The following is a 71,055-nucleotide window of genomic DNA, read 5'->3' as shown; positions in this document are numbered from 1 at the left end:
TTATTAAAACTGGGTAGCCTAAACAGGCTTTTCCGGGCCCCATCTTGATCCCCGTTAACTTGTTCGTACGAGCTCCGAAAAATTTCCAAAAATTCCTGAAAATTCCCTTATTAATATTCGCCTATTTCCGGTATTTTACATTCTCCCCCACTAATAAAAATTTGGTCCCCAAATTTCATTATCTACCATCAGCAAATACTAACAACAAGTAAAGCATATAAATGCTGAACGGTAAACTAAATCACATACCTCAAGTGAAAAGATGGGGATATCGAGCTCGGATCGTATCCTCAAGCTCCCAAGTAGCCTCCTCGTCTGAATGATGCTGCCATCCGACTTTAACCAGCTGGATGGTCTTGTTCCGCAACTGACGCTCTTTCCGGTCGAGAATCCGTACCGGAATCTCCTCATATGTAATATCAGGCTGAACTGGAACTGGAATATCAGCCAGTACATGCGTCGAGTCAGGTACGTATCTCCTCAGTATAGATACGTGAAATACATCATGAACGCCCGACAGGGACGGTGGTAGTGCCAGTCGGTAAGCTACCGCTCCGATCCTCTCTAAGATCTCGAAAGGGCCAATATACCGCGGAGCTAGCTTACCTCTGAGGCCAACTCTCTTCACCCCTTTCGTGGTTGAAACTCACAGAAATACATGGTCGCCAACAGAGAACTCTAGTGGTCTGCGTGTTCGATCAGCATAACTCTTCTGACGTTCCTGCGCCTCTGACATCCTCCGTCTGATAGTACGGATCAACTCTGCATCCTGATGAGCTCTATGAGGTCCCAACAACTGGGCCTCTCCAACCTCATCCCAGAGGACGGGTGTCCGACAAGGTCTACCATACAACGCTTCAAACGGTGCCATCTGGATAGCCGAATGAAAGCTGTTGTTGTAAGCAAACTCTACCAACGACAGATGGTCCTCCCAACTGCCTCCAAAATCCATAACACATGATCTCAGCAAGTTCTCAAGAGTCTGAATAGTCCGCTCTGACTGTCCATCTGTCTGTGGATGGAAAGCTGTACTAAATCGGAGCTGTGCGCCCAAGGCCTGCTGCAGACTCTGCCAGAAACAAGACGTAAACCGTGGATCTCTATCCGAAATAATACTCAACGGAACACCATGTAGTCTGATGATCTCTCGGCAATACAGATCTGCCAATCGATCCAGGGAATCAGTCCTCCGGATCGCTAAGAAATGCGCGGATTTGGTTAATCGATCAACGATTACCCAAATCGCGTCATGGCCTCGTCGTGTCCTCGGCAAACCCACCACAAAGTCCATAGTGATGTGATCCCACTTCCACTCAGGAATAGGAATCCGCTGAAGTAATCCTGCAGGTCTCTGGTGCTCAGCCTTCACCTGCTGACAAACAAGACATCTAATTACGAAATTCGCGATGTCTTTCTTCATGCCGTTCCACCAATAGGAACGCCTCAAGTCTCGATACATACGGGTCCCGCCTGGATGGATCGCAAATCGAGAACGATGAGCCTCCTGAAGTAGCTCCTGTAAGACCGAATGAGACTGAGGTACGCATAATCTGCCTCGGAAGTATATAACACCCTCCTCGTCTCGTGTAAACTCGGTCTGCTGCCCAGAAGCTATCTGACTGCTAATGAACTGCAAATGCTGATCACCAGCCTGTGCCTCTCGGATCTTCGTCCTGATCGACGACTGAGCAACCATAGTAACAAGAATACCCTGCTCTGTAGATCCCTGCTCCTCAAGGTCTAACTCAGAAAAACTCTGAATCAAGTCCGTGACTGAAGTCCGGTGGCAAGCCAAAGTCCCTCTGGACTTCCTGCTGAGTGCATCTGCAACCACATTATCTTTCCCCGGGTGGTAGATAATGGTACAATCGTAGTCCTTCAGGAACTCCATCCATCTCCTCTGTCGGAGATTAAGCTCCTTCTGGGTAAAAATGTATTTGAGACTCTTATGATCAGTGAGAATCTCAAATGTAATGCCGTACAGATGATGACGCCAAATCTTCAAAGCATATATGATGGCGGCTAACTCCAGGTCATGAACTGGGTAGTTCTTCTCATGCTCCTTCAGCTGACGGGAAGCATAAGTGACTACTCTGCCGTGCTGCATCATAACAGCGCCCAAACCCTGAAGAGACGCATCGGTGTAGAGTACAAATCCGTCCTCTCCAGAAGGTAAAACCAAAACTGGAGCCGACACTAATCTCCGCTTCAGCTCCTGAAAGCTGGTCTCGCAATCCTCGGACCACATGAACTTCACGCCTTTCCTGGTAAGGCGTGTCAGTGGCATAGCAATATGCGAGAAACCCTCGACAAAACGTCGGTAATATCCTGATAGTCCCAGAAAACTGCGGATCTCCTGAACTGACTTCGGCTGCTCCCAACTGGTGACAGCCTCGATCTTCTGAGGATCAACTGAAATACCTCTGCTCGAGACCACATGTCCTAGAAAACCGACTGAGGATAGCCAGAACGCACACTTGCTGAACTTCGCGTACAGCTGATGTCATCGAAGAATCTCTAAAACTGTGCGAAGATGTTGTGCGTGCTCCTCCTCGGAATGCGAGTAGACTAATATGTCATCAATGAAAACGATAATAAACTGATCTAGATACTCCAGAAAAATACGGTTCATCAAGTCCATAAACACCGCTGGAGCATTGGTAAGCCCAAATGACATTACCAAAAACTCATAATGACCGTATTTGGTACGAAAAGCTGTCTTCTGAATATCTGAGTCTTTGACTCTCAGCTGATGATATCCGGATCGCAGATCAATCTTAGAATACACTGATGTACCTTTGAGCTGATCAAACAAATCCTCGATCCGTGGTAATGGATATTTATTTCTGACGGTAACTGCATTCAGCTGCCTGTAGTCAATACACAACCTCATAGTACCATCTTTCTTCTTGACAAATAATACCGGAGAACCCCATGGGGAAACACTAGGGCGAATGAATCCTCTGTCTAAAAGCTCCTGGAGTTGAACCTTCAGCTCGTTCAACTCTTTTGATGCCATACGATACGGAGCATTCGATGTTGGCGCGGTTCCCGGAATCAGCTCAATAGCGAACTCCACTTTCCTTCTGGGAGGCAAACCTGGCAGCTCCTCTGGAAATACATCTGGGTACTCCCGGACTACAGGAACGTCGGAGAGCTGCGAACTACTGCTGTCCTCAGTACTAATCATAGATAACAGAAAACCCTGACAGCCATGTGACAGCAGCTTCTGACCCTGAATCGCCGAAATGATCGAGATGTCGTCATCTCTGATGCCAGTGAAATCCCACGAGGTTTGGTTCGGAGGCTGAAAAGTGACCACCCTCGTCTGGCAATCAACTGTGGCATGATATGCTGACAAACAGTCCATTCCAAGAATAATATCAAAATCGACCATTTCTAATACTAAAAGATCCACTGTAAGTATTAGGTTGCCAAAATCTAACGGGCAACCTCTGACCTCCTGGGTGACGTCCAATGAATCACCAGACGGTAAGGAGACGGTCAATCGCTGGGGTCTGAAAGTGGGTAATCTACCAACCTCCCGCATAAAAGTGCGAGATATAAATGAATGCGAGCTACCAGTATCTATCAGTATATCTGCAGATAAGGCATAAATAGAAATCATACCGCGGAAAACGGATCCGTCGGCTCGCTGCGCATCCTCTCTGGTCATCGCATGAACACGTCCAGTCTCTGGCGGAGGAGGAGGAGGTAACGCTGCCAGTGACTGCTGCGGCTGGGCAGAAGGGATACTGCGCCAGAGAAGACTGAGAGGACGGTGTCTGATACGGTGCAGCTGGCTGGGACTGAGTCTGGTACTGGCCTAAAGGCTGAGGCTGCATCTGATACTGCCCCTGCGTCGGATAATAAAGTCCCGGAACAGAACTCTGAGGTGCTATGGAAGCACTGGAGTACTCCTGTCCAAGCATGCCAAATGCCGCTGCTGCAGGTGAAGCACTCCGCTGCTGGCCATGTGAAGGTTGGGCTCTTCGCCCTCCTCGATAAGTTCCGGACTGACCGGACTGCCCTCCATGATCAGACCCTCCGGAAGTCAGTCTTCTGCGGACAATCTCGGCTCTGGTGTCCAGGCAGTTTGCAATGAAAACAAACTGACTGTCCCAGAGAACAGGCTGAAGTGACATGATCTCTGGACCCACATCTGAAACAGCGAATGTCGCTGGCGGGTTGTTTCCGGCTCTGCAGGGAAGACCGGAAACGTCTTGAAGAAGACTGCCCTGATTTCTGAGGTTTACGTGATACCCCAGATGTACCCTGATCTGATCGACTACGCCTGCTCTGCTGTGGTGTAGCCTGAGGCTGCTGGATCTGTCCAGATGTCTGACTCGGCTGCTTCCTTTTCCTATCCGGAAAAACACTCTACTGAGCTGACTCAATAATGAGGGCTCTGTCCAACATCTCCGCATAAGATGTGATACCAAGATCGACAAGTCTTAGTTGCAAATGTCCATCCAGCCCCTGAATGAACTGCTGCATACGTGAACTGTGCTCAGCAACTAGCTCTGGACAAAATCTGGCCAATCTGTCAAACTCTGCATTATACTCAGTCACTGTCCGATTATTATGTCGCAAACTCAGGAAATCCTGCCGGCGATCCATCTGATAAGCTCGTGGAAAGAAACGGCTCTCAAAAGCCTCTCTGAATCTGGCCCAAGTGATGTTCTACTCACTGATGATGGAACGCTGGGTAAGCCACCAAGTGTCGGCGGCGTCTCGTAAGTGAAAAGCAGCCAGCTCTGCTTTCTCCCACTCGGAGCAAGCAATATAAAAGAAAGTCTGCTCCATAGTCTCAATCCAAGACAAGGCCACACTCGGATCTCTGTCTCCTCGGAAGAGTGTGAATCGACTCTTCGTCGATTCTGCCAACACTGGAATCCTAGCTCGTGCCGCGGCAATGTCAGTGAGATGTGTCGGAACGGCTGTCGGAACTGGCGGAACCACTGGAGCTGGTGCTACGGGTGGTACCGCTGTATAAACTGGAGGAGGTACTCCCGGTGCTGCTGGGTAAACTGGAGCATATGCTGTCGGTGGCACTGTAGGGTGAACATAGGTGGCCGCGACTGGAGGTACAGTAGGTAATGGTACCGGATGAGGAGTAGCCGGTATCCCTAATGCAGGTGCTGCTGGGTACACCGTATGTACTGGGAGCACAGGTGTCGCTAGTGTCGGGTACACTGTAGGCCCAGGTGGCGGTGGTGCCGCGTATGCCATAGGCTGGGCTGGAGCTGGTGTCGGGAATGTCAACGGTACCCCTGGTGATACCGGAAATACAGTAGGAGTAGATACTGTCGGTGCAGCTGAGGTAGGTACTTCTAAGGAAGCCATCGGGGTCTGAGAGCCCGACGCACCCACAGTATGCTGAGTCTGTCCCTGGCTGACAGGCTCATCAACAGAAGGCATCTCTGGCATATCCAGAGATCCCACGGTCCTCGTACGTGGTCGTCCAGCACCACGTCTCGCAGCAATACGTGTAGATCGCCTCATATCTGTTAAATTATATTACAGATATTACTACCAGTATAACCAACTACCAAAATGACATCATACCTAATTGCTGTTTGGAGATGTTCCGTCGCTGTCCAGTCCCCAAAATAACCTCGGAATTCCGTACGAGAAAAAAAAAAACAAACACCGGAAATCCATATAAATCCAAAACGGAAGTCCATAACATAATCGAAACGAAAAAATCCGTGCAACCCAAAATAACTGCCTAGACCAATATGTCTCGCAACTAGGGCTAGTATAAAAATATCCAAAATACTAAAAGCAGGTATCTCACCCTGCTCTGATACCAATAAATTGGTATCAGCCAAACCTCGAAAATCCGTAACACGAAGATCAAACAAGTATCGCCAAACTTTGGTGCTCTGATACCAATAAATTGATATCAGGTTATCCCCAATATCCAAAATACAAAAACAAACGATCGTAAAACTTCTCTCTGATACCAAATAAATTAGTATCAGATAAATCTCGAAAATCCAAAACGCATAGCAAGTATCGTATACCTGTTCTAATACCACTAAATTATCACGCCCCAGAGGAGTCCCTGTCCGAAGAAAATTTCGGCAGCATCTCCCCTGTACGGCGGACAATCTGAAACTTCTACATAACACATATACCTCAGCCACAGGCGGCTGGAATCATAACAATAAATAAAAACAATCACCACGCAGTTTATATAGATATTCAGCCTCTGGCTGTCACAACCACGTAGTTAATAATAGTAATCACAAACAATAATACTCTGACTCGAAATTCACCCTACTCAACTACACTCGTAAAACTCAAATCCGACGAACTCACATCTTCTACCGTCCAGGCAGGCATGCAGTAGAATAAAATCCAAATCATACCAAAAATCCATCAAACGGAAGGATTCCATACAATATCCATATGTAAAATCCAAAACAAGACTAAAGCAAAGTCTGATAGAGAAAAGCTAAAATAAAATAACAACTCAAAACTAGCAGAGGACTAACACTACGTGCTGTGGGAACCAGCGACTGGAACTGCTCCGGACAGCCTCAACCTGAAAATATATCAACAATGGAGGCGGGGTGAGTCCAACACTCAGCAGGTACAACTGATATGCATAATAAAACAAATAATAGACAACACTAATCATGCGTGCAGTCTCCTGAATACGAGAAGGATAAATGCAACTGAAACGAAATTAGGAGATAACTGTACTAACCGGGATCAAAGTACAAAGGTAATAGGGTCGTCAGACCGGGGAAGTCATAATCCTGTATGCATGCCAATCATATGCATCCATATAAATGCAGCAAGTAAATGCAGCAATCACAAATAATAAATACAATAAATGCATATGGTGACCGTGCACTCTGACATCACTGCTCCTGATGAGCGACCGAGTGGACGGGATGCTGTCGGAGTACTCCTGTCCTCTGACCCCAAATCATAAATGGGGGAGCTCAATGCTCTCATCTCCCGGTACACGATGACGGGGAGGATATCTCTGCCGGCTACCACGCTGAGTCACCTGACCAACGGAGCCAAACAGCAGAACCGCCACACACCTGCCTGATATACCACTAACCCATGGGTGGTGGTGGTGTGTGCAGTACATGTAACTGGCGATGGGCTCAACCATAGTGGAGCCGACAATCGCACAGCGTGCAATCATGATGCATGACACTAAGCATGGCAATCTCATGAATAACATAGTAATGACCATATAAATAATACAAAGTGTGTACCACTGGAAGATGTATCAGATAGAAGGTACACAAATCAGATAGGGCATCAAATAAACCCTAAATCCAGAAAATAACATAGCATGTGGTTGGGTCACTACCTAAAGCATATATGATCAGGTAAATAATATGCAGTGCAGAATAAATAAACAAGCAACCATGTAACTATTATGTAGTGACCAACCGAAACAAAATGATTACACAATCACTGCTATATGTTAAACATATTATTATGCATATCAAAGACATAAGTCAAAGTACCCGCCTCCAATAAAGTGGTCCAATCCGGTAATCAAGATACTCGTCGAGATACCGTCCCGAATCAAAGTCCTGTGTCAAACATATAGATATATTTTATTTAGCTACAATTCAAATGAATTTAAATAGCTTAATAAAATCCACGAAACTAATATCAGGGAAAACCCTAATTAACATAAACAATTGCCTACCCAAAATTAATTCTAACCATTGACTAAGGTTAATGGTCTTAACCCTAATCGTTCCATTAGATTCATTTAAAACCAACTCAATCTACAACAAGGATCCGCCCTCAATGTATAATCCTATAACCAAATTAGGTACGTATCAATTCATACATAAAACACATTTTCACCTCAAATCACAGCTAGAGAAGATTCGCTGTTGCAGCACAGTAGACGAAGTTGCTGCCAATAATCCTATCCGGAGCGAGGTGAAACCGTTGCCACAGTTCTGTTGCCTACACTGCAAAGAACTACTTCTCCCTATGTGTCAACATCCCAGTCAAAATCTAATACCCAAATATGCCTTACCTGCACGAAGCCAAGTTCTTCCTCTGGTTTTTCTCTCTGCCGGCGCTAGGGAACAGCAGGGACAGTAACAAAGGTGATCACCGGAGAGATCGAACACTGCTCGGGAAGCAGGCACAACGCTGTATGGGTGTCGGTTGTGCTCAGATGTCGCTGAAGAGAGGGGTGTCGCGGTTGAAGCTAGGGCTCGGATCTCCAGTGAAAGGGGCGGTCGGTGCTAGGGTCGAAGACGGCGGCGTCGGCAGAAAGAAGGTCGGCGGTGTCTCGCCGGACCAGAGGAAGGGAGGGGAAAATCCGGAGGCGGCGTCGGCGGTGACGCTAGGCACAGAGGCGATCGGCGCTAGGAGGAAGGGCTCGGCTTCACAGATAAGAGGAGAAAATGAAGAGGAAGGCTCGGCGGAGGGGTTGTACGCTCGAGGAGGAGTAACCGCCGCCGGCGGTTAGGGCAAGGAGGAGAAAGGAAGGCGGCGTCGGGATGGCTCGGGTGCGAGGAGGGAGAGAAACGAAGGATTTAAAGAAAATAAAGAAAAAGAAAAAGAAAAAGGAAAAGAAAATAAAACTTTTCCTTATTAAAACTGGGTAGCCTAAACAGGCTTTTCCGGGCCCCATCTTGATCCCCGTTAACTTGTTCGTACGAGCTCCGAAAAATTCCCGAAAAATTTCCAAAAATTCCTGAAAATTCCCCATCTTGATCAGGAAGCGATGGACTTCAGAGAGCGATAGGAGGGGATCGGTCTGTGGACCGATCCACCTATAGTCTGATCGGTCCACAGACCGATCAGACTTCGAAGCCAACTCTCTGTGAGAGTTGGTTGATCGGTCTGGGGACCGATCAGCCTAGGGCCTGATCGGTCCACAGACCGATCAGGAGTCTCCCAGACCGATCAGGTTGGAGCCTGATCGGTCCAGGCCTAGCCGTTGCGACACAACGGCTAGATTTCTGTGTTGCTCTTTGTCTTCTTCACAGGTGCAGCAGGTGCAGGATATATATCGAGGTCGAGGGCCTCTACAGTAACACTTCTTCTTGTTCCTCACTCTTGCGATCTGAGCTTTGCTGAGCTCTGTGTTTCTGAAGCTTCGTGTGAGCTTCCCTCGGCTGGTTTGCTGATCAGTTGCTGCTGGCATCGTGAAGTTGTTGCTTCATCGAACTCCAGTCGACAAGAAGGCAAGCAAAGTGTTGTTACATTCATATTCTTCTTGTTTTCTTGCTCTATCTTGTACTCCTTTATTGCTGTTGCAAAAGAGTTTGTGGCGAGGTTTCTCCACCCAGAAGGAGTTGTTGTTAGCCGGTTTTCCGGGGTCTCATCCACCGACGGATTGATAGGCTTCGTCCACCTTACGGACACGCCGAGGAGTAGGAGTATCATCTTCGAACCTCGTTACATCATCGTGTTTGAGGTTTGATCTTCTCCACTTTCGTTTCTACATTGTATTTCCGCTGCGCTAACCTAAATTGTAGGAAGAAACGATAATTTGAGGTCGGTTATTCACACACCCCCCCTCTCTAGCCGCTATCCGAAGGTCCTAACAGTTACCTCCTTTTGGAGTGACTCGACTCGTAAGATGGATTTCGCTAACTTATGCATGAGATAATTAACTAAATTATGCAATTTATTTAATTGAGAGGTTCTTACAGTGGGGTTAGGCCCTTCGGAAACGGATATGGATCTGTGGCTTCTATCAGATTCTGTTTCTGATTCGCTCTCGGTATCAGATTCGTCGACTTGTTCCCGGGTCGTAAGCACAAGGAAGCTCGTCTGCTCGAGTTCTTCGTCAAAGTCTTCTGAAGAAGACTCATCCAATGTCGCCTGCAGTGCTTTCTTCTTCCTTTGCTTCTTTGTTTCTTTTTGGTTTGGATAGTTGGCTTTGATGTGTCCTTTCTTGTTGCAGCCGTAGCAGGTTACTTCATACTTCACTTTTGGACTTGATTGCACCGTCTTGGATTGAATCACTTTGTTGATGTCTTTCTTGGTGAACCCTTTCTTCTTTTTGTAGAGCTTTCGTACAAGGTTGACGAGTTCGGCTGCTATCTCGTCGTCGTTGTCTTCTGAGTCCAGTTCATCTTTGGACTCGGGTTCGATCTAATACTTCTTTCTGCTCTCCTTTGTCTTGCTTGTACCTGCAATCAACGCAATACTTTTCTCGATCGAGAGTGCATTAATCTGTTCATGTAAATCAAATTATGAAAATAGTTCATCTAATTTAATTAATGAAAGGTCCCTAGATACTTTGTAAACATATACCATGGATGCCTACAAAGTATTCCTCGGAAAGGCATTGAGTGCATACTTGATTATATCACAGTTTTCTAGCTTCTAACTGATAGCATGAAGACCGTTCAACAGGTCCTAAATCCGTGCGTGAAGTTGGCTAGCCGACTCACCTTCCTTCATTTTTATGTTATACAATTTATTTAAAATCAAATCACGCTTGCTACCTTCATGTCAGAAGTTCCCTCATGTAGCTCGATCAACTTTTTCTATAGTTCTTTTGCGCTTGAGAAATGGCTGACTCGGTTCAGTTCTTCTTTTATCAGATCACATTGTAGAGTTTGGGTAGCTTTTGCATCAGCCTCGATTCTTTTTCTAGTTGGTGTATCCCATTTGTCGCATGGGACGAGGACTCCATCTTCGGTGGGATAAGAGAATCCCATCTAGATAATTATCCACATCTTGACTTGCGTCTTGAGGTGGTATTCTATTCGGCTCTTCCAGTATCCAAAGTCGTCGTCTGTGAAGAGGAGCGGGCGAGCAGTGCTATATCCCTCTTGGTAGGCCATTAAAGATCTAACACACAAAAAATGAGAAAACTTGTTCTAAGACTTGGTCTTGGATTAGTAGTGCGAGATTAAGAAATTAAATACGCGAACTCAAGTGGTGTTGCACCAACTTCGAGAGGGAATTTGAATTGTGATAAAAAGATCAGAATACAACACTTGTACCAATTCTGATTGAATCCGAAAAGAGAAAAATACCACGAAACAATTGCTTGAATGGTGGTTTCACATATTCGAAACGACCCCGCTCTGATACTAATTGTAGGATGGTAAAGCGTTAGAGAGGGGGAGGGGGGGTGAATAGCCCTCATGACTAATTCATTTGTTTCATAAATACACAGCGAAATATAGAAGTAAATTAAAAGCAATCGCCAACACTTTTGGTTACTTGGTTCGGAGCCTGTGTCAACTCCTACTCCAAGGCCCGCGATCGTTGATCACTTTCGGTGGGCAATCACTATAAGCTCGAGAATCTTTACAAGATTAATTACAAGTACTGAACTTTAAAAAGATTATATCGACAATAAATGATTATGGAAGTAGTCATTGATTGTCAGAACAGAAGTTGAGCGTCATTGAGTCATTTTGGCATAGAGCGCAACTTCAAAGATTGTTTGTAGAAAATGTGTTATTTTGCCTCTTGCTCGAACCAGGCTTATATAAGCTATTGAGGGTACCTCCAGCCCCGAGTCATCCACGTTGATAAGCTATGCGGTGTTCGCTGCTTATCCACTCGAAGGCACCTCCAAGTTCCATGGAGGGCGCCTCCCATCCAGCATCGAAGGTGCCTTCAGTAGCCTTGGAGGACGCCCTCTACCTGCTTCCTGCGCAGCTCCAGCCAAGGCACTTGAGGCACCTCTAAAATCCATGGAGGGTGCCTTGGGTACTGTTCATCCGAGGCCTCCCTTGGGCAACTTCATTCCTACAAGGCATATTAGTCCACAAACAAAATATACTCTGTAAAACCAAGTTAGCACAATAAAATACAAATAATATAAGTATTTGATAGTCATCGGATTGTTCGGTTCTGATTTCGGATTTCCCTCCGGAAACCCTAGGTCGAACCGACGTCTACTGTTCCCTCACTGGGGAACGTGTCCTCACCTACTCCACTCAGGAGAGTTTAATTACCTGTTGTCAGACGGGTCCTCCAGACCGATTGGACTTTTACTCAGTGCCCGAGGCTCCCGGTCTTCATATTGGACGTTCGCTCCACGACCCGTCCATACTTTCACCCGGCTCGCGACACCAGGATTTCAACTTAGAATCCCCGACTCTAGGATTTTGCCTGAAGCGGTCGACCCACCAAGACTTTCCTCCTAGGATTACCATCCCCTAGGACCTAGAGTTACCACCCCCTAGGGTTTTCCACCTACCTAACCGCAGATAGGACTTTTGCCAAGTATACTTAGGACTTTCCTGCAATCTCATTCAAAACTCGTTAGACCACAAATAACCTTAACATTGAACCCTTTGTCATTATCAAAACTCAGGTTCAATCGTCTGATGCTTCCCGCACCAACTCTTGTATTCTTCATGAGCTCGCACCATTAAATCCTCGTCACTCCATCCACTTAATCGATCATTATACCATTTATTGTAGATTCCATTGTATCTATTTACGATCTTTTTCAACGAAGCCCGATGTGATTTTGCTTTCTCCGCATTTCTTTTTTTAGCTCCCTTATCTCGATTGGTATTGTAATATGTTACCACTCGTCTCCAAAAAGACTCACTCTTCTAGGTGTTGCCAACTACTAAATCTTCACTCATAATTATGTAGGTCGTTGTAAGGAGCTTATCATCTGCTACTATCCATACTGTTTGCTTGCTATGATCTTCATCTAATTCGTTGCCCATCTCTGGTGTTTGATTGAGAATAATATCGTCAGACCATATTTCAGATGAGAATGGAGGAAATTATGAATCGGGGAATGCATAAGGTATTTTTGTATCGTTATTACTGTCAGTTGCATCAACACTAGATTTCCTCGATTCATTTGATTGAATCTCTAGTGATTGAAGCGATGAATTCCATGAGATGGGGCTTGCATGGAATATTAACTACTCTGCCAATATTCTGGAGGATATGCATAAAACCGAGCTTGAGCTTAACAATATTTAATTGGTGAGCTCGGGAATATGTTCGTTTAGAGATTTGAGAACATGTTCGTTAAGAGACTCATTTATTTTATTTATATTTATATATATATATATATATATAAAATAAATATAATAATATATTATTAATTATTATAATTAATTATCTTAAATGTAAGTTCATTCAATTTTTAAACAAGTTTTTTTCGAAGTTCATTCAATTTTTAAATAAGTTTTTTTCGAACCGAGTTTAAACTGAACTTGAATTATTTAATTTTATTATGAGCCAAGCTTGAGCATAAGAACTAAAGTTCAAATCAAACTCGAACCGAGCTCGAGCATAAGAACTAAAGCTCGAATCGAACTCGAACTGAGCTCAAGTTTAGGGATAACAAACTAAGCCCGAGCTCAAGCCTCTTATTATTCAGTACAACTCGACTCATTTACGACCCTATTTAAACCCGATGTCGCTACAAAAGTTAATGCGTAAGCATAAGAATTTATTGCATAAGCATAAGAACCTCCAGAAGCAACATGCAGTCACTATAATAAGGGCAATAAGGGGCTTCAAGGACTGCATGGACCGGTTATGATTAACTTCCTCTCAATTATGCTTGAAGTTAAACCTCTCAATTCATTATGAATATAATTAGGATATTCAGGAGTATCTAGCAGAGGCTTGAAGTTAAACCTAGCTCTCTTCATTATTAATAGGACTAGGACCTTCAGTTACATCATGCAGAGGTTTAAAGTTAAACCTTTCTTTGTTATGGAGAGGATTAAGACGTACAGGAGTAAATCAGAAAGGCTCTGTGTTGTTAATAGGATTAGGACCTTCAGGAGCATCGTGCAAAGGTCATATCCATCGGCTTCAGTGGCCATGAAGGATGCTAAGATCAAAGCTGCAAGGGCTAATGCAAGGGGAATATTGTGCATTGTTCTTCTAATTTCCTCCATTGTATGCTGAGATCTCAAGCTACAAGACAGGACAAAAGAGATTGTAGAAAGTCGTAAGTAATTACTCTGCACAGACTAACCTAATCAATCAAAAAAAAAAATAATATATATATATATATATATATATATATATATATAGAGAGAAATTTTAGCATGCGGTGGTTTATGTATGATTTTACTGCGGTACTTGCCATGTCAGCGAGAAAACACAAAAAAAAATCAGCGCTACTCTCCTCTGATCGGCCTGGACCGATTAGGCTCCAACCTGATCGGTCTGGGAGTCTCATGATCGGTCTATGGACCGATCAGACCCTAGGTTGATCGGTCCCCAGACCGATCAACCAACTCTCTGTGAGAGTTGGCTTCGAAGCCTGATCGGTCTGTGGACCGATCAGGCTATAGGTGGATCGGTCCATAGACCGATCCCCCTACTTTTTTGCCTCTGATTGTTTCCTGATCGGTCTGGGGACCGATCAGCCTAGGGCCTGATCGGTCCACAGACCGATCAGAAGACTCCCAGATCGATCAGAGGAGAGCAGCGTTGATTTTTTTTTTTTGTGTTTTCTCGCTGACGTGGCAAGTACCGTAGTAAAACCGTACATAAGTCACCGCAGGCTAAAATTTCTTTTATATATATATATATATAGAGAGAGAGAAGAGAGAGAGAGGGGTAAAATTAATATTTTATAATAATGGTGGCAATAACTTCTTTCGATCTTCTGATTTAAAAGTTATTTTATATGTTGATTTGACCTAAGCTATAATCTAATATTGCCAAATAAGACGTTGAATTACTAATAAATCTTAAAAGAGTCGTCACCAAGATTTGGTTAAATAGTAAGATTAGAGGATAATATTTTTTTTTAACAATTTTATTAAATTATTTATAGTCGTTCAAAAATATTATTAGTACATGACTTAAGTTTCTTAAAAAATACATTTCAAAAAATTAGTTTTGATTAAATATAAAATATAATTTAAAATTATAGCTAAGTTAATTTAAATTCAAATGCAAATTAAAGTGGTTCAATTTTTAAAAATATGATTAAATTAAAATTTAAAGCTATTATTTGAAAAATAATTCCCACGCATTACATAAGCATTCCAGAATGGTCGTTTGTGATATGGAGAAAAACCTGGGCCGTAAAAGTCCATAAGCAGCCAATTAAAACTTTCTAAGAAACTGAGAAAAATAAATAATTGGCCCATGCAACTTTTGCGTTATTAACATGACGCTCTGACCGAGCTAATAGGCCGGTTAATAAATTATACAATTTAATTAATTTTAATGTAAACAAATTAGCTCCAATCAGATGGTAATTTAAAATTATTTTCCATTAAAGGCAGTAGACAATTAGAGGTTTAAAATGTAATAATAATAACTGACAAAAAAAACGAAAAATAAGGAAAAAAATAGAAAACAATTTAAAATGTCCCAAGAATTTGATGTTTGGTTGATTGGAATGTATTTATATTGGTTTAATATATATAAAATTAGTTAAATAAATACATTTAAATAACTCATTAAATTAAATAAATAAATAAATGAAATATATAGATGTTTAATTGATTAATTCATTAATATTCACGAATAGAACATGTGAATCAAATACTTACATTATCTAACTTAATAATTAATCAATTAAATTTAAAATTATAAAATTTTTAAAGAAGCGAACTTAATAATATCTAAATAAAGTGCAATGTAAATTTGAACCAAACTCAACTTAATATAAAAAATTAAATTAAATTAAATTTGAATAATCATTTTAATAATTTAATTTATTTTAAAATTTAATTTAATTATTTTATCATGAAAATTTAAATATAAAAAAAAAATTTGACTATTGTTGACTACCGCCCCACCGATTCTGTCGATGTATTTTTTACGCATCTAAACCCGCTTCACCGAGTTCAGCTGTAGTAAAAGTATCTTAATTTTATAGTAATTAAATTAATTAACAAAAACTTATCTTAATTAATCAGCTCTTGTTTTTCTCTTTTACTAAAAAACGAGCGCTTCGATGGTCACGAGGAGTGTCAGACGGCATCTCCTTGACTCCTTCCACAGTCGGCTCCGCTTTGGCTCCCCAATATCAAATCATGTCCTTTAATTCTAGTGGGTCCTGCTGTATCAACCGTCAGATCTAAACCAGAGGGCATTGCCAGAAGAGAAAAGGAGAGGATTCGGAAGAAGCCACTGAAGCTCACCCCCATGGCTTCCTAGCGACGTCGCTCCCGCTCTCTCTCTTCCTTAACTCCCCCCATCTACCCTCGCCGTCGCTTTTCTGACGTCGTGGGAAGAGATATGGCCCTATCCGCCGCCAAATTAGGTTCCTCTCGCGCCGCCCCTCGCATGATTCTGCTAAACCATGCTACTGTATCGTCGATCCACCTCAAATCGTCGCCGAGTAGCATCTATGCGCGAGGAGTTGGCCCGCGGTATTGGCATCTGAGCATTGTTTGTAAAAAGGAAGGTTAGGTTCCTCCATTTTACTTTGTCTTGAGCTTCTTCGAAGGGTATTTCCTTAGTTTCTGTCTGAGAGTGATTCGTTTCATTGGCTGCGAAATTGATCTAGGGTTGGGTTCCGAAATTTTGTTTTTCCATCACTTCCATTGGTTGTTTTTGAGTCCTATTTTAAATAGTGTTGCATATCGATTGAAACTTCCTTATACGATATTAAATTGGCTCCGATTTTTAGTTGTGTGGTTTAGATGATTCGGATTTGTCTGTGAATTGGTCGGTTATTTCTTTAGTTTACTTGTGCATCTGTTATTTGTTCCATGGGTCTTATTTATTTATTATCTGGCGCCCTGGGTCCTTCGATGCAAGAAAATCAGTGAAAATTATCTTTATTGGGTTGGCGGTCGATCCCCTGGAAGCATCATTCTTCTTTTTCTCTGGCTCACTTTGCAGATTTTTACTGTGGAGGCTCTTTTTCTCTTTTTCGATCGTTAATGTTGACATGGCTAGATTTGGGCGATTTCATTGCAGCTGGTACGCCACCTACATCCTCTATAAGCAAGGCTCCATTGCAGAAAGATATTGAGAATGGTAGCTGCCTTGGTTTATCTTCTGAGGAATACAATCGAGAAGCTTGTCTTGACGCAAGTGAACAGGAGTCCACTGTTAGCATCACTGTGTTTGGAGCCTCTGGTGACCTAGCCAAGAAGAAAATATTTCCAGCCCTGTTTGCACTTTATTATGAAGATTGCCTTCCAAAGGTCTGAATGTTGTTAAATTTTCTCTTACAATTATATATTTTGTCTAAGTCAAGTTATTGTATATGTATGTGGTCTTTCAGCATTTTACTATATTTGGTTATGCACGAAGTAAAATGACTGATGCGGAATTAAGAACCATGGTTAGCAAGACACTTACATGCAGAATCGATAAACGGTCTGTCTTTTACTTCATTGTTTATGATCAATCTTCTAGATGTTATCCAAACAAATTAATCGTCTAGTTTCCTGTAGATTTTTTTTTTTTAAATTTGTCCTGTTGAATTTCAGGGAGAATTGTGGTCAGAAGATGGAACAATTTCTTGAAAGATGCTTCTATCACTCAGGTCAATATGACTTGGAGGAAAGCCTTGCTGAGCTCGACAAGAAGCTTAAAGAGCAGGAGGTACCTATTGCATCTATGACAATGAAACCAGGGTATCAGTATGAAAGTATTTGGAGTCCCTAACAGTAGATGAAACCAGGGTATCAGTATGAAAGTATTTGGAGTCCCTAACAGTAACTGCCAACCGTTTCTCAATGGCATAGTCATCATTTATTCCTTTTACAAAAAACAAGGAACAGACAGTCATCTATTGTTAAACATTGTTATGACATTAGATGAGAGAATTGACCTGCCAATTTCTTAGGCCCCAACCATCAGCCAATGTTTAAGCCCAAGTCATAGTAGTTCTTTCATTTAAGCTTATAAAGCTTCTCCATTAATCCATCACTCAGAATGTAGCACTAAACTATGGGGTATATCACAAACATAATGCTATTATTTTAGGGTTCATAGATCATTGTTGCTTTTCCATGAACCTTTTATTGAGGATAAATGGAGAGACTTCTTGAACATATTTGAAAGACAAGAAGAGCAACAGCCCCCATAAAGAATACCAAAGTAGTTTATGGAGTTTGCCACATTTGATTTGTGAACCACAATTAAAGGATTAAAAACAATAGGTTGCAGATTTCTATTTTTTAGTTATAAAATTTGTATTTTTCCCCCACAAATCTCTATGTAAAGTCATATCTTCAGTTATACAACGGTCATTTAAATTTGCTAGTAATTGTTATAAGTAGTTTTCGGCACTCCTTATTTTAATTTTAACATAAATCAGGCGTTTGTATTTGATGATCTCTTATGAGTGTGTACCATTATTCAAGTTGATTTGGAAGATTGAGAAACAAGTTTGGTTGATGAGTTTAGTGGATCAAGCATGGAGCTATGTGGAGCTTTGACCTGGTGGATGTCATCAAACTTGGAGATTAGACTTGAAGGCCCATGATGTTTGTTGGAATGTATTTTGTATTTATTTGGCTTGAACAATTGAAAGATAAGATTTACATTCTAGGTAGTGAGGATTATCTAGGGGGCATCATCTTAGGCCCAATTGTTAAGTGATCTAGGTCTTTGGTAGGCTTGACTAGATGCTTAGCATTTGAGGAGGTCGGTCAACATTTGGTCTTTGTTGGATTGACCTGAGTGATAAATTCTAGGAGCCGAGGCCGATGTCTTGAGGTTGGTTGATTAAGACCTTTGTTTGGTTGACTAGGGTTGGCATTTGCTTGGAAGTCACAATTTTCCTAAATAGTTCATCTTGCTGTTTGTAGAAGGTCGAGTTAGGGTTAGGCTAACCTAACATTTGTTCTAGGTCAACCTAGCTAGATAGCTCTTGGAAGCTAACTAGGTAATTTAGGAAGCTAATTTTTTGATTAAAAGTTAGGTCAACCTTGTTGGTGCAATATCCCTAGGTCAAGGCTGATCTGGTTGACTAAGCTTGAGCTTGAGTCTTGATGTTTGAGTTTCGATGTTTGAGTTTCGATGTTTGATAATACATGGAGATTGTAGATGCAATCGTCCGATTGGGGAGATTGTTGATAAAATTTCCATCTGGTCAAGGGATGACCAGTTTGATGTGAAGAAGAGTCAAGCAGGTTAAGGTTGACCGGATACTTGACTGGAAAAGTCCTAATTGGAGGTTAGGCAAGGAAAAATCTTGGTTAGTGAAGCCAGGTGAAAGACCTAGTGAGTAAAGCTAGGTAGGTGAAAGTCCCGGTGAGTGAAGCCGGGCAGTGGGAAAATCTTGGTGAGTGGAGCCAAGTGAAAGACCTAGTGAGTGGAGTTAGGCAGGTAAAAGTCCCGGTGAGTGAAGCCGGGCAGTGGGAAAATCCTGATGAGTGGAGCTACGTGAAAACCCTAGTGAGTGAAACTAGGTGAAAATCCTGGTGAGTGAAGTTAGGTGAAAGTCCTAGTGAGTGAAACCAGACAGATAAAAAGTCCTAGTGAGTGAAGCTAGGTAGATGGAAAGACCTGATGAGTGAAGCCAGGCACGTGGAAATCCAGGTGGGTCAAGATTGACCAGACACATGGTGTTGGGAAGCCCAAGTAGGTCAAAGGATTAACCGAATACTTAGCACGAGGAAATTCAGATGGGTCAAGGGTGATCGGACATCTGGTGGAAGCCTAAGTAGGTCAAATGATTGACCGGAAACTTGGCATGAGGAAATCCAGAAGTGTCAAGGGTGACCGGACATCTGTTGGAAGTCCAAGTGGGTCATGGAGGACCGGACACTTGGCACGAGACGGTAAGTCCAAGTGGGTCAAGGTTGACCGGACACTTGGCACGAGGAGAAAAGTCCAAGTGAGTCAAAGAGTTGATCGGACACTTGGCGAAGAAGTCCCAGCAGGTCAAGGTTGACCGGATGCTAGGCATGAGGAGTTCTAACATGTCACGGTTGATCGGATGTTGGATTTGAGGACCCTAGACTTTAGTTAAGCAAGTCAAAGGGAGGTCAATCGATCATCCGATCGATTGAACCAAAGCCCAATTGATCAACTGATCGATTGGGCGCAGTGATGCGACAAATGGCAATCTAATCGATCAGCCGATCGATTTGGAGCCTATATTGCGCACACAGTAGTTTCACCAATCGATCAGCCGATGGATTGGGCTCCCCAATCGATTGGAGCCAGGTTTCTCGCGTTGACGCGAGAGAACAGAAGAAGGTTGAATCGATCAGCCGATCGATTTAGCCTCCCCAATCGATCAACCGATCGATTGGGCAATGACCGTTGCGCAGGATTAAAGCCGTTGACGAGCGATCTCTTCGGCAGTTCTTTCCGAGCTTCTTCCCAATCTTCACGCGAGCTCCTCCACAACTCTCCCCCAATTCTCGAAGTTTCTTGGAGCAAAGTGTTGCTGCACTTCCAAGGTCAAGAGGCGTTTCCACACAAGGAGAAGCAAGCTAGGGTTTTGTAAATCTTGTAAGATTTGTATTGTATAAGCTTGTTTTTCTTTTCTTGTTGTATTGAGAGAGTGTGTAAGGTTTCTCCGCCTTCGTTAGTTACCGTAAATGAGTGTTTTCATAGTGGATGAGCTTGTCGTGTGTGGATCTTTGGATTAGTCATCTCTTCTTGAGGTGGATATCAAGTAAATCCTCGTGTTAGCGTTGTGAGTCTTGTTTCGAGTCTTTCTACTGCATATTAACAACAACGAAGCAAGCCAGCGAAATGCGACGAGCCCTAACAGACCTAACATTTTTGATAGGTCAACCTAAAATAACTAAGCCAACCTAAGATTTGTGTAGGTTGATCTAGATTTGAATATTGACTTTGAACAGCTAGATTCCTAAGAGTTAGGTTGACACAAGGCTTTTGGTAGGTCAACCTAAACGTCTGGACCATTAGAATTGAGTTTTAAAACAACTTTGGTTGTTCTTTTGGCATAAGGGCTCACACGAAAATACTTTTAACAACCTTTTCTTATTGTTGAAGTGTTAAAAGATCATCAAGAAGATTTAGAACTCTAAAATCAAAGTTTCATCCGTGTGTTTGAAGCTTTCCTCGTAACATCTTTTTCATCTTAGATTCTCTTCTATTTAGGTAAGAAGTGAGAATCTCTTTAGGGCCTTGTATTGTTATCATCAATGGAGGAGTTTGGAAATCCCATTTATTTGAGTCATGCTTTTTGGCTTATTGAAATCCCATAGGCTTTGATTGAATCTAGCCAATTTTCTAAATGACGGTTGAGGCGGCCGCCTAGGCAGCGGGAGGCAGACCTCAACAACACCACATTCGTGGAAGGCGGTGGTTTAAGTAGAGGTCAAACGAAAAAACTAACTTTTCGTGTTTCGACTTTGAACGCGTCACCATTCCCAAGCGATGCTTCCGGGCCCGTCGTCGAGCTTAGGTGACGGGTCCGGACTCGTCATCCCGGACCCATCAACCGGCTTAGGTGACGCGTCCGAACACGTCGCCTAGGTCTGGTGACGCGTCCAATACCGAAACACCGAAGCCGAAATGTCTGTTTTTTTTTTTAATTTAGCTAACTGAAATTTTAGATTAATAATGTTAATCAATTATTAGCTATGATCGGGATAATTTAAATAGGCTTAAAGCTTAATAAAATTATCCTATTAATATATTTTAAAAATTATTATTTATTATTTTTTTAAAAAAATATTTAGATTAATTTATTTTTTTTGAAGGGCAGTCTTGGCTCAATGGTAAAGTTGTTACTTTGTGACCGGTCACGGGTTTAAATTCTAGAAACATCCTCTTGCAAAAAGCAGGATAAGACTGTACCATGGATCCTTCCCCGGGACCTCTTATAGCGGGAGTTTCGTGCATTGGGCTGTCCTATATATATATATATTTTAGTAATTTTTTTCTTCTAATTTTTGATCCTTTAGTTAGTATATAATTTAATTATTTATAAAAATAGTAAAAAAAATTCAACCGCCTAGGCACTGCCTAGGTGGCAGTAGGCGGTCACTGACCGTCTCTCCCCTGTCTACCGCCATTTACAACACTGAATCTAGCTCATGAGATTTCATCATCTAGCTAGCTTGTGAGGATTCTAACTCATGGTTTCATTCTCGGGTCGGAAATCCCATTACTCGGAGTTCTCTAACTCATGAAATTTCAATCTGTGTTAAGGTCTCATCATATGATTATAGAGACTTGCTCTATTGCCTCAGTTAAAGAAATTTGATAGTGGGTTAGGAGGGTGACCCTTTAAAGAATTGAGGGTTGTGGAATAGGAGCCAGGCTATGAGCTATGTCATATACATAGATTAGCATGTGTAATTATTTTTATTTATTTTAACAATATAATGTATCTAACAAGTTATCTGAGTTGTCTTTTTTGAGAATTTTGCATCGTCTATTCACCTGTTCTAGTCAACTTAGCTATATTTGGTTCTGAACTGTGGTTTGTCTAGATTATTTTGGTCAACTACATGAATCTGGTAAGAAAATGATATTAGTATATTTTGATTCTATAAGGTTTTATGCTTGTTTGCATGACACAAAAATTGCATCTCACAATCATCGTTTTCTTCTTTCTGAGATCTTTTATAACTTCTGTCTATTACTACTCTCTTCATCCTATCTACAGATAGCCTCTTGATTGTGAAAAGCTTATAAGTTTCTTGACTTAATCCATGTTATAAGAATCATATTTTGCAAAACTGACCAGGCTAACTATGCTCCTAACCCCTATAAGATTGATTTGTTACGTTATGAAAATCATGATGATGTCAGTTAGTGCCTCAGAGATATGTATATATTTGGATTTTTGAATGTTGTATTAAATTGTATGAATCTACTCATTGGTTGGAGAAGACGTATTGGGAAATTATTATTTTGAATTGAACTACAGGCTGGGAGGTTGTCAAACCGACTTTTTTACTTGTCAATTCCACCAAACATATTTATAGATGTTGTAAAATCTGCAAGTAAGTCAGCTTCTTCCAAGAATGGCTGGACCAGGGTGATAGTTGAAAAACCATTTGGGAGGGACACTGAATCTTCTGCTGCTTTGACAAGAGGTCTGAAACAATACCTGGAGGAGGATCAGATTTTTAGGTAACACAAAAGCCTCATACTAACATTCAGTAATTGATGGGAACATATCTCATTACTTTCATTCTTGAAACTCTCCAGAATTGACCACTATTTGGGTAAGGAACTTGTTGAGAATCTATCTGTCCTACGGTTCTCAAATCTTGTCTTTGAACCGCTATGGTCTAGGCAATATATCCGGAATGTGCAGTTGACCTTCTCTGAAGACTTTGGTACAGAAGGACGTGGAGGGTAATGTTTTAATGCATGCTTATTTGCTATACTTTCACGTGCCTATGAATTTTGCTGCGACTTTGTGTCTTCTAATGCAGGTATTTTGATAATTATGGTATCATTAGAGATATCATGCAGAATCATCTACTTCAGATTTTCACCTTGTTTGCAATGGAAACTCCCATCAGCTTGGACGCAGAAGACATCAGGAATGAAAAGGTTGGTAACAGAAATAGGAGAATACTGTTTTCTTGAAGTGACTTCATTGAAGCCCATGATTACAAACTACGGTGTTACTATTGTCTTCTATTATTAGAACTCAACTCATCAGTTTTCTAGTTTGCATCCATGCCTTGGATTGGTTTTGCCTTCAAATTTTAGGCGAAAGTTCTCCATTCTATGAAACCATTGCAATTAGAAGATGTGGTGATAGGACAATATAAGAGCCACACTAGGAATGGTATTTCATATCCTGGGTACACGGATGATAAAACTGTACCCAAAAACAGCCTTACTCCGACATTTGCTGCAGCTGCACTTTTCATAGATAATGCAAGATGGGATGGAGTCCCATTTCTCATGAAGGCTGGGAAAGCTTTGCATACAAAGCAGTAGAATTAGAAGCCCAATAACTCATTTTATTCTCCTTATCATTATCATATAAACAACCTAAAATTTCAAAATTTCCATTCACAGAGCTGAGATCAGAGTTCAATTCTGCCATGTCCCTGGTAATCTTTACAAGCGATGTTTTGGAACTGATATTGATCTTGCTACAAACGAGCTTATCATCAGGGTGCAGCCTGATGAGGCTATATACTTGAAGATCAACAACAAACTTCCTGGATTGGGTATGAAATTGGACAGAAGCAATCTCAATCTTCTTTATTCCTCGAGGTATGATTATTTTTCTTTCAGTGAAAATAAATACTGATGATTGCTATAATAGAGTTATAACCCTGCTCTCTCACGCCATTTAATGTGTTTCCTTAGATACTCTAAGGAGATACCGGATGCATATGAACGTCTACTACTTGATGCCATTGAGGGAGAACGAAGACTGTTCATTCGCTCTGATGAATTGGATGCTGCTTGGGAGTTGTTCACGCCACTGCTTAAAGAGCTGGAGGAGAAGAAGATTGCACCGGAGCTCTACCCTTACGGGAGCCGTGGGCCTGTAGGAGCACACTACCTTGCAGCAAAATACAATGTCCGCTGGGGTGATGTCAACACTTCAGAGTAACTCTTTCCCTGTCATCTTACATGATGAACACACCAATTCTTTTATTGAATTAACCACAAAATTGCTCATCTCAGTGTTGATAATCTCTATTTTTGACGACATTAAGTACTCTGTTATGTTGGCTTATGTAATTGTACTGACATGAACACAAGTTCCATTGCTACATCTGAGTAAACATGTTCTGGCGTTCATTGTCTTTGTTTGTGAGATCACTCCAAAATGCTAGGAAGTTACTTGAATGTTACGGCTTGAATATATTTTGTCTGCTTGTTTGGGGAATAACTAAGACCAACCAAATTGATATCAAAGCTTAGATACTCCACCTTTAAGTATCATGTAGATAAAATTTGTGGCCCTCTCGGGGTGGTACGGTATGGTGGTTGAGATATGGAGTGTTGTCATATTAGGTCCTATGATCGAAACTCGGTCACTGCATCAATAGTTAGTAGTCATCCGTGATTTATCTACTCTGTATTGGTCTAGGGATGAGTTGGTAGGGGTATTTTTTATCTCTTCTGTGTTGGTCTAGGGATGAGTTGGCGGGGGTATTGGGGTGAGCGAATCGATTGTTGTCACATGTAGATGTGAACTTAAAATGAAGACTTTGTAAACAATGTGAGGTACACTAGAATACTAACAAGATAGAAGGGATGTTCGTGTAAGTTGCCCTCACATTCTAATTTGCTAGCAAATTATTTGTAGCACAACTTTTTTAAAGATGAATGTAGAAATTTTTTTTATTAGATTTGCTAAATCATATTTCAATTCTTCATGCAGTTCTTCCAGGTTTATAATATATCAATTATAATCATCTAGATATCAGTTCGTTGGACAATAAAATGAGCAGGGAAGATTGCACCAATCATTTCCGAAACTCAGAAAATACGAAGAGATGTTTGATAATTCCAACTTTTTAGTATCATATTTAATCAAATATAATTAAATTACGTTGATGTAATTTATAAGCAGAACGAACACACACAAATCTCACCAACACAAGTAGGCACCAATTTACGAGCCTGCAAGTCAAATATGATAATATCCTATTCCAATGCATTGTTTATTTCACAGTCAACGCAAGTAACAAATACAATTCCCATTATTCAATAATATTATTTACCTTTATTTCTGCTAATTTATCGAATTCATTAAACTAATATCTTTCCCATTATTATCCGGAATCACCGCAGCAATCTCTTCCACCAATTGCAAGTTGGTACAAGAAAGAAAAAGAAACATGAAACCTGTGCTGACTTGAACAAGTTGCGGCTGCCACATGGCTTGTTGGACAATCTTCTGCATCGTAATGTGACTCAACAAGTCTAAATCAAGGTTCTCAACTTGTCCACTCAACTCATTCAACAAATGTGCTTATCTTCTGTAATTATTAAGATCATTGATATACACTTCCGCCTTAAGTAATACCATATCTATGAAACTAATTTCATCACAATTGTTCAGCTTTTCATAACCAACTCATTGTAGAAACTTTAGATTTTTTTTTTCCATTCAAAAGGGCCATCAATTAGTTGGAAGATTGTAAAAAGGACCCACACAACCACCACAAATAGCTTTAGTTCCTCCACATGCTTCTTCTGAATGAGACTGAATGATAAAAGAGAAAAATTAAGAAAACAAAAAACAATAAGTTAAGAAGGTTTATATATCTTGATCCATAGGGGTCACATGCCATTGCCGTGTGATCAGCCCTTGAGTATCTCTCACATGCACAAGACAGTGATCTGATTGAAGCTAACAGTTTTGTGGACGGGACATCAATTGTTTACTTATGCTCTAGATATGGTTGTGAACCTTGTAAGAGGTTTGGAACTTCCTTAGTTATGGTCCATCAATCAAGTAAGCTAGCAAAGAGAAATCAGCTATTGGATAACTTTATCGTATTGACAAGTTGAGCCAGAGTTTCTCAAAGTCCAAGCAAATCAAGCACTTCCGCTGAAATGGAGAAGAGAGAAAAAGCAGAGTCGGTCTAAGAATGTATCTATGTTCTAACAATATGCTTATGGTCAAAGAATATGCTTTTGATTCAAACATGCATATCTGTTTTCTAGATTTATCCGATAGCCGATGGGAAACTCTTATGAATGAAAAGTAAAAATATCAAAGACAACATTGGAAGGTTTCCATGTGGGCACAGCAACAAGATAGGAAGAGAAGAGACTCTTGTTGAGGATTACCAGCAAGAGTTTTTAAGTAAAAAACATTACACTTAGGACAGAGACATTATACTTAGGATAGAGATTACCAAGCTCTTGTTCAGGATATGGGATTATACTATACGTTGTAGCTAGGAAGTATGATGCCTTCCTTTATTTTTTTAACCATCAAGTATCCAACCTTTTAGATCGACTAATCCTAGATGACTAGTCCATACTTATAAAAAATTTTCACCGACCACCAAGAATCATATCATCCTTCTTTTGGCTTATACCTTGGAGGATTAAGAGGCTATTTTACTTGCCATGTTCGTAGATATGAGGTATTCCATTTGCTACCTTGAAGGAATGAGATTTTTTTTATTCACCTTGTCTCAAGAGGTGTAAACTTAATTTATTATATCTCTTTAGAATTGTAAGATGGATTCATTATTTTTTCAGAAGTTGCCAAATTATCGTTTTTACTTCTTATTTCAGAAGAATAAGGTAAACTTCTTTTTATCTTGTCTTGAAAGAGTTTGAAGCTTCCCTAATGAGAAGAAGATTTTAAAGTGATGATCCTTTCTGGTTCTTACCTTACCTTGGAGGAATGACTTTTTCCATCCACTTTAATCTCGAAAGGTGCAATTTTAATTATCATATCTATTATAGTCTTCTGAAAGTTGAGAGATCATTCTTTCTACTTCTTACATTAGAGGAATGAGGTTTTTTTTTATCTAGTCCTGAAAGTTTTTGAGAGCTTAAACATGTTTTAAAGAACGAATTAATCAATTTTTTGCTTAAATATTTTAGTCAATGAGTCCAATAACTCAATGAATAAATTCTTTCAATTCAACCAAGTTCACTGTCTCATCACCGAACTTTGTCTTCTAGCAGATTAAAACTTGTCACAGGTAGCTACACTTGAGGAACATGTATACAGCCTTAATTTAAGCGATTGGACCGTCGCATTCATCGCAAGTGGTTATTGCTACTTGGAAGAAACAAGCCTTATACCTCTCCTGCTTCTCCCTCTATAAATAGTCCGGTAAAACTTCATTTCCCTTGTAGAACAGAGCACGCGCAGAGTTTGGCAGAAGAGAAATGGGAAGCCTTCACAAACTCTTCTTCTCATCTCTTCTTCTTTTTCTCTGCATCATTATCGGAGGTAAGCATTTCAATCTCAATCTGCTATACTAGATAGAGATTTATAGCTGAACTCCGTTGATCGAATAACTGCAGCCCATGGAGCTCCATGTAGCCTGGCAGACATCAGCATAAGTCAGAGAAAAACAGGGGGCATAGCGGAAGGCAAGCCGGAGTACGAGGTGTCGGTGAGCAACAAATGTCGATGCTTGCAGTCGAAGGTGGTCTTGAGATGCTACGGGCTCAGCAGCGTCGAGTCGGTGAACGGCTGGGCCATCCGCCCGGTCGACGAAGAGAGGTGCCTCGTCGGCGACGGCCGGGCAATTTCCAGAGGCACGCCGGTGAAGTTCAGGTACGCGTGGATGACGCCGCAGGACTTCCCCGTCGTCAGCACCCTGATCCACCAGTGCAACTGATAACTGATCAGGGATCACTGAAGAACTGTACCTGCTAAAAAAACGAGCTTGTGTTTTTCTTTTTGATTGTACTGTTTGATGATACTTATCAATGCTTCGATTTGAGAAAGAACAACAACTTCTTTTAACAGGAGTGAAGTTGTTTTACAGTAGTATTTTTTAAAAGAAACAAAAGGAAAAAAAAAATGAAAAGAATACCTTGTGAGTTCATTCCAGTGGATCATGGATGAGTTATTTTAGAAAAAAAACAAATAAAATTATACAACAGTTCTTCACATGAAAAGTATGAAGAGCTACTGGCAAAACCATGAAGCATGACTCAGTTGAACAGCTTTCCCTTTAAATGTATGGATATGACTCAAAGGTCTGAGAGTTTCTGCAGTAGTCCTACTAATAAAGTCTATCCATGAAAAAGACAACCAATTTATAAAATTCAATATGCTCCACAATGTCGTTATTATTATATAAACTAAAGAGAAACTTAGATTGTTAAATGGCTTCTTCGTCCTCTTCTTTTCAAATTGGAATAAAATACATCTAAAGTCAAGAAATACCATATAATCCATGGAGTTAAAAAATCTCAAGATCACATGCATTAATTGTCAAATCAAGACAAGAATAGGAAACATCTTCACACTCCATGTGATCGCATGAAACTAAGGAACAAGAAAGAAATTGGCTGTCCATGAAGTCTTTTCGTTTTGCAGCAAGTACTGGTCCACTGTACCCTACAAAAAATGCTCTTATACTCCCATACCCTTGACTTATGCCTTAATTCTCACAAAAGAAAGAAAGAAAGAAAGAAACTTTTGCCTTAATTAATCATGTATCTTTTACTTAATCGCCACAAGATCTCTCAATACACTTTATATTTATTATGTTATTTTTAGGTCAATTAGTTCGACCATTTTAACCAATTAAATTATCGACCTACTAACTTTGTCAATTCAATTTACAGTCTAATTATAAAACTATATGAGTTTCGTCTTATTAGTCTGGACCGGCCCAAGTTGAATTGGGTCAGTTGGGCTGTTTTAATTCGATTGGATACTTCCCAAATTTGGGCCATAGATCTTCTTCTCCCCCGGCACCTGAGCACCGTCAATCTGCATCTCGAATTCCGCTTCCGATCTATATGCCACTGTAACTCGCAGGTTTCAGTAGCAGTGCGACGGGAGGGGAGAGAGAGGAGGAGCAGCGAGCGCGTGGAGCGGCGAAGATGGACAGCCGAAAGGTTGTCGTCTGCGATAACGGCACTGGAGTAATTCTTCTTCCAATTTTTGGTTCCTTCAAATAGTATTGTCTCTACACAATTGGATCTCTCTTCTCTTCCTGCTGATCTAGTTACTTGTTATTTCTTCAACTTCGACGAAGATTGGATCTTGAGATTGTGATTAGCTTTTCTTTGTACGCGTACTACCATAATGACCATTGATTTTTCATGATTTTGTGCGATCGGTGGACTTTCTGAAAAGTGAGATCCGCGTTTTCACGCATTTACTGATCGCTGACAAAATTCCATCTTGGGCATAATAAAAGCCAACAGACAGTTAAGTTTTCTATCTGCAATATTGCGGATCAGAATATCCATTCTTTCGTCTGAACTCTGCTTTCTGTGCTCGTGGTTTCGTATTGCTATTCATTTTTTTTTGGGGGGAAGGTAAATGTATTATACTCCCAAAAAGAACAAAATACAATCATATGATGACTACAAAGTGCATTAGAGATTTATGACTTTGTATGACATCATTACACAATTATCACTCATCATCATCTCACTAGTTTCTACAAAGTACCAAACATGACTTGGACTTTGTAAGACACCCGAGCATATCACAAAGCATTACCACACATTACAAAAGAATCACTTGATATCTACAAAGCGCCAAACATGAACTTGGACTTTGTGGAAAATCTTCTCAAAGCAAGGAACAACATTTTCAAATCGACTCATGTTACGTGCATTCCATACGAGATAAATCATGGAAGATAAGGCAAGATGTCTTGCTTTCATTTGCCGCCCTTTACCTTTATAATGTTGACGAAATGTATCAAGATAAGAGGCCATATCGGTGATGTCAAAAGTGATATCCATCCATGCCTTGACTTTATCAAGTAGAGGCTTGACAATCTCACAATCAAAGAAAAGATGAGTATTGGACTCATCTTGTTGGTGGCATAAAGCACATAATTTGTTGGGCTCATAAGGGATGATGTCCGCCGTTCTTAGTCTTCCATGAGCAAGTAACCAAGATGTGAACCTATGCTTGGGCAAAATATATGGCTTCCATAACACCGAAAACCAATCCACTTTAGCCGCTCTTGGACGGAAAAACTCATATGCCAAAGCCGTCCCTTTATTTTCCCCCGCAAACCACTCTATCATTTTCATATTTGCGGCGCCAATAGAGGTAGTTCGCTGTACAAGTTCATCACGAATAAAAAGTAAGCGTTTAATAAGGGGAGAATCCGAAGGCTTACTCCTCCATTGCCAAAAGTCCATATTTTGGAGATAATGTTGATGAACCCATCGAACCCAAAGAGACTCACGTCGATTTTGAATATTCCATAGATTCCGACATAATAGAGCCATATTCCATGTTTGCAAATCACGTAAACCATAATAGAGACTCACGTATTGCTATTCATGTATGTATTTTTAAGGGAGAAATTCTCCTCTCTGTTTAGAACTTGCAAATTTTGTATAGTGACTAATGTATCTTGACTTTACTGTCCAATTTTACCAAGACTGGGGATATTATATTCTGAATTTAATGCAACTTTCAGACATTTTCCATTATTTTGTCTTTCTAAATGATAACTTGTGCTGGAACGAAGCTACAAATATTATCTTATTCTCTTTTAGGTTCACCCTTATCTGATCTTGCAACTTTTTAATTGCAGTATGTGAAGTGTGGATTTGCTGGAGATAACTTTCCCACATCTGTATTTCCATGCGTGGTTGGAAGGCCATTGCTTAGATATGAAGAATCACTGGTGGAGCAGGAACTAACGGTCTGAACAGCGATGCATTTCTTTTTTCTTGTTGTAACATATGTTGCATATAATTACTCGCAAACCATGTGTATAAAGAGGAAGGACTTCTCATTCTAAATGTATTTTTGGAGCATGAATATTTTAGGAGGCCAAATAGATTTTTAACCCTGCCATCATGTCTCATGCCATTTACTATTGACTAGCTGGCTATTCCTCTTGACGAAAGATTTTTTGGATCTTCAAATTCATTTTTTATTGTCTCTATTTATATCTTACAAGTAGAAAAATACTGAAGCAGTCATGCATACTGCTTACCTCTTTCATTCAGGACATTGTTGTGGGAGCTGCTTGTGCAGAATTTCGCCACCAACTAGATATATCTTATCCAGTCAATAATGGGATTGTGCAAAATTGGGATGACATGGGGCATGTATGGGATCATGCATTTTACAGTGAACTTAAGGTATTGATTCTTAATTAAATTAGTTTAGTCCTAATATAATTTTGACCAATCCACCGTCTCTCAAACAAAGCACTGTACTAATATTTCATTTCAGTGCTACCCTACTCATTTATTATATTCTTTGCTTAAGTCAGTTCGCTTTTAAACTAATGGCGTTAGGAATGCTGTCATTTTTTCCTTTTCCTCTTTAGATAGATCCAAGTGAATGTAAGATATTACTCACAGATCCACCTCTCAATCCTTCAAAAAACCGTGAGAAAATGGTTTGTACATTTCATGTCTTTGTATATTTATCATTTTCATACAAGTCTTTAGTTTGAGACTCCAAACAAGTCATTATTGATTTGGCTTCGTATAGGACAGATAGAGACCATGTTTGAGAAATACAACTTCAGCGGTGTCTTCATTCAGGTCCAGGCGGTTCTAACGCTATATGCCCAAGGTGCATGACTATTTCATTAGATCGCTAAAAACTACTTTGGGTTGATTACCATGAAATCTCTTTAGTTGCATTTGATGATCCATAATTTTAAACAGAAATTAATATGCAATAAATGATCTTTCTTCGTGATTTCTATCTACATCATAGACTGTGTATTGACAGTATTTCTATTTACTAGTTCCATCTGATTACATATACCAACTTTCTCTGCTAATATCAAAACTTCTTCACAGGATTGCTGACAGGTCTTGTTATTGACTCTGGTGATGGTGTCACACATGTGGTATGTTGTATTTGGATAGTTAAAAGATAATGGCTCTCAGCTATCATGAGGATAAAATATAACTATCGTCTTTATGAAAGAATGGAAGAAAACATTTTCATCTTAAGTTCTCATTTTTGTCTTAAATTGTGATGCCTTAATTAATGAATTTGTGACTGAGTCCAGGCTACAGCCGGCATATGTTCTATTTTAGACAAATAATATGTCCATTTACTATTATGACACCCGTCAGCTATGTGAACTTTATGCTGCCCATCTTGGCATACATTAAATTTTTGGCTTTGTTCTGTGCGTCATCTGCATGCTTATGGTGCCTGCAAAACACATTGAATTAAAATTGTGTGAATAGTTTTTTATAGTCTCTAAGGTTTGAGCCAAAATAGCTTATCATCATTTATATATAAATTCAATGTCTTCTCAGCACTAATTTTTGAGGTACTAGCAAATTAGTACATACAATGGATATTTTGGAAGAAGTATCAAGAATTCCATTAGGGTTTTGAGAGTTTAAAATGTGTTTTGGACAACATTTCAGCCTGTAATCCTAAAAACATATATAGGCTAGATAGCAGTTTGAGATTTCTGCATCAATGCAACATGCATCATTTGCATCTGATATTTTCCCCAGATACATGCTTGGTAATTTGCAAAATTCCTCATATTTGCAGCATACTAGTTCTGGCGGTCAGTTTTTGTATATAAAAGAAAATCATGTTGATATAGTATATTTTCTACACATCTATCCATGCAAATTTCATAAAGCTATGCAAGATGAGCTGCAATTTGTTGTGCTTTGAACGACTTTTTCTATAGTCATCCTGAGCCTACTCTGGCTTTGCTATAAAGAATCTAAGATGATGTTTAAAATTTTTATGTTCTTTCCCCATATTTTGTCAATTGAAAATGTAGAGGCCTCTCTTGTTTATTAAAAAGCTTGTTTTCTGGAATATATATATTTTTTATATTATCTAAGAATATGTTATTTGTCTGCAGGTGCCTGTTGTTGATGGATATTCTTTTCCACATCTGACAAAGAGAATGAATGTTGCTGGAAGGCACATAACTTCCTATCTTGTTGATTTGCTATCTCGTAGAGGGTAAAACTTATCGCCATGTCCTTAATTTCAACTGGTTTAACATACTGGATCAGGAACCTTATATTTCTACTAATATGCTGATTACAACTTTCAAAGGTATGCCATGAATAAATCTGCAGATTTTGAAACTGTAAGAGAAATAAAAGAGAAACTATGTTACATCAGGTCAACTGCTTGCTGAATCTAGTTGCCTAATTTTGATACTTAATCTACAGTTTTTTTCCTAATGTTCTTTAATAATACTTTGCAGCTATGACTACAAGCGTGAGTATCAACTTGGACTTGAAACCACAATTCTTGTCAAGAACTATACTGTTAGTAAATTTACTTATTACATTCATGTTGCTATCTAATTATTCAGGAGATGCCACATTCTCTTATTTAGTACAATAACAAACTTATTGATTTTTGTACTAGCTCCCAGATGGAAGAGTTATTAAAATAGGCACAGAAAGATTTCAAGCTCCTGAGGCTCTTTTTACTCCTGTATGTTTTTTCTATTTATGCGTCACTAATTAGTACTTTTTTTAGAAGAACTTGTGTTCCGATATTTTTTGTTTTTAACAATTTAATAATGTTGTCCGATCCATCTTAGTTAAACATAGCATATTTATAAACATTCCTATGCACTTTTGGTACTTGCCATATACGTTGTTACATGAATGTGGATCTAACTGTACAACAAGACCATTTCTAAACAGTTTTACATGTGATCAGTAGAAATATTAAACATAAGCTTACTCAGAGTGTTGGTATTAGAGAATTTATGTCAGACATGGTACAAAGAGGATCAATGAAGAGTCCCAGTATCATAGCTTGCAATAGAGGATAAATTACTAAACTTTGGTTTTGTTCCTTTTTGCCATAAAAATTTGTGGCTTACAGGATGAATAGCTATGCTTAGGTATAATTAGTGTGTAAGCTATGTTTAGGTTAGGGGTGCAAATGAGCCGAGCCGCTCGTGAGCCGCTCACGAGCGGCTCGGTCAAAGCTCGACTCGAGCTTGAATTTGACTGAGCTCGAGCCGGCTCATTTAACATTCCAGCCGAGCTCGAGCTCATTTAACACTGGCTCGAGGGCTCATCGAGCCTTGTCAAGCCAGGTTAATTTAATATTTTAATAATTAAAATTATTATTACTTTTAAAATGAAGAATAAGTTAAAGAGGAGTTTGTAGCTAGATCATGTCATTTGGTGTATTTGAGGTCTACGGTTCGAATCCCTACTTGAACAGACTTTTAATTTATTTTTCCAAGTTAGGCTCGAGCTTGACTTGAGCTCGACTCGAGCTTGAGCTCAAACTCACAAGCTCGATCGAGCTTGAGCTTAAGTCGAGCCTATGTAGTTTTCTCGAGCTCGAGCTGGCATGAGCTCGGCTCGGCTCGATTACATCCCTAGTTTAGGTAATACAGGCTTGTTGGACATGGCACAACATTTTCTTTTTACATAATATATCAAATTCATTATGTCTTCCATAGCTGACATTAGATTTCCTGAACCTATGTTCCTGCAAAGAAAGTTATTATGGACATTCTGCTTATTAGTTGTTGTCATTGCATTTGCATACTGCTATTTGTTGCTATGCTGAGCATCTTTCAGTCACCTCTTTCATACACTTGAGGAAAGTTTTAAGATTTTTAATCACATACATAGGAACTTATTGATGTCGAAGGTGATGGCATGGCAGATATGGCGTTCCGTTGCATTCAGGAAATGGACATTGACAATAGGATGATGGTATGCTGAATTACTTAATATCTATTACTAATATTCCTTTCTTGAAAAAAAAATGTAGATCCGTTACATTAACAACCCCCTAGTGCCGGCCTTATATAATTCAGTGGATACCTCAAATTTTACATTTATCTTATTATGCTTGGTGGTTTATTTGCTAAGTTCGCCATATATAATTCAGTGGTTTGAGTTGATAATACATCTGATTCTGTAGTCTGTACTAGACTTATTCTTTTATATACTAGTCTTTCCGAATTAACTCTTCGAACCTGTTTGCTGCTGTCCATTTAGACTTCTTAAAGCAACTAAATTGTTTGATAACCCAGAGACAGCACGACTTCGGAAATTCTTTCCATGCAGCCATGCAAATACGGATAAAAGTGAAAGGAAGAGATTAAGATCAAAACTGTAACAAGGTTTAATTTATGCAATGGAGGTAAATATGAAATTTGCTTCAATGGATCTAAGTGAGAAAAACATTACTCATGGGCATTTAACTATGTAATTCTGATACCGACTGACCATGCTTGATCACTCATAACTGCTTTTAGGACAATTGGAGGGCTTTCATCAAGTTTTAGAGAGTGATCTGCTTTACCTTTTTTTTTTTTGCTAAACTATATGTTTTGTTCCCTCAAGGATATATAAATTTTCCATAGCCGTTCCTCTCAGTTGCACATTGTACATAAATGGGTGCTTAATGATCACTGTTTTCTGAGTAGTCATTAATGTATGCCGTAATTATATTAACATTTTTTTGAAATTTAGACTGCATCTCATTGAGTAGTCCGTTGTTTTCTGAATAGTCATTAATTTATGCCATCATTATATTAACATTTTTTTGAAATTTAGATTGCATCTCATTGAGTTGTCTGCTTATTTATAGAACAATTTTGTTATCAATTAAAAAGTTTGATTCTGCTATACTACACTCACGTCAGTGATTTTGAGACAGCTCTACCAACATATTGTTCTCAGTGGAGGGAGTACCATGTATCCTGGATTACCTAGTCGGTTAGTCCACCCCTGAAATAACTTAGTTGTTGTAATATATATTTGTGAATTTGGACAAAGGTATATGCTATTGGTAACTCATGTTTTAGCAGTAAATTTCTACGTAATATGTTGGTATTTCCTTATCCAAGAATCAGATATGATTCTAGCCTTAATGCTTGTTTAAAATTGTGTGGACATAATATTGATTGGGAGAAATTCGTCAGTTACAGAATCTATATCTACAAATTTGTTGTTGAAACTAAGAATTCTCTCGTGCTAAATGGGATTCTTATATCATGTAGATCTATTGAATACTGAAACAGTATAAGATCATAGTAGATGTAAGTGGTTCATTGTATTGCACTGGGTACATATCATAAACAACATTATTTTATTTATTTTAATCATCCTGTTGCTGTGTCATGCTTTTCTGGCGATTATGAAAGTACATTATTTATGCTTAGATTTATAAGAATGACAAACATTAGCATTGTGCTGAGGGTAGAAAGCTACAGTGTTTCTTTGTTTAATGACTGGCAACATATTGATAAGTTGCAACGTCACATAAAAAATTGCAAAATTCTTTCCATCACATTTAGGGATGTAGCTGCAATGTGTACATAATATGACTTGAGAAAGATGTTTGCTTGATAGTTTAATCATTTCAGATTTGTTTTTTTTTTCTAGTGGAACATTAAATATTGACGAATATGTCTTTAAAGGAATGTATTGTATGAAATTAATTTATTCAAAATGTCATCTAGGAATGTTCAAAGTCATAACTATACCCTGATCAATTATGCTGATAATGTCTGCTCTTTGTTATTTTAACAGCTTGGAGAAGGAAATTCTGGATCGCTATCTTGAAAATGTACTCAAGGGAAATAAGGATGGATTGAAGGTGATATTTCATTATTATTTTTGTTAGCCATCATGAAATTGCCTAATTTTCAGCAAGTTCTATGAGGCTGTTTTTATTTGCACAGTTCTGTGTATGGACATTGTGACTTGGTACATTTAGAGCTTGCACTATTTCAGCTACTTAATTTTCAATTCTCACAGGGGTGTGATTGCAAATATTTGACTTGCCTTGAGGAATTACTAAATAATCTATACTTTCAAAATTCCAATTATCCATGGAGGAGGTGATATGAAAAAAATGTAATTTGACCTGCAAAGTTTCAAAATGTTCTGAACTTCTCCTCATTAAGAAAATCATTAAACATTTTGTCTATATAAAACGCCAGGTTTTGCATATTTAGTTGATTTTTTTGTTTTGAGTGATTTTACGATTATGTTTTTTCACATACCCTTCAGTGCAAGTTATTTGCATTTCATTGTAAATTTGATCACAAGATCCTGGTGCACAGGCTGAACTGGAAAAAACCTCTGTGCTTCTAGTTGGAAAACCAATATTTAGTTCTCCAACTTACTCATGCTTGACCTGCCTTTAGGCATATTAAAGGCTGGAGAGTGCATCTTCCTTGAATATTGGTATTGAGCAATATAACCTACAGGCTATTTTGGTTCAGTTGTAGTAATATCTGGCTGTGTAAAATTTTACTAAAGATGGCTTCTCTTAGATTTATATATTGTAATCATGATGAATCTTGAGAACCTTTCACAAGATCCGGTGCAACTTGGAGTGATTTTTTTTCCCTGTACCCTGACAGAAACTAAGGTTAAGAATCGAGGATCCTCCGAGAAGGAAACACATGGTTTACCTTGGAGGTGCTGTCCTTGCTGGAATCATGAAGGTACCATCTTGTCTTCGCAATTAGTTTCAGTGCAATAGAGACTTTTTCAAACCCATAAATTTTCATCTCATCTGATATCTATACTCTCCTTGGTCTCACCAAAATGTAGTTAGTTTGACGTTTTCACACATCTGTGAATTAACAAACTTGGTTTAAATTAGCACTTATCCAGACACTGAATTTAAGAGGCATTTGCTAATTGGTTGTCTTTAATGAACAGGATGCACCTGAGTTCTGGATAACGAGGCAAGAGTACCAGGAAGAGGGAGTTGGATGTTTGAGAAAATGTGGCCAGGTGTAACTCGAACAAAAAGCAACCTTTTAACCGCAAACTTGCTCGACAGTGCTGAACCTTCCTATAGTTCTGTTTCTGCTCAGTGTGCTCTAAACAGAATTTACTTACTTGCGTTAACATTATGGATATTGGTTGGTGTTTCATAACAATCATAATCACCATATATTCATGTTCCACGGCATGATTCTTGTGTTCTTTCCTTCCACAATCTGCTACTTGTCAAATTATCTATTGTAGAAACGTGGATAGTTTTGCTGCATGAATTGTAACTACGCTATTATTGTGTTTAGATCACATGCACCATATAACATTTCAATAAAATTAGAAATTTGTCTACAATTAATAAACCAGATCATCATCTTAGAGGTCTAAATTTAATACTATTGTATTTTCTCTAAATCATAAACGTTGTTATTTAATCTTTGTGCGGAATCGGAAGGTCCTCGGGAGTGTACTGTCTATCCTAGTCTGATCAAGGGTTTGATCCTCTAACTTCATCCATTTCTTCACCTACCACAAACCAGATCTAGTGAGTCAAATTAAGCACTTTTAAATCATAATAGCAAAAATTCCATAATCAATTGTATGTATCATTAAATCTACATTGAAATTTATTGTCAAAGAAACAAATAAACAGGCATATAAGCATTTTCCATACAACGTAAAACTATGAGTATCGCACAACATTATGTGTATCATTTAATCATCACATTATATAGCATTACCTTTTAGTATTTATCATATATCATTCTTGGGTGGAGATGCATCAGTTATCCTTTGTCCTTTGTTCCATTGATTAATCAGTTAACCATGATACCCAATAGTGGGGCGTCGGTAACTTTCGTCACTGGGGCGTGGTCAAATATGAGAATCTGGTATTGAGGTCCCTTTGAGATCTTGTTTTGTAAACGGGATCCCTTTGGGGCCTTGGTCCTCACAGAATTTTCATTAATCTTCATCATTATCATTTATCATTAAGTAAGCATTCATACCATTCATCTACATAAGGATCAAACAAACACGTATATCATTAACTACATGGGCTCGATAAGCATGGACATCTTTAAGTAAATGAAGCTAAATAAACATAATTATTATTTACTATATAAAACTAATTAAATAATCATACCATTAATCTATATAAGATTCAAACAAATATGTATATCATTAACTACATGAGCTCGATAAGCATGGATATCTTTAAGTAAATAAAGTTAAATAAGTATAGTTATCATTTACTACATAAAGCTAATTAAACAATCATGCCATTAATCTACATGAGGTTCATATAAGCATGCATATCACTAACTATGTAAAACTCAATAAATATGAATATCGTTAACTACATAAAGCTAAATAAACATTCACACTCCTAGACCTCCTCGAGCATTAGGTGACCAACCACTCGTCAGAATCTGCTACACCCCCACACCCCTTCAACAACTTCTCAAACCCTATTGCAAATAACCTAATTAATCCTCCAAAACCTGTTGCTTGTAGCTCCCAATCCCCCTCGAAAAGAACCTGCTGCATATAACTCCAGATATTCCTCAAAAAGAAAAATCTACTACACTTAGCTCTCCTCCTAAAGTGATCAGGCCACAACCCCCTGCCGTTGTCGCAATCCCCAACTTTGCGATTCAACTCCCTCCCCGCCAGGTGTAAGTCTCACGTCCCAACCCTCTTTAAACCTCTAGACTTCATCCTAAAGAAAACCCCAAAACGCAACAACATCCCTTGCAGTTTTCCAGCAACAATACTCAACAAGGATAACAAGCTCTAAAGGAAAGTCTTCACCCTAAAGGATCCCAAAACGCAGCAACCTCCCCTGCAGTTATCCAACAACAATACTCGACAAGCACCCCAAGCTCTGCAGGAACGACTTCATCCTAAGGAGTCCTAGAATGCAGCAGCAATTCTCGATAAGGATAGCTCTAAAGGAAAATCTTTGCCCTAAAGGATCCCAAAACACAACAATCTCCCTTGCAATTATCCAGCAACAATACTCGACAAGCACCCCAAGATATGTAGGAACGACTTTATCCTAAGGAGTTCTAGAACGCAGCAACACCCCCTACAGTTTCCAGCAACAATACTCGACAAGGACAACAAAATTTAAAGAAAAACTTCAAGAACGTGAAGACGTCATATTGTCATTTAATAAGACATGTCTCCATGTCTTTCCATGAAAGATTTCAGTAAACATCAATATTATCAATTGAATGGAGAAAACAAAAGTAAGGTTTAAGAGGTGTCTTTGTGCTTGGAGGCTTGGTATTGGCTCATTCTTCCCTCCAAGGTCGAAGCCTCCTCTTCTCCTCTTACTTGCAGTCGAGACCTCTCCCCCTCCTTTCTTGCTTGCCGAGGAGACCTCTCCGTTTTCCTTTTTTTTTCTTTCTTCGACTGCCCCTTTTCAAGCCTCCTTCTTATAAGCAACTAAATTATAGGGTTAAATCCATTCATTATCAATTGAGTCGAGCTCATAAATCCATTAATTAGTTAATAGTGATTTAACCTCCTCTTATATTTATAATCACTTCAAAGAAAAGTTTGCTGTCATTTTCTCCTTTAGATTTTCCCTTTTCTTTTTTTTTTTTAAAAAAATAAAACCGGATCTTACATGATTGATAATCGTATCGTTGTTTTCTAAAATGCCCTTGATAGTTTTGCTCTTCATCTTTTACCTTTTTTTCATTTAGATATCCTTAGAGTTTAATATTATCATTTTTTAAGTGTTATCTATTCAAGCCATTTTTATTGGTAACAATAGAGGAATAAGTTAATAATATTTATGAAAGTATAATAATAAAGTGATATTAGTAAGCTATAAAAGATATTTCAATAACACCTGTAAAAGTGTTGGGTTAAAATGAGGATAAAATTTATTTCAGAAAAAAATAAACAAAAAAATTAGCTTGAACAACTATTAAATTGAATGAAGAAGTTAAAGCTTAACTGGTTAATGTTTTAATAAAACTTATTAACTATGCTTATAATAAAATTTTAATTAAAATTATAAATAAATAAATTCTAACCTAAACAAACAATCAAAACTTATTAATCAATCAAATCAAATCAAATAATCAAATAAATTTAAAAATATAAAAGTCTTAAATGAAATAAGGTAAGCTGAAAAACAAGTAGACCTTAAACAACTACTGTAATTTGGAGTTGATCGGACGGATAAGGACGCGCCGTGCTGATCCTCGATTCAATCAGTCAAAAAGCTTGGGCTACTGCAATGGCCCGGCCGACGCTGTTGAAGTAAACGCCAATCAAGCAGCTTCTCCCCTTATCCCCTCGCACCCCGTCGAGCGAGAGCGAAAGCCATGGCGAGCGTCGCAGGCGTTGGGGTCTCATGGAGGTCGTCCAAAGCTGCCCTCCTGCCGTCGTCGGTGAAACCCTCGCGCGCTGCTACCCGCCTTGCCTTCACCGTTCGGAACACCATCTCCGTCGAGAAGAAGAACTACACGCTCCAGAAATCTGAGGAAATATTCAATGCCGCCAAGGTTAGCCTTTCCATCACGCCGCCGTTTGGGAACCAGATTATTAAATCTCTTCTTGTTCCTTTTCCCTTCTTTTGAATCTATCTATAATTAATTGGCTTATTGGCAGCGGAATTCCTTGAATAGAGTCTGGATTTAAATTTACTGAGATATTGTTTGTCCTTCATCTTCTCAGCACAATATTAAAGGGGGTTGACCATATAATGACTTGATTTAGCATAGTTTGAACCATAGAGTGAACTGATCGCAGCTGGTCAACTGGCACTTTATGGATCATCTCAATGCATAAGAATCGCCATTTACTCGCATGATAATAAATAACTTGTAACTGAAATATTGTACCAAAGTGTTGGCTGTAATTTAGTTGTGAATCTTGGAGTAACCAAAGGTAATTTGTTTTCATGCATTACTGATGACCTTCAACAGTTGAGTGTTTTCTTACATTCAAAGATATTTTTATATTTATAACATATTTAAGCTAGCATAATTTTCTCGGAGACAGCAAAATTTACCCACCTTTAGTCACTAGATATTTTTTTCTGGTTTGTTTATTATATGTTTTTAATTTTCCAAGTTAATATTGAAAATTTTATACAGTTGAGGTATCACTTCACTTGCTAACCTCATGTATCAAGTTCCTTCTAGACTTCATGAAGATACATTAATGGCCAGTGATTTCGTCTCTCAAGGAACACAATGTAAAGTACTTGAACAACCATCATCCTTATTATCATTATTGTCAATGCCATAACTTTGTCTTGCAACATCTGAGACAACTACTTGGATAACTATATATGATCTGATCCTATTAGATCCAAGGGATCTCTTTTTTGCTATAAGTTTGACAACTTGTTGGGCCTTAGAACTGAAATTCTGATCTGCACTAACCTTCCGTACATTATCTGGACTTGTAAGCTGGACTCTTGAAGTTATGCAGTTGACTTTTTACAACTTATATGTTCCTCTTCATTATATAATTGAGAACATGAAAGATCATGTATGAATTTTATCAGGGTGAGAATGAAACTTACTGTTTGGAATATTAAACTTTTTGACTTAGTATTATTGCTGCTCTAATAAAGCTCAATAGATGAATAAGATACACATAGCTAGTTCACAACTAGTTGGATACAAAGCTTGTTATAGTTGTGGATATTTGATGGGAATATCATAATTTTGTATGTTTCACATTCTACCTTGTCTACTTTTTTGTCACGGCAAGATTTAAGCCAATAAGATAGGTTAGATAGTAACCAAAATATTGAAGGCACATTTATGTAGAAAAAATTTAAGGCTAATAAACTAGTTTTCTCTCTTTTTCACAATTGGCTTGAGCAATGACTGGCAAATGTTTATGATTTTTTGTATCTTCTTGACCCATCCTTTTGTTGTTAATTTTCAGCTTGGTGAGGGAAAGTATCCATTCAACTCTATATATCTTACCAGATAGCCAACATACTTAAGCTCAAGTTGACGGTATAAAATTCATCTTGGCCTATGCACCAACAAAAGTAGCCCCTTCTACTACTAATGAACTAACCTGGGTGTTACAATCACTTAGGTTTGACTTGAAAATTCAACGTATTCCTAGATTCAAACCCTGGTTAGTAAGTGAGTTATCAACTCCATCCACAATCTCCATTTCACTTTGGTTTGACTTGAAAAAAATTAAAGTTATACCTAGAACCAAACCCTGGTCAGTGGGATGTAAAAACAACTCCATCCACAATGGGTGTTCACTTTCAATTAATTGACTAAATAATTCCATCGATAAGTGATACTTTATCCTTCCATAGTCTTGAAAATCATTTACACATGTTCCTCTGAGTACACGAGCATTTTTAGCATTATAATGAAATTCCAGACTGAAAATATTTCTGGGGAAATCATATTCCAATTCTTGATTAAGTGCTTAATATATTATCGTGGCCTTGTGGGTAGTTGTGAAATGCTCTGTTAATGTCACTGGCTAACTAGTGGTTTGCTGCCGTTTGTCAGATAATATTCTTGTTAGTTATAAAGTGAACTAATAGAAGAAAACTTTGTCAGAAATTGATGCCTGGAGGTGTAAATTCACCTGTTCGAGCCTTCAAATCAGTTGGTGGGCAACCGATTGTCTTTGATTCTGTTAAAGGTTCTCGCATGTGGGATGTAGATGGAAATGAATACATAGACTATGTTGGTTCTTGGGGTCCTGCTATTATCGGGCATGCAGATGACAAGGTACCTTTCATTTTCTACATTGCATGGCTCTTGAATTCTGATGTTTTTCTTTCTTTTCAAGCAAATTCAACTGTTATCTCATTGTAAGGTTTAAACCGCCTATTAAATATTTTGAGAATGTAGCAAACATGTTTCATACAAGGAAATCCAAGTTTAGATCATCTTTGAACGCTAGTCACCGCATCAAAAAATGGAATAACACTACTAGGTTTTCAGTGGGTATTTGGTTTCCTGAAGTTTACTTGTTTGAATGATTGAAATTGCATTCTTTTAGTTACTTTGTTTTGCATTTTGTTTCTATGGACATGATAACTCTTAAGTAGGTGGGCTAAAGTTACTTGCACCGTTTGTAAACATAGTAACTCTTGGGCAGGTGGGCTAAAGTTACTTGCACCTTTTGTAGGATCCTGTTGATGACGGCTAGCTTTGGTCATTAACTTCATTTTATTTTTGTGTAAATCAAATATAACTGATTCTTTAATTGGTGTATCAGTTAGTATGGGCAACATAGTTTCTTCATTTGCTTAAAAACTGATGCTGAGCAAGTATGCTAGTGGTGTGGTGAAGTTTTACACAACTATATTGATCTTAATGCCTGCTTGTCTTTTGGTTTGTCCACTTAGGTGAATGCTGCATTGATTGAGACCCTGAAGAAAGGCACAAGCTTTGGTGCTCCCTGTATATTAGAGAATGTCCTGGCTGAGATGGTCATCTCGGCAGTGCCTAGTGTTGAAATGGTCCGATTTGTTAACTCAGGCACAGAAGCTTGCATGGGTGTTCTCCGCCTTGCCCGTGCATTCACTGGCCGGGAAAAGCTCATCAAATTTGAAGGCTGCTATCACGGGCATGCCAACGCATTCCTTGTTAAAGCTGGTAGTGGGGTTGCCACTCTTGGCCTCCCTGACTCCCCTGGTGTTCCGTCGGGAGCCACAATGGATACACTAACCTCTCCTTACAATGACCTTGAAACTGTAAAGAAACTATTTGAAACCCACAAAGGTGAGATTGCTGCTGTCATCCTTGAACCAGTTGTGGGAAATGCTGGTTTTATCCCTCCAAAACCAGAATTCTTGAATGGCCTCCGTGAAATCACAGAACAAAATGGTGCTCTCCTGATATTTGATGAGGTGATGACAGGGTTCCGTCTAGCTTATGGTGGGGCTCAAGAATATTTTGGCATAACTCCTGATCTAACCACTCTTGGAAAAGTGATTGGTGGTGGTCTTCCAGTTGGAGCTTATGGAGGAAGGAAAGATATCATGCAGATGGTGGCTCCTGCAGGGCCGATGTATCAAGCAGGAACTCTTAGCGGCAACCCGTTGGCTATGACTGCAGGCATTCACACTCTCAAGAGGTTAATGGAACCAGGGACATACGAGTATCTAGATAAAATCACCTCTGATCTTACCAATGGAATTCTAGATGCTGGGGAGAGAGCTGGGCATGAAATGTATGGTGGCTATATTCATGGAATGTTCGGGTTCTTCTTCAATGCAGGGCCAGTTCACAATTTTGAGGATGCAAAAAAGAGCGACGCTGCTAAGTTTGCAAGGTTTCACAGGGGCATGCTAGAGGAAGGCGTATATCTTGCACCCTCACAGTTTGAAGCAGGATTTACAAGCTTAGCTCATACTCATAAAGATATCGAGCAAACAATTGAGGCAGCTGAGAGGGTACTTAAGAGGATTTGAATGACTAATGTACCTCGAGTGGCTAGCACTCTTTTATTATCTTTGTTCAACTTTTTGGTAGTTGATTTTGTATGTATTCTCGGAGTTATATCAAACTGTTCTTGTTGTGAATTAGAATCTCTTTTGGTTTTGAGGAATGGTAATGTCTGTTCTGCGTAGTGCATTAGAAGTATTCTTTTGCAACAAATAAATACACGTGTTCTTGTTCAAGTGATCATTATAAGTTCCCAGAAAATAATATAAAAAACTTTAGCTTGCTAGAAATTGAGTCGATTCTAAATTCTGTCTCAACTTTTTAAAAGTGAAGTGAATTTTATCTACAAAATCATTTGGTTTCGTTCAATTTGATGAGTTGAACCAATAAAATTTTATCATATTCCACTAAATTAAATAATCTTGTTTTTATGATTATTGCATTCGATAATGCTGCCATTTATCATTTTTATGAATATTACGTCACCATACTGTCATATATTAATTCATTAACAAATTAATTTAAAATTGATATTAGATTTTAAATAAGTTTTAATGGGAAAAATTCTAATGCGTAATATATTTATTCATTAAAGAATTTAATAGGGGTGTGAAAATAATAGATATATTAAAAGTGAATTGTTTATTTTTTTGAATTCTTACAATAAGTGATAGATTTAGTAAGGGTTTTATCACGAAAAAAAGAAATTATATATATATAATTATTATTCCCGATAAATGTAATACTAGACTCAATAAACATTTAAATTTTTTTCATTTTTCTTGTTATGAAACACTATAATTTAAGTGGAAAGCCTAAAATCTTAAAATTTTTTAGCCAGAACACTATAATCTAATTAAAAATAAAAAAAAAATTAGACATACACTTAGGATTTAGACTTTTCAATTGGGTTATAATGTTCAACCTAAAATTTTTTAAAATTTTAGCTCTAGGGTTCAATCTTTCCAATTACATTATAGTGTTCAATTAACAAAAAAATTAAAAACGAAAAAAATTTAATCGTACCTCTAGAATTTAGGCTTCCCAATTGAATTATAATCTTCAAGCTAAAAATTTACCTTAGGATTCCGACTTTTTAATTAGGTTGTAGTATTCAATTTAAAAAAATTAAAATGAAAAAAAAATATTTACGGGGTATAGTAATATGTTTATGGGATATATTAATGTATTTGAAATTTATAGGAAAAAATGTTAGAGTATAGTAATGTGTTTATGAGATATATTAATATATTTAAGATTTATTGGAGGAAATGTTGATAGTATTTATATGCTACCAATTCATATCTACTAAAAAAAAATTAAATCTTGAGTGCTATGGTTAAAGGTCCAATAGAAATATTAATTTGAATTTAGCATTAATGGATGCAACTTGTTGGGTTGACCCATTCGGTGTCATACCCATATGGCTCATGCTAAGCATTAACCCCACTTAGAACATCTTTAGTCCAAAAGTTATGGTTGATAATTTTAATTATCTAGGTAAGATTATATTATTTAATTCTATTTAGTTCAAATAATAATAATTCCAAGATAATAAAATATATCCATTATGTCAGTAAATGAGAGATATAATATGATTATTTAGAAATGTAAGATTTTACTTGATGTGAAAGATTTTTCTTTTTTTTAAATGAGTATTTCAAATGTTAAATCAAATAATATTAATTATATTTTATTTCTCATAATTCAATTACTTGATTATCATAATCAATAACTTAACTAAACCCACCGCTAAACCCACTGCTTAAGTTATGCTAGACATGCATGTTGTGGTTAACGCAAACCAATCCGGCCCATTTGGGTAATGTTTATTTTCATTTAAAAGGAAATTTTGTTTACATTCCCCTATTATTGGTGACAAAAGGTGAATATGTTCACCTCTAACATCCCCGCCAATCCATCCCAGGACCAATACGGAGGAGATAAATCAAAAACGACTACTAACCTTTGGAATAGCGATTATTATGACCCATGAACAAAACGTTCATAAATAAACAAATTCAGTGTTCAACTTTATAATTCAATATACATAAAATTAATTAACAAATAAATTTAAATAACACGTTAAATTAAATAAATAAGCTTAAATACATATGGATATAAATTCAACTCGTTAACATTCATGAATAACGTTCATAAACAATATTCATAAATAACGATCGTGAACAATATTTACGAATCATATTCATTAATAAAACTCTTTTCACTATGATAAACAAATAATAAAATAAAATAAACTTAAATTATTAAACTCAATAATCAATCGAACAACTAAAATTTTCAAATAATCAAACAAGCTTGAATTAAAAACTCGATAACATTTAAACGAACCAAACTTGAACCAAGCTTAAATTAAGAACCTAATAACATTTAAACAAGCCAACTTTCAAACAAACTCAAATTCATAAAAAATAAACAAACCAAACTTGAACAATCATTTTAAAAACTTAATTCATTTTAAGCTAAACTTAATTCATTTTAAGCTTGACTCGGCTCAATTACCTTATCAAACAAACTTGAACATTTCAAAGCTCAGCTCATTTACAGCCCTAATGACTCGCTGTTTTCACATGCAACACTGATGTTTTGTTGATCCGGAGCAGCAGCTATCTATTGCTTATTAATAGTGCTACGAAGATGTTTTGGGTTTCGTTTTGGCAAAAAATTAACAAACATAGATCAATCAGTGAGGTATCAGCACGTTATTAGTTAGCTCCAACACAGGAGCCGCCCCTTCCAAAGGCAAATTCTGTAAAATAGCTCTAACACAGTTAGCTCTATCATTCTTTGAAACTCACTTTAGCCCAGCATACCCCTCTAACCAGCCACATCCTACCCACCTTGAACGAGTTGCATGAGACAGCCAAACTAACTGAACCCTTATCCCAATTCAACTGTAAACCCCTACCAAACTCAGGCTAGTCACCCACTCAAAGTTCCAAGTCCAAGCTACGATTGAAGCCCTAACAGGCTTCATTATTTGTTGCAATCTTATACATTTTACAAATACATCTGATTCACAGCTACAAAATACTAACAAGAGAACCACGTAAATTAACCTTAGAATAGAAGTCACCAAGCCAACATCAAAATGCCACTTGCAATATTGACTACTGACCACACGTCTCATTCTCAGTCCTATCATTAAATTCTTGCTATTCTACAGGCTTAATATCCTTTTTAATACTCCGAGGACATGAATGGAGCTGAATACAGTAAAAAAGGATCACGTTACCTAGTTGAGCCGCAGCAGCTCTTTGCCTGCCCTCGCCACATCAGCATCCAACTGATTCGTAGAATTTAGGCTCTATACAGGAATAGCTGGAGGAACTGATTCAGGCAAGCCGCTCCCACCATTTAGAACAGTAACATTTCCTTCAGAATCAACATCCACAATAGCTGAGTCTCCTTCCTTGATCTCCCCAGCCAACATTTTCTCAGCCAAGCTATCCTCCAGGAGCCTCATTATGGCTCTTCTCAGTGGCCTGGCACCGTAACTTGGGTTGTAACCTTCATCCACCACCCTATCCTTGAATCTCTCTGTCACTTGTAGTTCGATATCCTTGGCTTTCAACCTGTCAAAGACCTCCTTGAGCATTATATCAGCAATCTCCTTGACTTCCAGTTTGGTTAACTGTCGGAAGACTATCATTTCATCAAGCCGATTAAGGAATTCTGGACGGAAGTATTGCTTCAACTCCTCTGTCACAAGGCTTTTGATTCGGTTGTAGCTGCTATCTTTTTCATCATAGTCAAGGTCGAATCCAATTCTACGTCCTCCCTTTTCGATTACACTGCTCCCAACATTAGAGGTCATGATTAGGAGGGTGTTCTTGAAGTCCACTGTCCGCCCTTTGCTGTCGGTCAACCTCCCATCTTCTAGAATCTGGAGCATCATGTTGAAGACATCGGGGTGAGCTTTCTCTATCTCATCAAAGAGGACGACAGTATAAGGGCGGCGCCGAACTGCTTCAGTAAGTTGACCACCCTCAGTGTAACCAACATAACCAGGGGGTGAACCAATGAGCTTTGAAACCGTGTGTCTCTCCATAAATTCACTCATGTCAAGCCGGATCATAGCTTCCTCAGAGCCAAAATAATAAGCAGCTAGTGCCTTTGCCAATTCTGATTTTCCTACTCCAGTCGGACCAGAAAATATGAAGCTAGCAATTGGGCGATTGGGATTCTTAAGACCCACACGAGCTCTACGAATGGCGCGGCTTATGGCTTGAACAGCCTCATCCTGCCCAATAATACGTTTATGGAGAGTTTCTTCCATCTTAAGGAGGCGATCAGACTCATCACTAGAGACTTTCTCAACAGGAATTCCAGTCCATGAAGATACAATGTGTTGGATGTCCGATTCTGTTACAATAGGACCACCATCACCCGCCTCACTCTCTGCTTTGCTTAGTTCTTTGCCCTTATCAATCAGAGCTGAGATCTGAGCCTTCAGTTCCATCTCCCTATCACGTAATTCCCCTGCCTGTAAAAGAATTGCCGAAATATAGGAGTAATTTAGATTCAGAAATCTAGGTATTAGGAACACCTACAGGATATGCACAAAATAAAACAGTGTATGAAAGTAATTTGGTCAGAAAGAATGACTATGTGAGTTGGAGATCACCCAATGGATGATATATGCTTAGAAACAGATCATCCAGGTCACCATCTCAGTATTCAAACTTTGATTGAAGTAGATTTACCTTTTCAAAATCTTGACCACGGACTGCATCATTCTTTTCTTTGGTGATCTGCCTAAGCTCTTTGTCAAGTTCCCTGGCCTCCTCAGGAAGCTGTCAAAGAAATATTAACTTGAAGCAATATATAAAACACCAAGCTAGAAAATGTACCGAGTCACCTGTGCATGGCGAAGCCTAACACGAGATCCAGCTTCATCAATCAAGTCAATTGCTTTATCCGGTAGGAAACGATCACTGAAGCCATAGCAGAATATATAAGTAATATACAACTATCAATAACTTTAGAGGTCATACTAAGAACGTGATATATAGAATTTTTTGTTTTCCATGTAAATCAAGAAAAATAAAAAACAAACACTTCACCAAACTCAATAAAATAAAATAAAACATTATGATTTAAACACTAGTCATGATGAACAACAACTTTTGAAAGCAAATACTATAAGTACCATAGTTAAACAAAATCGTTTATAAAAGAGATAAGGAATAAGCATTGATATATTATGAAGAGCATAGAAGATAATGGCAAAATTGCCAGAGTGGTAGAATGCTAATTCTGGAACTTGGTAAAGCACACTTACATGGCCCAAACTCAGTTACATGTTTAGTATGATACTGCGATTGTAGATAATTTAAAATATGTCTGATGGCAGAAATCTCCCTACTGCACTTTCTATACTAATTCTCAATTACCCAGCATGAAAATACATGATAGTATATACATTAGCACTGAAATTCACATGCCTTCAAATAGATTGCACCGGTATACCTCAGAAAGATCAGGAATGAATACATTTGTAAAAAGAAAGCAATACCTCAGACAATTCCTTGTAGAATTAAAAACTTGACAATGATGGGACATAGATGGGACATAGATTGTTTAAGAAGTAAAGAAAACAAGAAAAGAAAATCATAAGAACTTGCAAAGTCGTGGGTACTAAACAATTCAATTGAAGACTGTATCAAATAGAGGCAAGGATTATTAGGGTGGTAAAATAGAAAAGAGGTATTAAAATATAATTCACAAACCTAATGTACTGATAGGACAATTGAGCAGCAGCAACTAAAGCCTCATCAGTGTAACGAAGTTTGTGGTGAATCTCATATCTTTCCCGTAGCCCTCTAAGAATCAGTATTGTTTCATCCACTGTTGGTTCTGGAACTTTTACAGGCTGAAAACGCCTTTCCAAAGCAGGATCCTTCTCAATGTGTTTCCTGTATTCATCAAGTGTTGTGGCTCCAATGCACTGAAACAAAGTTGGTAACAAGTTACAGATGAGAATTTAATATTTTTTGGGATAGGAAAATTTGAGCAACAGAAATACCTGCAATTCACCTCTTGCAAGAGCTGGCTTTAAGATATTAGCAGCATCTATGGCACCTTCTGCTGCTCCTGCTCCAATTAATGTATGGACTTCATCAATGAATAGTATTATTTCATCACTTTGTTTAATTTCTTCCATCAACTTTTTTAGCCTTTCTTCAAACTCTCCACGATATTTAGTACCAGCAACAAGAAGACCCATATCAAGGGTAATCACCTAGATTATAATGCTAAAAATAAATTTAAAATGATAGAGAAATTCAATCTTATAAATTCACTAAGATTTTCCAGGTTACTATGTGATTGCAACCACGTAATAAAACTTCACAATGACTGATAAATAATTAAACACCTTTTTCCCTTCAATTGTTTCTGGAACATCACCATTGGCTATGCGCTGAGCAAGTCCTTCTGCAATGGCCGTCTTCCCAACACCAGGCTCCCCAATTAGGCAGGGATTATTCTTTGTACGCCTGCCCAAAATTTGTGTAACTCGTTCTATTTGTGGTTGCCTGCCAACACATGGATCTAACTTTCCCTGTACGGTTATCAAGTTGATCAGATGTTTTGTGTTTTATGATAATAATAAACAAGCATTTGCTGAAGGATCCCAAGATCACCTCCTCTGCCAACTTTGTCAAATTAGTCCCATACTCCTCAAGTGTAGGCATCTTATTGCCACTGCTTCCACCACCTACCCCTGCACCGACAGCTTCAGTGCTTTCTCCTACCATTCGAATGACCTATTCCATGATGAAGATCAAAGTTAGATCATTGTTGGGGTTATATTAATATGAAACAAAGTTAATCAACAGTATACCTGGGTACGGATGTTGCTAGGATCAGCTCCAAGACTCTCAAGCACACGTGCAGCTACACCTTCGCCCTCTCTAAGAAGCCCAAGAAGTAAATGTTCTGATCCAATGTAGTTATGTCCTGAATATAGGCAATGAACTCCAAGTCAAAAACCCAAAATATAAGGAAAAAGGAATAAGCAAGAAGAAAGCAGAAGAGCATGAACTAATAAAATTCATTCATGCAGCAGGTTGATAAATTAGGAAAAGTCAGGCACCTGAGAATCAATGATCATTTATGAACAATTATTGTGAAGTTAATGTTTAATCATGCCAAAGCTAGAGTTTAGGGATAAAATAGTTATATTAGAGCTTCCATGTTTCTACAGACAGTTCGTTCACAGAAACAGAAAAGTTTTCTGTTCACATTTTCAAAGTTTTCACTTCCCAACACTTTTTGATAGTAAATTTTCTCGGGGGAAAGATCAAGCAATTTAAGACAAAGTTTTCAGGAGAATGCCTTTTTTTCTATTTTTGATTTTCAATATCCATGTTCCTTTTATTTCTCTTTTGACAATGGAAACAGGAAATGTTTCCACGAACCAAATGCAGTTGGTGCAAATGAGATACAAAACATGCTAAAATTTTCGATCTTGTTAGTTCTTCACAGCTAGCCGACCCCACCTAATGGGTAAACTTAGTTGTTGTTGTTGTTAGTTCTTCATAGCTATGATGAAATGATAGTTATTCTACTTCCGAAAATGTTAGCACTTAGCAGTATAGTGCTTCCATGATTTCTCTCCAATAACTAAATTACTAGAACATCTAAAGTTGCATGAAATTTACAACAAATTCAAGATACCAAACGAGTGATATATATCTTGAAACAAGCTCCAAACAAGCAGGTTGGTAAAATTAATATAATTCTTTAAACAGAAGCACTTAAATTCAAGAAAAAGCAAGTTTTGGAAGTAAAGTCTCAAATAAAAATCTATGATTGAGAGTTCTCTGAAATTACCAAGCTGCCGAGCTTCCTCTAATGAGAGTTCTAAAACACGCTTTGCACGAGGTGTAAAAGGTATCTCAACAGCTACAAATCCACTTCCCCTTCCTATGATCTTTTCCACCTCCACCCTGGCATCTTTAAGATTAATTCCCATTGATTTTAAAACTTTTGCAGCGATACCTGTTCCTTCACCAATAAGGCCCAACAGTATTTGTTCTGTTCCGACAAAATTATGACCTAGACGTCTTGCTTCTTCCTGAGCAAGCATTATTACTTTAATTGCCTTCTCTGTAAAACGTTCAAACATAGCTTTGGCAACTCCTCGACTGGTTTTCCCCCGGGGATAAGATATATATCTTGAAACAACTGAACAAAAATCATGATTGCATCTTGAAGAAGTGCCTAGGTTATCTACTCTTCTTAAGCCTGAGAAACCCTGCAATTGAAGTACAGGTGTTTTTTGATGGCACAGCATCATGGCACCTCTTTTAGCTTTTCCAGAGCCTCGCAGCTGACTTTGTCCTCTGTTCACTGCAACAGTGGGAAGAATTGCAGATTGAACCAAAGAACCGGCCATCTGTCCTTCAAACAAGAGACAAATCCAATAGATTGATATACACATTAACACAGAACCATGTCAAGAGATTGATATACAACACTTAAACTCTATGCTTGAAATCCATAGGTAAGAGAGATTGTAAAATCCAATAGAACAGGATACTCTCAAATGTGTATCCCACATTGTCATCAAATAGAAAGGGAGGGAGAGGACATGATCAAGTTTTAAACAGGCCAAACTTGTAGCATGTTTGAGACAATAAAACAACAGTTAGATGCTAAAAAAAAGAATGTTACTACTTTGTCCTCATATACATTATCCAATGTCTTGAAGATAATATATATATATATATAGGAAAAAGTCACATGCGCATGTCGGGTGCGGACGCCTGCCGTGCAACATATCCCTTCCCTATATATATATATATATATATAGAGAGAGAGAGAGAGGATAGAACAGACATGAAGGCCCCTTTATGAAGGGATCTCTTTTGTTGCACACGAATCCTAAAGTACATTCTTGCATGAAGCTTAAAGCATTTACAATCACAATCTGAAGGTACTGCCAAATATAATTGTAGGTGCTACTAAATTATATCCCAAGTGTTAATTATATTATAGGTGCTACCAAGTTTTATTGAAGGCAGTGTCAAATTGTATCCTAGATGTTATAAAGTTTTATTTTATGTGCTACCAAATTAAATTGTAGATGCTCCCAACTTACATCATAAGTGCTATCAAGTTTCATTTTAAGTGCTACCAATTTAGAAGGAAAAGAGTATTTTTAAAAATTTAGCATGAATCTACTTTAGAATCAGTGTGTGAATAAAAAGGCACCCCTATACATGATCATATGTGAATAAAATGGCGCCCCTTCATATGATCATGCGTGAAGGTGGTCCTCGTGCATTTCCTATCCAGTTATCGTCAGATGTTAAATAGAAATGTATATAGAAGCAGGCTAGAAGGTTATTCATCGGCAATGGTAGCTCAAAACACACGCAGCCTGATCTATTAAAGAATTATCCCACTAATGAAGACAGATACCTAATCTCTCATAGTACGTCAAAACACCAAACTTGAATCTCTCCCTCCAAGCATAAAGAACTCTCCAGGTTCGAAGAAGGTAGTGTCTCAAGTTACATCAAACTCGAATCTCACACACTAAGAAGCCACTTGAAATTGAATGAATGATTAATACACCATCAAAAAGAGACGACAACAATCAGGCGCATCTCAAAAAGTCTCTCACTCGTGAGCTACATCTCACGAGACAAACTACTCGCAAGCCAAAAACCTAGCTACCAAATCAAATACTAGATCTGCAATTAACAATCAGATCAAGCACAAAAAAGTACACTAATAACAGGATGTCGTAGCAAAATATATAAAAGGGGAGAAATCCCCTAAAAATACCCAAAATTTCCGACGTAGAATAGACACGATAGGGATTCAGAGCTTGGATAGCGACGATTGAGAGAAGAATTAGTACAAAATCCAGAAAGGAAACAGAGAAGCGAAGAGCTACCTCCGAACAGTAGAAGATGAGAGAAAGCCGAAGCTCCGTTGCAGAGGCGGTGGAGAACAAGAGTCAGATTTTGGGCCTCTCGGCCAATAGTTAAATAAATAAAGAGAACGAAACGGGAGATGGGGAAGGAAGGGGATGAGGAGAAGCAAGACTTATCTCTCTGAGACATAGCAAGTTCTATAGATACATGAGACTCCGCTACTCGTTTTCTCACCTTCCTTCCGTTTCACATATCGTTGGGCCCGTTAGTCATCGCGGACCAGAGGATCCGCGCTCTCCTGCGTGGGTGGTTCAGGACCAGGTAAATAGAAGAGTGTAGATGGTTTATGGATATTTTTAGGCGGACGGATAATTCGAGCTCTTTAGGATTCGCGCAGGAAACTCATCAGACGCTGGAATGATTTTGAATTTTACTAGAAAACTGTCCGAAATTCGCGATTTTAAAGAGCGACGTGGACGAAGATGCGCAGCGTTGCTAGGCCGGGGCGGCCGAGCATCAACCTCGAATGACTTGAGTATGGATTGGGCTGGAACGGATTGGGCTTATATTCATGTAAGGTCCGTCCTACACTAGCCAACATTGGTTGAATAGGCATTGCTCTTGTGATGGGGTTTGGCGTATGCTCAATTGTAGGAAGAATAAGCTTTCTTACTTAACCCTCTAATTTGGAGCCACTGTTTTTGAACACTTGGCACTGACAATATTCCCTGTGCTCAAATGCTTCGTGTGTTGTCGAATTCAGTCCGCCAAGTTTCCTGGACCGATCTTTCCAGTGTAGTCAGTCATCCCTTTGGCGTAATTTAAGAAAGTATTTCAATGAGCTTGTTGGTTGAGACATTTAGACTGATAAGAATCAACTCGACCTGGAGATTGTCCTGTTGAAAGATTCTAGATAGAAGAAATAGATTTGGTTATGGGAATTGGAAGAAACTTGCTGCGCCTATTTTCATGACTCTTCATTTCAGCACTGTGAAAGTCAGTGAAGTACAAGGAATCCATACCACTAATTACGGCCTCCATTACTCCATTTATTATGCTGTACAAGAAGTTTTCATGAAATGGAAGCGACATGATTGATTAATTTTTTCAGTGTAACCATTCAATAGAGGAATAGAGTACTCTCCGAGGGCTTGCGATTTTTTTTTTCCTGAACCATGCATCGGTTCAATTGAAAAATGAACATGTTGTTTTGGAAACATGAATAGCAGAAAATTACATACTCCATCAATCCAGTGATTGTTTCAGTTGCAGCTTCTTCAATTTTCAACCAACCTGCCGCGTGATAAATTCGTGATAAATTATTTACCATCTGTTCTTCAGTTAATGCACAAATTCTCGTACTCGTCTCTTCTCGTAGAATTCATATCTTTACTGTGATCCTGATTCGAATGTCGATGCTGTAAAAAGATGCAGACAGTTTACCTGTCAGACATCAGATCAACCCCTCCTCCATCCACTGTCTGCAATCGTTTATGACCATTAACTACGGCAGAACTGGCTCTGTTTTGGGCTGTCGTCCATGCGTGTGGGGGTGGGCATATGAAATTAACTTAATCACTCTTTAACCTATCCTAGTCCTTCTATTTCTATGTGACAAAATCAGAATTTGGTAATTACGCAGCAATATCAGCTGAGAATGATTTAGGTAATTTCAACCTTGTTCTACGGACGCACGCAAACTGAGTCCTGAAAATCACACAAATGCTCAACCAAATCCAGCACTACAAGTGTACAAGACAGTGTGAATGCATGCGAAGGACAACGACAAAGGCAGATTATGTGGAGGAATAATTAAGCAGCGAGGAGGAGGCAGCTGTGGGCCTGTGAGTTTGCATGAAGGCGAAGGAAACCGATGGATCCGAATAATAGTAGTGAAGATGCAGTCACGAGAGTCTTGGGCTGCCTCATCCTTTTCTCTCTCCAATTTATTCCCACCCTGCAGCATTTGGCATGCCCAGTAGTCTCTCTCTCTCATCTTTTCAACTTTGTCTACGTATTTGTCTGATATGCCATTAATGAGGAAGGCTTAGCTTGGGACCTCGTCGTTAAAGCACAGCCGCACCTCTCTCGTCTCACACTGCTGTAGATGCCACTTCGTATTTCCCCAAATAGCAGGGCAGGAGGATAGGAGGAGGGTGAGTTGCCAAAGGTGCCATGAAACTCTAAAGCATGGTTCAGTTTTTTTTTTAAATAATTCATGTATCTAAGTATTACGATCTAATTAATCTTATAATAAGTTTTTCGACAGTGGACTCTCATGGTCTTCATTGTCCTATGAAATCGTCCAAAGCCGAATCAATACTTCGATGGTAAAGATAAACATATGGACTTTTTCTATCCATAGATATTTTGGCCCACGGCCATCCATTCTAAATTTTTCCATTAAATTCAGCTCCAACACATGTCTTAGTAGATGATCAAATTATGACATTCTTTTTAATACTACTATATCTTAACCGTTGCGCCATGTCCATGGTGTTGGTGCATTTGACATCTGATGCGGTGATAAAAAGGACCCGTCCAGTATAGGTTAATTGTCTAGGTAGAGATCAAAGTCAAGATGATCAACACCAGGGTGTCAAAAAGCTCGCCTACGAAGACCGAGCAGAAGTCGACTATAAGGGTCGATCGGACAGATAATGTTCGACCAACAACAAGTTTGGCCGAGCTGACCACCTATCTAGCTCGGAACAGTATGGTAGATCGCCATACGCTCAGTGCGGAGCGACAAGACATCAGGAGGTCGGAGAACTTGTCTGATCTCTACTATACCCAATCTCCGTAAAGAAGAACAACAGAAATCGACCGAGCGGAGGTGCCCCCAACCGAGCAGCTATCCCGCTCGGTTGAGTAGCGGGATTATTATCATATCTCTCAGTATCCTTTTGAGAGATAGTGTTGTTGACACAAGGCATGGTCAACAGGCAGATCGTTCGACGGAAACTTCTATTGTTTTGTCAAGGATATGCACGCCTTGTTAAGGTATGGTGTCAGAGACACTTTCCTGACAGGTCATTTCATAGGAAACATTGGAGAACATGTCCATACCTTGATGAGTGTGGATGTCGCCCACCAAGGCTCTATATAAAGGGGGGTCATACACTAGCGGAGGTACGCGTTATTCATTGTTTGTGCTTGTTCTACTGTTGCTCCGCTTTCTTCTACAATTCTGGTGACTGACTTGAATGTCGGAGGACCAACGCCTAGGACCCCTTCTCTGGCTCGGCACTGATATTGCTTGTTTTGTATAGCAGAGCGCGGTCTACATCCGGTCAATGCAACAGTCACATCCCCAGCCAACCACCTTCCTGTTTTCGGACAAGATCATATTAGCGTCGTATATGGGAAGTAGTCTGCATCCGAAACGAAAATATGGAGGGCGCTGGACAACATACCACGGTGACGTTGATAAAGGAGGAGTTCGACATGCTGATACAAGCCCGAGCAACAAAAATAGTGGAGCAACAACAATTAGCGTTGTCCGAGTGCCAAGTGCATGAACCCGTGGCATCGGTAGTGGGTCATCATGCGAGATATGGAGACCGAGCGGATCACATATCTGTTCGAGGACAGAACAAGAAGCTGATCGACAAATATGGAGAGGTACCCAATGCGTCAATCCCCTTTCATCGAGCACTGTTCCGGACTCCATCAGAAGAATAGTGCTGAGTGGATAAGGACCGGGGATCTTCCTCGGATGACGCGCCCGTTCGAGATGCACAGAAAGGGAAATTAGTACCAAGGAACGATGATTCATCATAGCGGATCAATCAACAATTCTCTTAGAGAATTTTGGATGATCCTTTGCCAAGGCACTACACCCCACTGACGATCGGAGAATACAACGGAACGACCGATCCGGACAATCACTTGGCCAAGTTTGACAACGCGGCCACAGTTCATTAGTACACCGACAGGGTAAAGTGTCGGATCTTCCTCACCACAATCTCCGGATCAGCGCAATGATGGTTTAGGTGATTGCCGAGCGGATCGATCTATAGTTTCAAAGACTTCCGAGCGGCGTTCTTACACCACTTCGCTAGTAGTCGCCGCTACCAGAAGACGAGCGTCAATATGTTCTCATTGAAGCAAGGGCCCAGGGAGGCATTGAGGGCCTACATTCAACGCTTCAACTAGGTGGCCATGGATATTCCATCGGTCTCCTCAGAAGTATTAGTGAACGCCTTCACCCATGGTTCACCGAAGGGGAGTTCTTCCAGTCACTCATCCAGAAGCTGCTAAGGGATTTCGACCACCTGCTCAGGAGGACCACGGAATTCATAAACGTGGAGGAAGCCCAAGCGGCCAGAAGAAAGGAGGCGCCTGTTGAGCCCATAGCAGCGCCCCGAGCGGCGACCATAGAGTGGCTATCAACCCCCCAAGGGACCTCGATTGGGAGAAGCACAGCCACACCAGGAGCCTAGGACGCATACCATGCAGTATGTGGTAGCCGATCGCCCAAAAGCTACAAAAGGCAAGGTATGGATGTCACTATTCTGCTCCTTTCACTAGTCGACGACACAACACACGGGACTGCTAGGACCTGACACCAATAGCCAACAGACCGGTCCCACGGAGATATCATCGTCGATCACCATCTCCTGATCGAGGCTACATGCACCAATCAGCTGGGAGAAGGGATGAAGAAAGAATGACTACCGAACCATGCCATCATTAGCCCCAGCGGAGGAACAACGCGAGTTCCACTAGAGCTTCTACTGAGCGGAACATACCCTCAGCTCGAGAGGAAGAAAACAGGAGCAACGTCGCTAGGGGAGAAATTAGAATGATCGTTGATAGGCCAACCGACGGTGATTCCAACTGAGCAAGGAAGTCCCACGCTCGACAACTGGAGATACACACCGTTATATGTAGAAAGGATAAGGCCGAAAGACCTGAGATCAGCTTCAGCCCACAAGACTTAGAAGGATGGAGATCCCTCATGATGACATCCTGATTATCCGAGCGGTAATAGCTAATTATACTATTTACTGAACGTTTATTGATACAGGAAGCTCGATGAATATCATATTCAAGAAGGCTTTCGACTAGCTGCAAAATGACCGGAGCAAGTTGCAGTCAATGGCGACCCCACTCTATTGATTCACAAGCAACAAAGTGTTACTGATCGGCCAGACACGGCTGGCTATTTCGCTCGGAGAGGAGGCGCTTAAGTGGACCATGATCACGAACTTCATTATGGTGGGCGCACCGTCCGCCTACAACATCATATTAGGTCGATCAACCCTCAATGAGTTTCGAGCGGTGGTGTCCACCTTCTGTCAGAAGATCAAGTTTCTGGTTGACAATGAGGTAGGCAAAGTCAAAGGCGATCAATTGGCCACTTGGCAATGCTACATCGAGATGGTCAAATTTGAATCAAGGGTCGCATGGAAGAACCCGCGCTTGGAGGTGAATGCTATCATGGAAGAACCTCCCGTGCTAGTCTATAAAAAAAAAGAGATTCAGATCCACCCCAACCGGTCGGAGGGAACTTCATTTATCGCCGCTGACCTGGAAAGCGAGAAGAAGGTAGAGCTAGTCGCCTGCCTTAAGCGAAATCATGATGTGTTTGCTTGGTCAACTCATGAGCTCCCGGGCATCTCGTCGAGCGTGGCTCAACATGAGTTTCATGTCTGATCAAATGCTCGGCTGGTGAAACAGAGGAAGAGGGACTTCAGCGTGGAGCAGAATCAAATCATCCGAACGGAGATAGAAAAATTATTGGAGGCCGATCACATCCATGAAATTCAATTCCTGAGCTAGTTTACTAATATCGTGCTAACCTCCAAGCTGGGCAACAAGTGGTGGATTTGTATCGACTTCCGCGATCTGAATAAGTTATGCCCGAAGGACTTCTATCTACTGCCTAGGATAGACTAAATGGTGGATTCCACGACGGACTGCGAGCTGATCTGCATACTCGACGTGTACCAAGGATACCATCAAGTGTCGCTCGTCCGAGAGGATCAAGAGAAGGTCAGGTTCATTGCGGCTGATGGAACTTATTGCTACAATGTCATGCCATTCGGATTGAAGAATATCGACGCCACCTACCAGAGACTGATGAACAAGGTGTTCTGTCGATAGATCGACCGTAACATGGAGGTATATGTCGATGACATATTAATAAAATCCCTCTGAGCTACTGATCTTTGTGTAGATATCGAAGAAACATGCTAAACTTTAAGGGCATATGGGATAAAGCTGAATCCAAGCAAGTGCATGTTTGGAGCGAAGAGCTACAGCTTCCTCGGATACATCATCACTGAGTGGGGAATCAAGGTGAATCCGAGCAAGGTGAAGGTGCTACAAGACATGCCCCCACCTCGCAGCTTGAAGGAGGCCCAACAGTTGATTAGACGGATCACCGTGCTATCAAGGTTCATCTCCAAGGCATCTGACTGAAGTCATCCATTCTTTAAGGTGATGCGTCGAGCGATAAAACTCCAATGGGACTCAGAGTGTGACAAGACACTGAAGGAGCTCAAGGAGTACCTTAACTCCTTGCCTGTATTGGCCAAGCCAAGCGCTTGTGAGCCACTCTGGGTCTACTTATCATCCATCGAGTATACGGTTGGCTCGGCATTGGTAAGGTAGAACGACCATGAGTAACAACCTATATATTTTCTGAGTCATATATTAAAAGATGCAGAGTCCTGTTACACCTATCTCGAAAAATTAGCATATGCACTAATACTCACAGCTCGGAGACTCTGTCCGTACTTCCTTTCACATCCAATTGTCATGTTGACCAACAACACCTTGGGAAGGGTCCTTTTTAACCCAGAGGCTTCCATATGACTAATCAAATGGACAATCAAGCTGAGTGAATTCGACATATAGTATCAATCCTAAACGGCAATCAAGGCTCAGGCTTTAGCTAATTTTGTGATTGAGGTCCAGAACGTCGAACCAGACACAACTTAGAAAATATATGTAGATGATTCATCCACTAATCAAGGCAACGAAATCGGCATTCTCTTGATTTTGCCTCGAGAGAACAAGATGCAGTTGCCCGTATGGCTAGACTATCGGGTGATAAATAATGAAGCTGAATATGAAGCCTTGGTAACCGGCTTACAGGCAGCTCAGCATGTAGGGGCCACTAGAGTGCTCATCCACTCGGATTCTCAGCTAGCAGCCCAGAAGCTCTTGGAGGCGTTCGAAATAGCAACTCTTGACTCAGGTTGTACGTTGAAACTTTAAGAAGTTGAAAGTCTATTTCCAAGAAGTCGTTATATAGAAGATCCCTTGAGCGGACAACTTGGTCGTGGATGAGTTGGCTAAATTAGCTCATTCATTGTGGTTGATTGTGATAGAGCAGCCGATCGAGCAAGTTTCACTAGTGGCGCACATTGACGGGATGGATGGGATAACCTTTCCAAGCGAACGAAGGACCCCATTGATAGAGTTCCTTTGTTTGGGTAGTACTCTAGCCGACCGGGAAGAAACTCGCCTGTTGAAAATGAGGGTCGGACAGTTCACTCTGATTAGAGACTAGTTATACAAAAGAGCTTTCTCGAGGTTGTTGCTCAAGTGTATCAGACTAGAGGACGTGGAATACATCCTTCAAGAAGTTCATCAGGGCTGCTACGGAAGTCATCCGGGCGACTGATTGTTGGCCCGAAAGATCTTGTTAGTGGTATCTTTTTGGCCCATGCTGCAAGATGATGTCACTCGGACAATAACCACCTACCTGTCGTGTCAAAAATATAACAACAACCTGCACCGACCGATTGAGAAGATGAAGACATCCACGGTGTCTTGTCCGCTCGACCAATGGGGCATGGATATAGTTGGACCATTCTTAATGGCAACCGGTCAGCGTCGATTTCTACTTGTCACCGTAGATTATTTTTCGAAGTGGGTGGAGGTCGAGCCGCTAGTTAAGATAACTGAACACATGGTCATCAAGTTTATATGACAGAATATTTTGTGTCGGTTCGGCATCACTCACCGGCTCATCTCAGACAACGAGAGGGAGTTTGTCGGACGGAGGCTCAAGGAGTGGTATGAAGGATATGACATCGAGCAAGCCTTCACCTCAGTGGTGTTGGCGCAGCGGGACCAGCAAGAGGGGGTGAATTGACTATAAGAAGAAAACAAAACTCCTTCCCGATCTTTAGACTTGATTAGTAGCACTATTAAAACAACAATAATAAAATTGAACTAAACAACTTAAAGAAAGAAGTAAGAGGACCAAAGGTTTACTTGGATCAGAGGTTTACTTGGTTACAACTTACATTGTTGTTAATCTAAGGCAGTGAACATCACTAAAAAAATCTCCTTCGTTATAAGCGGAGAAGCCTCTTACAAACGTTGACAGCTCAAGAAATAGACTAGGAAATAGTACGAGAGTTGTAGTTCAAGTTGTTCTTTATTTCCTAGATCCAGGCTCTTTTTATAGCCTCTATAAAATCTTATCCGTAGCTTGAAGGCACCTCCAAAGAGGTCCAAGGCGCCTTCCATTGGATAGAATTTTATCTGCCGAGGATAAAACATTAGCCTTGGCCAACAACTAGCGGACGTCTTCAAGGGCTGGAAGGCACCTTCGTACTATTCATCGAAGGTGCCTTCCACAGAGAGGCACGAATGTGCCTTCAACCCTATTGAAGGCGCCTCTAGCAGCTCAGCAGCTCCCACTTGCTTCTTCCGCTGCTTCAATCGCCTGAGTGATTTCATCTATCCGGAATTGGGCTCACTGGTACCCATCTTCCGGTCTTCTCCTCAAGTAGGCTTCCTTCCTGGCTTCTCGTCCCTCGAACGCTATGCACGTTCTTCTCGTCCACCGGTGTACTCTTCCGCAGCACCTCATCCCTCGGATGCACCGAGCCCGTCAGCTCCTTTCCTGTGCTACCCTTCTTGCTAGCTGCGTCTTCCGCTCGACTTCTTGTGTTCCTAAGCTCCTACATACTTAGACACAAGGATTAATACACATGACCTATCTTAACTTGGTTGATTACATTAAAACAACCCTGGGGGTACTTATAATCTCTCTTTTTTGATGTGCATTCACCCAAGTTAAGTTAAGGTTAAAAATGCAATAACATAACTAAAATGATGCAATTTGTTTAAAATGGAAAAAAAAAAAATTTGAAAATTATCTAACTCCCCCTTTCTCCCCTTAATTTATACTTATTTCTCTCTCTTTAATCACATAAAAAAAAGAAAAAAATATAGTAGACAGTTAAACAGTTTTGAAAAGAAATTTCTAAAGGTATACTACAAGCATTACTAGTAGGACAATATTTTTCAGAAATAGTTTTCAGTCATTTTCAAAAAAAAATTACATAGAAAAGATTCCAACTTGACATATAAGAAAAAGAAATTTTTAATTTAGACAATTTCTATGAAAAATTTTAGAATTTAATCTAAAAAGGATTTTGAAACCCAATATAGGTTCCTACCTACTGGATTTATTAAAAATTTGGGGGTACATGGATTTTTGAAAATTTTCTAATTTGTCCCTGGTGATGTCTAATATACCAATTTAGCCTACCATAGTTTCTAAACATTGATTTTTGAAAGATATTTGAACTTAGGCATGCACAGTGATTTTTCAAAGATTTTATTTGTTCTTCTAGTTTATCTTTTTCTTATTTCAAGTTATCAAATATTTCTAATGGGCATGAATTTGTTAAGTTTAATTCCTATCATTTTCTTTTTCAAATTGTATTATATTCTTTGAAAGCATTTTAATAAATTGGAAAGATTGTTCGGGTGAAAGTATGCGTATCTTACTTACCTCGTGGTCTAATACTCCCCCTTCATTGCAGCTTTCATCTGAAGATTCTCTCCCTTCATATATGCTCATCTCTGAGCTACTTTCATCATCATTTTTAGGTTGGTATACAGCTATTAGCTCTATGTTATTGTTCTCTTCGGTCGCAGATTCCTCTAAAGCGATGTCCATCGAAGGGTTGGCTTCTTATTTTCTTGACACTTCGTGGTGTTCCAAGAACTTTTCCTAAAGTTCTTTTTCACATGTATAGTCGCCAATTTTTTCAAGTTCCCGCACAGGTAGAACATTAAGTAGATGAAATTCAACCTTACCATTGGCCATGAATTTGTTTCTTTGTTGTTTGCTCCATTGATATTCCTCGAGTTCTTTTTCATATGTTGTTTTGGATACTTCAAAACCATTTTTGATACTTAAAATATTGTTGAAGTCTGTTTTGAAGAAGACCTCCATTTTACATTTCCAGAACTCGAACTCTCTCTCAAATATTGGGGGATTGATGCTAGGTCCGGCCATCATCTTTACAATTCAGTCAGCGGTTAGTCCTTCTGAAGTTGTTGGAATCTGATACCACTTGTTGGTGCAGCAGGACTAGCAAAAGGGGGTGAATTGCCTGTAAGAAAAAAACAAAACCCCTTCTCGATTTTGGACTTGATTAGTAGCACTATTAAAACAATAATAATAAAATTAAACTAAACAACTTAAAGAAAGAAGTAAGAGAACCAGAGGTTTACTTGGTTATAACCTAGATAGTTGTTAATCCAAGGCAGTGAACAACACTAAAAAAATCTCCTTCGTTATAGGCGGAGAAGCCTTTTACAGATGTCGACAGCTCAAGAAATAGACTAGGAAATAGTACAAGAGTTGTAATTCAAGTTGTTCTTCATTTCCTATGTCCAGGGCTCTTTTTATAGCCACTAGAAAATCTTATCCACAGCTTAAAGGTGCCTCCAAAGAGGTCCAAGGCGCCTTCCATTGGATAGAATTTTATTTGCCGAGGATAAAATATTATCCTCGGCCAACGGCTATCGAAGGCGCCTTCAAAGGCTAGAAGGCACCTTCGTACTCTTCATCGAAGGGGCCATCCAGCCATGGAAGGCGCCTTCCACAGAGAGGCGTAGAGGCGCCTTCAACCCAGTTGAAGGAGCCTCTAGCAGCTCAGCAGCTCTCACTTGCTTCTTCCTCTACTTCGATCGCCTAGGTGATTTCGTCTATCCGGAATTAGGTTCACTGGGACCCATCTTTCGACCTTCTCCTCGAGCAGGCTTCCTCCTCATCTTCTCGTCCCTCGAACGCCATGCACGTTCTTCTCGTCCACCGATGTACTCTTCCGCAGCACCTTGTCCCTCGGATGCACTGAGCCCGCTAGTGCCTTTACCGTACCATCCTTCTCGCTAGTTGCGTCTTCTGCTCGACTTTTTGTGTTCCTAAGCTCCTACACACTTAGACATAAAGATCAAATACACAGGACGTACCTTAACTTGGTTGATCACATTAAAATAGCCCTGGGGTACTTACAAGTGGCCTACCCCCATAGCAACGACCAAGCGAAAGTTACTAACCGAGAGATCCTCAGAGGTTTACAGGCTCGACTTGACGTTGGAGGTAGCCAGGTCGATGAACTCCCTAGTGTCTTGTGGGCTCATCGTACTACACCAAGGGAGGCGACCGGCATCTCACCATTTCAACTAGTGTATGGGGGTGAAGCGGTGGTTCCAGTGGAAGTTGGAGTAGAATCTGACCAGGTGCAACTCTATGATGATGGAAACTCCGAGTGGAGACTCATGGAACTCGACTTGGTAGACGAGGTGCGGGAGAAGGTTGTCGTCCTGCTAATGGTGTACTGGCAGTGCATGAAGCAGAACTACAACCGGAGGGTGATTCTCAGGTCATTCCAGGTTGGCGACCTAGTGTGGAAAGGAGTGAAGTTAGTCGACGATGTCTCCAAACTGGAGGCTCTATGGGAAGAATATTTTAAAATTATGCAGAAGCTCCGCTCGGGAGCCTACTACCTGCAGGACGAGGAAGGAAGAAAGCTCGATCGACCATAGAGCACAAACCATCTCCAGCCCTATAAGGTCAGATGAAAGGTGCATGGTTAAATCTAAAAATATTGCATCAGAGTATGTCCTATAAACGCAGGTGAATGATGAATAAAATTCACAAGTATCTAAGACTCTTGTGTCGATTGACCAAGTTAAAAGTCGAGCGGTGACTATAAGCCCTAGTATTTACCAACAATTGAGCGACAATTATAAACTCCTGTCTACGTCAATAGTCGAGCGGCGACTATAAATCCTTGTTTACTCCAACAGTCAAGCGGTGACTATAAATCCCTATCCACGTCAATAGTCGAGCGGCGACTATAAACCAGTCTTCATCATCAGTCGAGCGGTGACTATAAACTCAAGTCTACAACAAATACCGGTTGAGAGGTAGCTCTAAAACCAAGTATATGACAAATAAAGCTGATTAACGAATATATAAGCCGAGAGTAATGCTGATAAAGAAACATGCTGCTCCTAGAAGCAACAGTTTTCCACTAAAATAAGGTCGTTCGGCTAGGTTGAAGTGATTACTCTGACAATGTAATGGTCAATTACATCAACGATTGGGAGGGCAAGGAACCATACATAGAAATTTTTTGAAAATCTATAAATGGTTCATAGTCCTACTTGAGCCGAGCGGTGATGCATTCATGAACAAGTGCAAAACCCAATAAAGGGAAGAAACATCGAATGGTGATGCATGAGGGAACACTAAAAACAACTAAACAAAGATTCACCGAATGGCTGATCATGCATTAACACTTAGAAAATTTTCTACATGGTAGCAAGAGATAGTACAAAAGGAGGCGAGCTTCGTAATGGTGGGGGTCACTCAAGATATTCTAGCATGTCATCAGTCAACGACTCGGTTATCTTGTCTCGACTGATGACCTTATTGGTCAGTATGGTTGGGATATAGACGCCACCCTTTAGTTGGTCGAGCGTCCAATCAATGGCGAGGTTGAAGAGGTGGAGCACCCTGTCGGTGAGCCGGCCATTGAAGGGGTCCGATCGGAGGTAATCTCGCTTCAAAATCTCGAACCGGCTAGACTCTACGCCTTGATAAACTTCCAAAGTCGTTAGGGAGGACTCCAGTTTAACCTTCATAGAAGCTAGCTCGGCATCCTTAGTAGCCAGCTGTACTTGCTCAGCCGATTGGCTATCCCGCTAGACATTCAAAGCTACTTCTGCCTCCTTCAGGTTTTAAGCCAGGATTTGAGCCTCTTTGTTCTTGATCTCCAAGTCCTCAATAACTCGAAGCTTCTTGGCGTTGGCCGAATTGACCTTTGTCTCAAAGGAGCTAGACTGTTTATTGAGCCTTGCCAGTTTCAAAGCCTGCTTGGCGCTCTTGCTCCTCTCTATCTCAAGTAGTTCAGAGCTCTTTTGCAGATCGACCTTTAGTTGGGCCACCTCCACAATCAGCTACTCTGAATGTTCTCGAGTAGCCTCTGATTGTCCGCTTAGAGCACGCAACTATTGAATTTCATGCTCTATGAAGGCTAGCCTTTGGCGCATGGCAAGACTCTCGACCTAATACTACAACGACAATAAGATTGTAAGTGTTGAGCGGATAAAAGTAAGTAAATGTAAAGATAACCTACATATCCTAGTGGCCATCTGGATATGGTTGTTCGTAAGCTCCCCCTATGAGATGACCCAGCGCGGGCCTTGGCATCGACCCACACTTGGGTTAGCGACTCTTGAATCTAAATCTAGTGCTCAGGGGTGCGGGATGACAATGTCACCTGGAATGCGCCATTCATTGGTAGGCAAGTGGATGATGGTCGTTATTTGTCTCTGGCCACTCGGGCCAGAAGGCTCCGAAGTCGCCTTGCCCATGGACTTAGGCATTAGGGACGGTTGGATGATGGGCACTTATACTGCCAGCGAGGATTGAAGTGGCATGTAAGTGATCGGCGGCGCACAGATGGTCCTCTGTGGTAGCCCGAACAGCGACGACGTCCGGTTGAATGACAGTGAAATATGGAATGCTGCGGTTCCTTGCTCGGGAAGAGCAGGCGTTGATGTTTCTGTAGGATTAAAAAGAATTTAGATATCTCCATAATGGTATGATATTGCCCACTTTGGGTCTAAGCCCTCATGGTTTTGCTCTTGGGCTCTACCCAAAAGGCCTCATGCCAATAGAGATATCTTTTTTCTTATAAACCCATGATCTTTCCCATGTGTTTTTAATGTGGAACTATATTTGCAACCTTGCAACCCCAACAGTTTCACCCCACTCGGATGAAGGGTGTGAACTGGCCCGGGCTTGGGTTTGCACGGTGAAAGTGGCGGACCGGGAGGAAACTTCCTCGTGACGCCTCTTGTGTCGTGTCAGAGGCTCGCTGGATGTGGCCGACTCTGAAGCCACCGTGATCGGCAGTATCGAAGGTCGTTCAAGAGGAAGGTCACTTGTAGCAACCGCGGCCCCACTAGTCGCAGTTTGACTTCCTCCACCTTCGCTGGCCGGCACGTGTACTCCTTCAACTTTGCCGAGTAGATCCCGTCGACCGACTATAGGCCGCGACTTTCCAGTTCAACCACCCTTGCGGCGTTGATCTCAATGTCTGCAAGCCTGCTTTTGCCAGCCAGATGCACCCTGAATATGATACGAGCTTTAAAAAAGAAAGCAAAATCAGTTAGATTCAAAGATGAAGAAAAGAAAGAGCATACCTATGCTGGACGGACACTGCGTTCGGATCAGGCTCAAGCCGAACACATACAGGGCGCCCTCTAAAAGTAGCTGGTGGATGTGATACTTCTGACCTGCCAAACTGGACGCTGCTTGGAGGTAGTCCGATCAGCTTCGGTATCTCCCGAGCGACGAAGGCATCATCACTTCCATCTACCAACTGGTCGGGAAGTCGGGTCGCTTGGGAAAATAAACAAAGAAATAGTATTCCCTCCAATATTTATTGGAGGTCGGTATTTTATCAAAGAAGACTGAGCCTATTCAGGCTTGGAACAAGAATGTCCTCGGCTCAGACAATCTAGGGTAATAGAAGTAATGAAAGACCTGAGGCGTCAAGAGAAGGTCATGCAGGTGGAAGAGAACCACTACTCCACACAACAACCTAAAGGAGTTCAACACTAACTAATGTAGGGAGATGTAGAAATATTTACAGATGATAGAAAAGAAGGGATGAACGGGAAATCAAAGGCCTGCACTAAACTGGTCCTTAAAAAATAGAAGGAAGCTTGTGGGAGGTTCGTATAGTAGGTCATAAGCCGAGGGAATATAAACTTGATAAGCAGAGGGAAAATGTTATGTAGACTTAATCTTTTCTTTGTCATCCCCATCAAACCTAAACTCGATGGAAGTATACCAGAGCCTAGGGGCAGGCACAGGGGGTTGCAAAGAACTAGCCATTGAAAACAAAGAAATTGGTAAGAAACAATACATAGATTTGACAAAGGAAAGAGAGAAGAACCTTACTGAGAAAGGTCGTCGGAGAAGAAGAAGGGAAGAAATGTCGATGAGACTGCTCGAAGAGGAAGGTGCAATGCACAGGGAAGACGATGGCTAGGAAAGGGGGGTTTATAAACCTTGTGGTCGATCGCCCACAATCGTCCAATCAAGGGTTGTGCAAAACTAGGATGAAATTTGACTGTAGAATTCAAAAAGGCACCTATCATATCATCAGCGGATATCCGCCTGTCATGTCAAACGTGAGGTGGCAGAAAGTGCGACACATGGTAGTCGACTACCGGAAGGCATTAATGAGGCTTAATTAAAAGGTATGACC

General features: G+C 39.9%; 5 protein-coding genes across 7 annotated transcripts; 4 read left to right on the top strand and 1 right to left on the bottom strand.

The window, feature by feature from the left end:
- The first annotated feature begins 16,058 nt into the window (after positions 1–16,058).
- LOC122026902 (glucose-6-phosphate 1-dehydrogenase, chloroplastic-like) lies at positions 16,059–28,257 on the top strand. Its single transcript, XM_042585630.1, has 13 exons — positions 16,059–16,339; positions 16,780–17,087; positions 17,168–17,262; positions 17,376–17,490; positions 22,754–22,959; positions 23,038–23,187; positions 23,268–23,388; positions 23,551–23,780; positions 23,866–24,066; positions 24,163–24,408; positions 25,603–25,744; positions 27,463–27,733; positions 27,808–28,257. The coding sequence occupies exons 1-11, from the start codon at positions 16,171–16,173 to the stop codon at positions 25,736–25,738; spliced, it is 1,977 nt and encodes a 658-aa protein (XP_042441564.1). The 5' UTR covers positions 16,059–16,170; the 3' UTR covers positions 25,739–25,744; positions 27,463–27,733; positions 27,808–28,257.
- On the top strand, positions 27,670–28,127 carry LOC122026532. Its single transcript, XM_042585270.1, has 2 exons — positions 27,670–27,733; positions 27,808–28,127. The coding sequence occupies exons 1-2, from the start codon at positions 27,670–27,672 to the stop codon at positions 28,125–28,127; spliced, it is 384 nt and encodes a 127-aa protein (XP_042441204.1).
- A 941-nt stretch (positions 28,258–29,198) lies between the features above and the next one.
- On the top strand, positions 29,199–38,371 carry LOC122027072 (actin-related protein 2). 2 transcript variants are annotated; one of them, XM_042585899.1, is made up of 15 exons: positions 29,206–29,388; positions 31,032–31,142; positions 31,453–31,587; positions 31,779–31,850; positions 31,951–32,029; positions 32,263–32,312; positions 33,306–33,409; positions 33,506–33,574; positions 33,660–33,723; positions 33,827–33,895; positions 35,062–35,145; positions 36,098–36,156; positions 36,973–37,039; positions 37,812–37,895; positions 38,116–38,371. In XM_042585899.1, exons 1-15 carry the CDS (start codon positions 29,347–29,349, stop codon positions 38,194–38,196), a joined length of 1,170 nt encoding a protein of 389 aa, XP_042441833.1. In that variant the 5' UTR covers positions 29,206–29,346; the 3' UTR covers positions 38,197–38,371. The 2 variants fall into 2 exon arrangements, with proteins under 2 accessions (XP_042441834.1, XP_042441833.1); XM_042585900.1 differs by lacking the exons at positions 36,098–36,156; positions 36,973–37,039; positions 37,812–37,895; positions 38,116–38,371 and adding an exon at positions 35,469–36,083 and having other exon boundaries at positions 29,199–29,388.
- A 3,039-nt stretch (positions 38,372–41,410) lies between these two features.
- Positions 41,411–45,747, top strand: LOC122027132 (glutamate-1-semialdehyde 2,1-aminomutase, chloroplastic). Of its 2 annotated transcripts, XM_042586002.1 has the most exons (4): positions 41,561–41,699; positions 42,294–42,394; positions 43,746–43,919; positions 44,543–45,747. In XM_042586002.1, exons 3-4 carry the CDS (start codon positions 43,752–43,754, stop codon positions 45,608–45,610), a joined length of 1,236 nt encoding a protein of 411 aa, XP_042441936.1. In that variant the 5' UTR covers positions 41,561–41,699; positions 42,294–42,394; positions 43,746–43,751; the 3' UTR covers positions 45,611–45,747. The 2 variants fall into 2 exon arrangements, with proteins under 2 accessions (XP_042441935.1, XP_042441936.1); XM_042586001.1 differs by lacking the exon at positions 42,294–42,394 and having other exon boundaries at positions 41,411–41,699.
- A 2,889-nt stretch (positions 45,748–48,636) lies between these two features.
- LOC122027816 (chaperone protein ClpC1, chloroplastic-like) lies at positions 48,637–55,702 on the bottom strand. The gene is made up of 10 exons (XM_042586823.1): positions 55,519–55,702; positions 53,445–54,014; positions 52,453–52,568; positions 52,253–52,375; positions 51,985–52,170; positions 51,634–51,849; positions 51,338–51,555; positions 50,467–50,542; positions 50,312–50,401; positions 48,637–50,091 (listed from the first exon to the last, which is right to left on the bottom strand). Exons 1-10 carry the CDS (start codon positions 55,685–55,687, stop codon positions 48,913–48,915), a joined length of 2,943 nt encoding a protein of 980 aa, XP_042442757.1. The 5' UTR covers positions 55,688–55,702; the 3' UTR covers positions 48,637–48,912.
- Between the last annotated feature and the right edge of the window lie 15,353 nt (positions 55,703–71,055).

This window comes from Zingiber officinale, chromosome 10A, assembly GCF_018446385.1.
Source record: "Zingiber officinale cultivar Zhangliang chromosome 10A, Zo_v1.1, whole genome shotgun sequence".
NCBI lineage: Eukaryota > Viridiplantae > Streptophyta > Magnoliopsida > Zingiberales > Zingiberaceae > Zingiber > Zingiber officinale.
Note: the sequence above shows the minus strand (reverse complement) of the source record. Positions and strands in the feature narration are given on the sequence as shown.

Coding starts and splice junctions, on each gene's coding strand:
- LOC122027072 (XM_042585899.1), top strand. CDS start 29,347: ATGGACAGCCGAAAGGTTGTCGTCTGCGATAACGGCACTGGA. Junction 32,313..33,305: donor GTGATGGTGTCACACATGTG/GTATGTTGTATT, acceptor ATTTGTCTGCAG/GTGCCTGTTGTTGATGGATA. Junction 36,157..36,972: donor TATCCTGGATTACCTAGTCG/GTTAGTCCACCC, acceptor TTATTTTAACAG/CTTGGAGAAGGAAATTCTGG.
- LOC122027132 (XM_042586001.1), top strand. CDS start 41,520: ATGGCGAGCGTCGCAGGCGTTGGGGTCTCATGGAGGTCGTCCAAAGCT. Junction 41,700..43,745: donor AAATATTCAATGCCGCCAAG/GTTAGCCTTTCC, acceptor AAACTTTGTCAG/AAATTGATGCCTGGAGGTGT. Junction 43,920..44,542: donor TCGGGCATGCAGATGACAAG/GTACCTTTCATT, acceptor TTGTCCACTTAG/GTGAATGCTGCATTGATTGA.
- LOC122026532 (XM_042585270.1), top strand. CDS start 27,670: ATGGGAAGCCTTCACAAACTCTTCTTCTCATCTCTTCTTCTTTTTCTC. Junction 27,734..27,807: donor TCTCTGCATCATTATCGGAG/GTAAGCATTTCA, acceptor GAATAACTGCAG/CCCATGGAGCTCCATGTAGC.
- LOC122026902 (XM_042585630.1), top strand. CDS start 16,171: ATGGCCCTATCCGCCGCCAAATTAGGTTCCTCTCGCGCCGCCCCTCGC. Junction 17,263..17,375: donor ACATGCAGAATCGATAAACG/GTCTGTCTTTTA, acceptor GTTGAATTTCAG/GGAGAATTGTGGTCAGAAGA. Junction 23,389..23,550: donor AAGACATCAGGAATGAAAAG/GTTGGTAACAGA, acceptor TTCAAATTTTAG/GCGAAAGTTCTCCATTCTAT.
- LOC122027816 (XM_042586823.1), bottom strand. CDS start 55,687: ATGTCTCAGAGAGATAAGTCTTGCTTCTCCTCATCCCCTTCCTTCCCC. Junction 51,850..51,984: donor AAACAATTGAAGGGAAAAAG/GTGTTTAATTAT, acceptor ATTATAATCTAG/GTGATTACCCTTGATATGGG. Junction 51,556..51,633: donor TTGCAAGAGGTGAATTGCAG/GTATTTCTGTTG, acceptor ACTTTGTTTCAG/TGCATTGGAGCCACAACACT.